The 72089-nt window shown below is 40.9% G+C and overlaps 1 protein-coding gene across 1 annotated transcript; it reads right to left on the bottom strand.

Moving 5' to 3' along the window:
• Positions 1–26309: 26309 nt before the first annotated feature.
• msantd2 (Myb/SANT DNA binding domain containing 2) lies at positions 26310–59689 on the bottom strand. The gene is made up of 4 exons (XM_043676838.2): positions 59137–59689; positions 52916–53264; positions 37551–37611; positions 26310–34460 (listed from the first exon to the last, which is right to left on the bottom strand). Exons 1-4 carry the CDS (start codon positions 59506–59508, stop codon positions 33593–33595), a joined length of 1650 nt encoding a protein of 549 aa, XP_043532773.1. The 5' UTR covers positions 59509–59689; the 3' UTR covers positions 26310–33592.
• Positions 59690–72089: the final 12400 nt, after the last annotated feature.

Consider the following 72089-nt stretch of genomic DNA (forward strand, 5'->3'; position numbering starts at 1 on the left):
CACTGGTAATATGATAGGTGGAAGGAGGTGAGGATGAGGGCGATTGGCCAGACAGGGGGTGGGGGCAGAGAGGTCGGGAAGAGGATTGCAAGTTAGGAGGGTGGTGCTGAATCCGGGGGTTGGGACTGAGATAAGGTGGGGGGAGGGGAAATGAGGAAGCTGGGGAAATCTACATTCATCCTGTGCGTTTAAAATCATTACCACAGTCTACATCACCTTAGATGGCAATTTCATAGAATCCCTACAGTGTGGAAGCAGGCCATTCAGCCCATTAAGTCCACACCAACCCTCTGAACAACATCCATCCCAGACCTATGCCCCTACCCTATCCCTGTATTTCCCATGTCTAATCCACCTAGCCTACATACAATGGCAATTTAGCATGGCCAATCCATCTAATCTGTACATTTTTGGACTGTGGGTGAAAACCCACACAGACACGGGGAGAAGTTGCAAACTCCACACAGTCGCCTAAGGGTGGAACTGAACCCAGGTCCCTGGCATTGTGAGGCAACAGTGTTAACCTCTGAGCGACCACGGCGGACCCAATTCTAATGCATTCCTGATACATTTATCAAATACTTAGTCAAAGAAAGAGTTTGAAGGAATGTCTTAATGTGGAGAAACAAAATTGATCATTGCAAGGAGGGAATTCCAGAATGTAGGGTACATTCTGACCCACATGAACTTAGGAACATCCAAAACCTGCAGCCCTGACTTGGATTGCAGCAAGTTCAGTTTGCCCATCACTTACCTCATTGGCTTGAAGTTTTGGTTTAAGAATTCTCATCCTAATTTTCCAACCCCTGTGTGGCACTACCCCACTTTATCTCTAAACTCTCATTCCAGCCTTGCGACCATCTGAGATATCTGCACTTCATCAAATGCTGTTCTCTTCCCTGATTTTGAAGGCACCCCCTAGCTGTCAGAGCCCTCAAACATGGAATGTCCTCCTGAAACTCCTCTGCTTCTCTACCTTTACTCCATATTTTAAGATGCTCATTCAAACCACCATGATCTGGGAAAGCACAGCTCTGAGGATATTTAAACCTCTTCTCTCACTTTAACCCACCAAAAGAAAGCAAGGCAGGACATAATTGTTTTTCATCCATTCGACTTTCTTGAGGGCTACATTATAGAATCCCTACAGTGTGGAAGGAGGCTATTTAACCCATCAAGTCCGCACTGACTCTCCGAAGAGCACCCAACCCGATTATCATAGCCTGACATTTACCACCTTCAACCCACTTAACCTACACATCCTTGGACACTACAAATAATTTACTGTGGCCAGTCCACCTAACCTGCACATCTTTAGACTGTGGGAGGAAACCGGAGCACCCAGAGCAAATGAATGCAGACACGGGGAGAATGTGCAAACTCCACACAGACTAGCATCAAACCCAGGTCCGTGGCACTGTGAGACAGCAGGATTGACCACTGAGCCACTGTGCCACCCCTCTGTAGATGTTAATGGAGTGCTTTCTCATTCTCACTAACTGTTCAACATTAAATGGTGCATTTATGTAGTAAGAATACTTTCTGTATTTTTGCTATTGTATAGGGCATTTAGAGTCTCTCAGAAGCATATCTAAAGAAATGTATCAGTACCCTCAATAATTATCAACTCTCTCTATTAAACTTAAAATAATGCACCAGGAAAGTATTAATTTCCTAGACACTACAATATTTAACTTGGCACAGGACAATAAGCACTGTTTAACAACTGCATTTATTTTCAAAATAATTGACACACACACTTACACAGAAAAAGCCATCACTCTAAACATCACCCATAAATATTGACAGATGAGTGAACAGCAGCTAATGTATAAACACAATGCTGGAACATTTCAATCAGGCAGTTGCTATCCTTTTTACTGTATCTCTGATCTCAATCTAAGATTTAAATTTAACAATTGTCAAGCAGGGATATCATGATAGCATCCACTATGTTTTTCCACATGAAATAATTCTTCAAATTATGCAATCATTAATTTAGTTTTTTTTTAATTCATTCTTGGGATGTGAACATTTCTGCCCAGCCCAAGTTGCTCTTGTGAACGTGGTGGTGAGCTGTCTTCTTGAACTGCTACAGTCAATCTGCTATAGGGAGAACCAAAATGCCGCTAGAGAGGAAAAGAGGGAATTCCAGGATTCTTGTCATCTCCCGTTTCCCCACCTTCTGTTGAGCCATCCCCTTGCTATTCCCTCTGCAGCTTCCCTTCCCTACCTCTTTTGTAGCCTCTTCCATTCCTACCAGTCTTGGAGATTTCTCTTCCCCCTCCCTCCCCCATATCCCTTTCAGCTTTCTCCTTTCCCCATCTTCTAGCATTCTCCTCACAGTCACCGCTCAGTTTCCTAACTGCCCACTGCTTCTCCAATCACAGAAATACTGTGGATGCTGGAAATCTGACACAAAGTGAATGCTGGAGAAACTCAGCAAGTCTAGCAGCATCTATGGAGACAAACACAGAATTAATGTTTTGAGTCTGGTATGAGTCCTCATCATAACTTCAGGCTTCTGAAGAAGGGTCACTGGACTGGAAAAGTTAGCCCTGTATCTCTGTCCGTTGATGCTGCCAAACCTATGTTCCAAGGTTAGTCCCTCTTTTTTCTAAAAGCTGTTCCTTGGCTCAAGGAGACTCTGCCCTTGATTTTTTCAGAGGGGCAATAAAGCAGGCCAGGCTCCGATCAGTCTGGTTTGGTACAGAAGTGAAAGGATTTTGAGAGGCCTTTTGTTTATATGTAAACAGATGAGATTTCAGGCCAAAGTGTTCATCCTTCAGAAGTGACCTGTATAATGAAACGGGAGTGGTCCACTCTCTAGCTACCTGAGCTGAGCAGTTTAGTTCAGTCTTAAACTGGTGAGAAGTTGAACAGGGAACTGTGTGGAAACTCTCTCTCTCTCTCTCTTTCTGCCTTTGACTTCAACCTGTAAAGATGTGTTTCATTTATACTTGTTTTAAAGGGTGTTTGCTTATTGGGACTGTTGTGTATATTGGGAACAGCATAATTAGATCTAGTTGGATAGGATGAGTTCTGCAGGGGTTCTCTATTCTGTTCTTTGTGTTTCATTGTGAAATTTTATGAATACATTTTTGTCTGTTTTAAAATCTAGTAGTCAAACTAGCAAACTTAATCTGGGTAATTTTCACTGTACACTTACTGAAACAAATTCAAAGTTATGGTCTGAGATGCCTGCTTAAGAATGTTTGAGTGGTCTGACCTAGTCCATAATAGATTGGGTGCTCTTCCAGGATTTAAACAGCAAGTGGTAGGTGCTATTGTCTTTATTTCGGGTGTTGGCTTGGTTGGGTAGACAAAGCTTGGGATAGGAATGGCTCTTTCAGTCGCCAAAATGTTTCTGAATGTGGATGCAGTGACTTTGGAAGTTTTGCAAAAAGTGAATAAGACCAAGTTGCAAGAATTAGCAAAGAAGCTGGAATTGGAACTGCCTGCTTTTGTGAGGAAAGGAGAGATAATTACAGCAGTAGCTCAGCATTTAAACTTGCTGGAGAAACCATCAGAATCTATAGAGATGGCAAGAATTCAATTGCAAATGAAGCAGATTGAGTTAGAGGGAAGAGATAAGGAAAGAGCAGAAGAAATGAACCTCTTTGAGTAATGATTAAAAGCAGAAGGGAAAAAGAGAGAGCAGAGAAATAAAAAGAGAGAGCTTTTGAAACTTCAAAAACTGACGCTTAAAAAGGAAAATCAGCTTAAAAGGTTGGAGAGAAAGGCTGAGGGTAGGCTCAGTGAGGAAGTAGTGCGAACTCATGTGAAAGAGCAAAAAGTTAAAATGGCAAAGTTAGCAGCTGAAGTGGCTGATGATTGTGAGCTGGTCCATAAAACACAGTTGACTTCCAGAATCAATTTCAGTCCATGAGGGCTAGAAACTGGGGCAAAGAGAAATCCTCACGTGGAAAGGGAAAGGTAGGTCTCAGTGAAGATCATAAGGATAACTTACGACAGGGTCAAAAAGAAACCCTTGAGGGGGACCAAGAAGTTAAAAAGCTCTGGTGTTTTTGTTGTAATGAAGTGGGCCACACAAAATCACAGTAGTGTAGGGGAAAGCCAGACGTTGGAAAACCAGACAAGCCTGGGAGTTTTATTGGACTCGTAACAAAAAGCACAAGGGAAGTTAGACAACTGCCTCAGAGTGTACAAGATGATCAGAGTTTGATTAAGGAGGAAGTGCCAGATCTGCTTAGAAAATATACATGCAAGGATAAAGTTCATTCACATCGGCCAGGAGTAGCAGGTAAAGAAATCACAATATTAAGGGACACAGGATCCTCTCAGTCTGCAATGCTGAACGATGAGGAGATATGCACTCCTGAGGGACTACTGCCAGAAAAGGTACTGGTAACAGGAACTCATGGTGAGACAAAAAGTGCTCAATCATGTAAAGTGAGGTTAGAGAGTCCAGAGAAGAGTGGGGAAATTGTGGTGGGAGTACTGGACAAACTCTCAGTTCCAGGAGTACAATTTGTCCTTGCAAATGATATAGCTGATTCACAGGTAGGCGTGCTGCCTACTCTAGTTGAAAAGCCAGTGGAAACACAGGCAACTGAGGACATGGAGAATGTTTATCCAGGAATTTTCCCTGATTGTGTGATCACAAGATCACCGAGGCACAAACTGAAGCAGGTGAAATCTAAAGACACTGATAAGGAAGCTGACATAGTGTTATCTGAAACGTACTTAATCAGATAAGTGGAACAGAGAAGGTGCAAATAGGTAAACATACCAGTATCTTTTGGTCTGCTAAACTGATTGAATTACAGCAGAAAGTTGAGGTTAAAACAGCTATATTAAAAGGCATATACTGAGAAGGAGAGTGAATGCCTTCCTGTGTGTTATTACTTTACAAATGATGTCGTAATGAGGAAATGGAGACAATTACACATTCAAGCAGATGAGAAATGGGCAGAGATTCATCAAATTGTTTTGCCAGTAGAGTATAGAAAGGAGGTGCTGCAAGTGAGCTACCACTTGAAGGTTATTTAGGGATGAGGAAAACACAGGCTAAAATACAAAGGCGTATTTACTGGCCTGGACCACACAAAGATGTAGCTGAATTTTGCCAAATGTCAGCGAATTGGAAAATCACAGATAGTAATAAAACCTGCATCTTCAATACCTATTCCAACATTTGAGGAACCTTTCACAAGAGTCTTGATTGATTGCATAGGTCCCCTACCTCAAACAAAAGTGGGGATAAGCATTTATTAGCAATAATGGATGTGCCGACTAGATTTCTGGAGGCAATCCCATTACGCAACATCACAGCTAAAAGATTGTAGAAGAACTACTTAATTCTTTTACTAGATACGGACTACCAATAGAAATCCAATCAGATCAAGGATCAAACTTCACATCCAAACTATTCAAGGAGGATATGGATATCTTGGGAATAAAGCAATTCAAATCTACTGTCTCCATCGGGAGTCATAAGGAGTGCTAGCGTGATGGCATCAAACACTGACGAGGGCCTATGGTCAGAATTATGCAGATGATTGGAATAAGGGAGTTCCGTCTGTACTTTTTGCGATCTGAGATGTACCGAATGAATCTACCAAATTCAGTGCATTTTAATTAATTTTTGGGCATAAAGTAAGAGGATTGTTAAAATTGATTAAGGACCAATTAATAAGTCAAAATACAGAGACCACCCATTTGGACTATGTGTCAAATTCTAGAGAACAATTAAATAGAGCTGGAGAGTTGGCTAGGTAGCATTTAAAAGTATCATATCATACAATGAAACAAGAGGTGGATAAGGAATCACAAATTCACAATTTTGCAATTGGTGATAAGGTATTGGTGTTACTTGCAGTAACAAATGAGCCTTTAAAAACAAGGTTTAGTGAACCGTATCAAATTGAGAAGAAATTGAGTCAGGTGAACTACTTGATAAAGACTCCAGATAGGAAGGAATCTCACAGAGTATGTCATGTGAATATGCTCAAAAGGTATTTTGATAGGGAAGGAAAGCAAGAGGAGAAGGTGTTAATGATTACAGCACAGAAGGAAGAACCAGGGTCAGAGGATTCTGAATTGAACAGAAAAGACCTGAAAGAGTTATTACTATCACATGGGGAGATATGTGGAAATAAACTGGGAAGTACTAACCGAATTGTGCATGATGTGGATATAGGAGATGCTGTTCCAATTAAGGAACATCCTCATAGGCATAACCCTTTAAAGTTGGCACAGGTTCAGAAGGAAATAGAGCACATGCTCCAAGATGGCATAATTGAAGTGAGTTACAGTGACTGGAGCTGTCCCATGAGACTGATGCATATCCAATTCCGCGGTTGGAGGACTGTGCCAAAAAAGTGGGACAAGCAACTTACATTTCCAAGTTGGACTTGCTCAGAGGCTACTGGCAAGTACCTCTGTCAGAGAAAGCAAAGGCAATTAAATAGAGCTGGAGAGTTGGCTAGGCAGCATTTAAAAGTATCACATCATACAATGAAACAAGAGGTGGATAAGGAATCACAAATTAGCAATTTTGCAATTGGGGATAAGGTATTGGTGTTACTTGCAGTAACAAATGAGCCTTTAAAAACAAGGTTTAATGGACCGTATCAAATTGAGAAGAAATTGAGTGAGGTGAACTACTTGATAAAGACTTGATAAAGCTTTCATACCGCCAAATGGCCTATATCAGTTCAAAGTCATGCCATTTGGTAAGAAAAACGCTCTAGCCACATTTCAGAGACTGACTAGTAAGGTCATTGCCGGACTACCCAACTGTGTGGCATAGATTGATGACCTGGTGATTTTTAATCACTCATGGAAGGAACATTTACAGCATTGATCGGACTTCAGAAGGGAGGCTTAGTGGTAAACCTGGCTAAAAGTGAATATGCCAAAGCCCAAGTCACCTTCTTGGGCCATGTTATTGGACATGGACAAATGGCCCCACAAGACGCAAAAATGAAAGTAAATGGGGAATTTCCCACACCATCAACAAAAAAAGCAGTACTACGATTCCTGGGGTTGAGTGGATTTTAACGAAAGTTTGTGTGCCAAATTTTAGCAGTGTGGCTACCCCACTCGTCGAATTATTTAAAAAGAGCGAGAAGTTTCAGTGGACAGCAGAATGTCAAAAGGCATTTGACAGCCTACAAACTGTGTTAACCACTGTCCCAGTATTAGCCACACAGGATTACACAAAGACTTTCAAGGTGGCTATTGATTCCAGTGATATGAGTGTTGCTGCAGTGCTACTGCAGGTGGATGACGAGGGATAGAAAGACACATCGGGTATTTTTCCAGGAAGTTGAATGTTCATCAACAGAAATATTCAACGGTGGAGAAAGAGACTTTAAGCTTGGTGTTGGCATAACAACATTTCAGTGTTTATATTACCAGCAATGCATCTGAGACAATCGTATACACTGATCACAACCCATTGACATTTGTGGAAAAATTTAAGGACAAAAATGCCAGACTGTTTAAATGGAGCTTGTTGTTGCAGCCATTCACTTTAACAATTGTGCATGTGACAGGTCACGAAAACATGATTGACGATGCGTTATCGAGACTCAAGTGAAATACAGAAGCATTTGGTGATGGGTGTACTGCGACCTAGGGTTGTGCATGTTTGCACGTTTATAGCTAGTATAGTGTAAATGTGTGTTTAGACTACTAATTGGGTTTTTGAAGGGTTAAAAATGAAGTCATCTTTTGGTATTGATGGTTCATTTTTCTTAAGAGGGGAGGTGTCACCTGTTCAGTTTCTCCAGGACTTTGTGTGTTTGCCTCCGATCACAGGCTGTTTCTCTCTATGTTTGCTCATGCAGGGCAGTGAACCAGCCTGTGATTTGTCAAGTTCCTCACTGATTCTATCACGCTTTACTCACCAGGTGAAGGGACTTTTTTCTAATTGGTTGCTCCCACAATTTAATACTTTTTGGATATTTTAGGGGCTTTAGGGTGAATTCACTCATTGTGCTTAGGTATTTTGAGCCCCGGAGAGAGCTGGTAGGGGCATGGATATTCTTGGTCCTTTCTGTAGTAGTTGTTTACAAAATGCTAAGTACATTTCAAGCTCTTTGCGAGTTCTGATGATGCTCTTTGAGAAACTTCAAGAATTAGTGAGTTTTGAGAAGATTTGTAGCTCAGGTTGAGGTTCTGCATGTAAGTTTGCTCACTGAGCTGGAAGGTTCATTTCCAGATGTTTCATCACCCGACTAGGTAACATCTTCAGTGGGCCTCCAGTCGAAGCACTGTTGATAATTCCTGCTTTCTATTTATATCTATCAACAGAAATTATCAACAGTGTTCTGCCTGGAGGCCACTGAAGATGTTACCTAGTAGGATGACGAAACATCTGGAAATGAACCTTCCAGTTCAGCAAGAAACCGACATCCAAAACTTCAAGAATGTGGAAATTTCCACATAGTGCCTAAACTGAAATATCTTCTCCAGTACCTGTCCTTGTCCTCTGTATGCTGAATACACATTTCTCTGGCAGATGGAGAGAGAGGCAGAGGGGAGGGGGCTATTGGTAGTTTGGGGGGTTAGTGGCAACAGAACTGTATGTTTTGAACTTTCTTTGTCTGAACACGTTCTTTTCATTCTCTCAAAAATAGAAATTGCTGCAGAAACTTAGCAGGCCGAGTAGTATCTGTGGAGAGAGAAACTTGGTTAATATTTTGGGTGAGGTGACCACTCTTCAGAATCGTACTGGAGTGTAGCCAGAGAGGGGGTTCAGTTGAGGTCAGACAGGCACCACCCCAGTAGAAACCCTGACTGCCACAGCAGGTACCTGTACTTATACGCCCAGCTGGCACCTCAAGCCAAGATCCATAGGACTATATGACCACTCTTCTCGGGAGATTTAAATAAACTTAAAATTGGTGTCTCCTGGAGTGTATGCAAAAGCAGGTGAAAATGAGTACTGCAGATGCTGGAGATCAGATCAAGATTAGAGTGGTGCTGGAAAAGCACAGCAGGTCGGACATCATCTGAGGAGCAGGAAAATTGACGTGTCAGGCAAAAGCCCTTCATCAAGAATGGCACTATAATCCAATAGCAGTCCATGACATGGACAAGGGAGATTCCCCACCAATAAATCAGCCAACATGTTGGTTATGAAGAAGAGTCACTGAACTCAAAATGTTAACTGATTTTCTCTCCACAAATACTGCCAAGCCTACTCAGGGAGTTCAGAAACTTGGGCTCAGCAGTGAGGAAGAGATGTTTTCAGGTCAGAATGTTGTGCTCCTTGGAGAGAAAACTATATAGTGCTTTTACAGGTATGAGTCTAAATACTATATATAATTGTGTTCCTATGCATCTGCTGTTTTTAGTTGGCAGAATTTCTACATTGGAGGGTGTAATTGAGGGATACTTTAGACAGTTGGTGTAGTGCATGTCTAGTAAGTAATTAATTGACAAAGGGGACACTCATCAAGTTGGTTGCTTTGTCCCGAATTCCATCACTCTCCTAAATCATGCTTTGTAGATAGCAGTCCTTGAAGAGTTAGAAAGTGGGTCACTTGCCACAGACTGCCCAGCCTTTGACCTGCCATGTAGTCACTGTATTTATAGATATTTCCCAGTCAACCTTCGAGATGCTGATACACAACTCTGGAGCAGTTGGGACTTGAATTCAGCTCTCCTGGCTCAGAATCGAGAGTGTTGTGCTGGAAAGGCACAGCAGATCAGTCAGCATCTGAGGAGCCGGAGAATAGACATTTCGGGCATAAGCCTCATTCCTGATGAAGGGCTTATGCCCAAAACGTCGACTCTCCTGCTCCTTCGATGCTGCCTGACCTGCTGTGCTTTACCAGCTCCACACTCTCGACTCTGATCTCCTGCATCTGCACTCCTCACTTTCTCCTCCTGGCTCAGAGGTAGGGATATTACCACTACACTACAAGAGTCCTAGTAACAGTACTTGCATGATTATTTCAGTTACATCTCTGATCATTGTTGACCACAGTATTCTAATGATGGTGACTAAGCTAGTGGTAATGCCATTAGATGCCAAGGTGACGTGTTCCAACTCATTTTTATTGGAGATAGCCATTATACAAAGCACTTGTGTATGCTGCAAACATCCCTGCCTGATTTTGCTGCTTCTTTATCTGAGGAATTGTGAATTGAACTATAATCATCTGTTTGTATTCTGCAACCAAGGCAACTTGTTGACACAAGTACTTCCATGGCTAGTCAACATAAACTCCCAATGCGATAAACACAATTTCGTTTTTAAAGAGTGTTTTTTAAGAGTGAGAATAGAAGCCCCCAGGGATAGCTTTTAGAGTCAATGTTATTCCTGTTACATCTTCTTCAAATTGTTTTGACATTAGCAGGATGTGCCTGTCACAGATCACAGTTTCCCAGATGCTTGAGGTTGCACATACACAGCAGCTGTGAAACCACGGGAAATGCAACTGCTGCTTTTGTAAAGGAACTCTGCCTTCCTCTGATTTTTGGCTTTTACACATCCCCAGTTTTAATCATTCACTATAAAAAGACATGCTTTTAAATAGCGTGACTCGAAGATCCTTAACCTCCTCCCTAAACCTCTCTACTCCAACACCTTAATGAATATCCTTAGCGTCTATCTCTGTAACCACACTGATGGTCACTTGTCTTAAGATGTCCTGATTTGCAGGGATGCCCAGTTTTGTCTGATCATCTGTCTGTGAGACATGTTGAGATGTTTTACCATGTTAGAGTTGCCACATAAATGTATATTGCTGAAAGAGCTCAAGTGATATTGAGACCCTAATGAAAGGCATTGAGCCTTTGAAGCAGTGAGCAATTTGGGACAAACAGTCCAGGATGGTTCTGGGTTCAAACCTCAGTCTGTCATCAGTCAATTCATCTTAACCAAGGTGCTGGCAGAGAGGCTGCAGTTGAATTTTGCCAGGATGGAGATTATTGGCCAGTTTTCCTGCTCCTGGGCAATTTCTAGTGACTTGCGGCTGGGACTGCATCTTTGTGGCTGCTGGGTAAGACCAGAAATAAACTAGGTGATTATGCCCTTGCAATCAAGTGGATAATTTCCATTCACCATTAACACCTTTAGGAAAGGACAGACAAAAGGAATAATCAGCAGGAGAGGACAACAGTATTTAGCCTATTACCAAAGTGATCACTAAAAACTTCAGTCAACCTGTCAAATTGTCCATTCAGTCTGAAAGAAGGAATAACATAAAAGGTCTTGCTGATTTGCCACTGATAACTATATAGCGTTAATAGTCATTTTATTAGCAGAGTCAAGATTTCAAAACCAAAAACATAGCATTTCCTGGTTTATTGAGAGCAAATAGGAGAAATATATCAGTAGTGTTTTAACTGTTGAACTGTAATCACATCCACCACTTCCTCTGCAAGTTCATTTTACACACAACCCACTCTCTGTGTAAAAATAAAATGCCACCATGTCTTTTATTAAATCTTTCTCCTCTCACCTTCAAAATATGTCACCGAGTCTTGAAATCCCCCTCTTGGGCTTTGTTATTAACTGAAATTGTCACTAAGCCACAGAAGGAGATATCAAAACAGATAACCAAATGGTTGGCCAAAACAGATGGGTTTTATAGAGTGTCTTAAAGGAAGAAAGTAAGTATGAGGAACTGATATTTTTCTTTGTTGAATTATAAACTGAAATAGATGTTGGGCATTGCTATTTAACTTGAAATAACAGGAGATGGATTAAAAAGTGGTGCACATTTTTGACTGCGCAAGACAATATTAATTTTTGAAGCAGTGATTTGGATACTTTGAGATAGAATGGCACCCGGCATCCTTGATTAAAAGAAAAGCTGCTTGGCAACAGTCCTCAGATTGGTCCATCTATAGTTTGTTACAGATCTTCATGTGTAGAGCAGCTAGAATGTCCAGAGTCAGCAAACAGAAATCAAATCTAACTCCCTTCAGTTGCTTTGAGTGAAAAGACACTCAATGAAAGAAACTTAAAAGAAACATTCTAGTAAAAATAAAGACCCAGGTCTATTGGATCCACTATTGAAGAACAATCATGGATTTACAGATAACAGCTTGTCTAAATCATAAGAAACTCTGAAAGACAATTTAATCCATCCCTGTGGCCTGTTCTTCTTACCTTCAGAATTTTGATTTCTCTGTCTATAGTTTTGCACCATAGCATTTGTATCAAACCATCTGTCTTTAGACTATTTTAATTATGGATAAATTTATATGTAGTTGCCATTTTAAAGGGGCATTTTAAAATTGCTTCATAATACAGTTATTAACACTTTTCTCTGCCATTTGATAAAGTTAAATATGCCTACAAGATCCGTTTTCTGCTAGTGATGAAACCTGGTATGAATTGCTTTTGGCCTGAATAGGTGGTCACATTCAGGCCTTATACATTTTGTAAAGCCTTGTGAAATAGTGGGGTATGATTATCAGTGCATTCTCCTCAGCTAAGCCATGACATGAGAGAGAAGCAAAAAGAGGCTTGCGGAAGAATTTCATAGATTGTGATATGGCTAACAATAATGATGCGAATGAAATGGTTTAAAGACTGGAATTGGGAGAATGTAGAGATAAGGGAGAGTTTTGGGCTCTTGTTGATGAGGGGTGAGAGGTCCCTAGGTCCCAAGGAGGGATTTGAAAATTAGGATAAGGATTTTAAAATTGAGAAATTGCTTAATGAGAACCCATTATAAATCAATGAGTAGATGACTGATGTCCAGGCTTGAGTTCAGTCACTAGCAGCAAGAGTTTTGAATGGACTTGAATCTATTGCCATTAGGAACTCGGAAACAACCTCGAACCATGGTATGGAACAGGAGTTACCTTATGAGTTGATCATTTGAGTTCAGAGATTTAAGGAGGATCTTTGTGCTCAGAGTGGGGAAGGGGTCGTTTTGTTCGTGCCTGGGGTGCAAGCTCCGATCATAGTTGGGCATTGGTGATGGTCTATGTGCTGGGTTATTCAGTAGGGTAGGACAGGGTGGGAGGAGTTTGTCGCCTGTGGAGTTGGGGAGTGGGTATAGGGCTTGGGCTGGAAGTCACACTAGATCCCATGATTCTTGTCCCTAGTCTTGTCTCAAAGGTCATGGAATAGCCAAATCTAGAGGTAATAATAGCTCAGAAGAGGTTTCAGTTGAGGAACCAGAAGAGTTAGGCAATGTCACAGAGTTGGAATTAGCCAAAGATGTAAAAGTTAACAAAATGAATTGAACAAATGGAGTACTGTTTCAGTGGATCTGGGAGGGTAGTCTCCATGTAAGCTTGCTGCCTTTCGGAAGACTTTACGGAGTAAATTGCCACGAACACTATTGCAACAAAAATGTTTCAGAGAAAAATAAACAATGCTGCGACATACTTTAGGGGCTTAAATGAAATAATAAAGCTTTCATTTTAGCCATGATCATATGCCAAAAATCACTTTCCTTAAATTTGTCTCAAGTCAGATTGAACCAGCTTAATATTCTTGCACAGCTTAGTTTAATAGCAATATCATAGAAACATAGAGATGTACAGAATGGAATGTAGCAATAGAGACAGTTCATTAATTATTGACCTGTCTTGTTTTCATACCTTTTCCTGCATTAATCTTTGGTGAGATGTCTATGTCAATAAATGGACAAGCTTTGATTTTGCCCATCCCTAGAGTGCCTTACTAATCTATTTCAGAGGCAGAGTGGAGTTAACCATGTTGCTGGAAATGTAGAGTCATTGTAGGCCAAGGCAGCAGATTCTCTTTCTTAAAGATTATGAGTGAGTGAACCAGATAGGTTGTTTTTATGACAAGTGATGATGATAGATTAATTTAGTTTATCTTTCAGTTCCAGATTACATTGAACTTAAATTCCACCAGATCTCATGATGAAATTTGAACGCTGGTCATGGAGCAATGATCTTAGTCTGTGGATTATAATCCAGTAACCCCACTGTGTCCTTATATATCAGTAACCTGCATTTGTATAGCAACCTTAACATATATGTCCCAAGATGCTTTGTGTAGAGTCATACAGCACGGAAATAGACCCTTCAGTTGAACCAGTGCATGACAACCATAATCCCAAACTAAAATAATCTCACCTGCCTGTGCTAGGCCCATCACCCTCCAAACATTTCTTAGTCATGTACTTATTTAAATGTGTTTTAACTGTTGAACTGTAATCACATCCATCACTTCCTCTGCAAGTTCATTTTACACACAACCCACTCTCTGTAAAAATAAAATGCCACCATGTCTTTTATTAAATCTTTCTCCTCTCACCTTCAAAATATGTCACCGAGTCTTGAAATCCCCCTCTTGGGCTTTGTTATTAACTGAAATTGTCACTAAGCCACAGAAGGAGATATCAAAACAGATAACCAAATGGTTGGCCAAAACAGATGGGTTCTATCAAAAGCCTTAAAATGGTCAGTATTGAAATTTACAACAGACCTAGCATCAATATTTTGGAGGTAACTCAGTTTTCTACAACTCTTCACTTTGTGAAGACATATTTCCTGAGAACCAGCTCCAAAGGAGCCTTGTTCTGGAACTCCAAATCATCTGGGGAATTAGTTCATCTTTATGAGCTCAATCAAATCAATTAAGCATCTTAAATAAATTAATTAGATTAATGTTTAATCTGGTTTGCTTTTGGGAATACTAGTCTTGTCTATGCAGCCTGACTTCATAATTAATCCTTTCAGCTCCAGTTATACCCTGGTAAGTCTGTGCTACACCCTTTCCTAAGCTAACATATCCTTCTTGAGACACACTGGCCAGAATTGAACACAGCACTCCAGATGGGATTGCACAAAGGCATTTTACAACTATGCTGTGTGAGTCCTACATATTTCTTTTTGATTTCATTCAAACAGAAGCTGCAATATACAGCAATCAATCCTTACACACTCTTCAAACAACATATAACAGAAAGATGAGGAATGTAGAGTGGGGACTCTCAAACTCCAGACGATACCTAACTAGGTTAGTGCAAGCCAAGATAATGTTGAAAGAGTGAGGTCAACAGTTTGGTTTGGCAAACTCTAGCACTGAGTGTTCTCGCCAAAGAGCACATTAAGTCATCAGAGCAGATTCCTTAAACGTGATTCTATTCCAACTTTCTCCCCTTGCCTTCAGATGGTTGCTGTGGTATGGATTCATGAGTCCCAGCAGCCTCTGGAATCTGTATTGTTGGCTAGTCCTCAAGTGTCGGCCTCCAAAATGAATGCTAGGCTATTCAACAGTGGCTGTGGTTAAGTACAATCGATCCTTGCCCAGACCCCATAATGTATAGGTTCCAAAATGTAACACTAGAATTTAATCAAGGACATAAATGAGAAATAGGCAAACCAAGCATTGAGAAGTTATGCTAAACCTGTATAGAATCTTGGTTAGATAACACTTAAAGCACTGCATTCAGTTCTGATTGTCAGATTGTAAAAGGCTGATCTTGCTAACACCCAGAAGCAAGCATAATAGCAACAAAATCTTGCAACTATATCCAAATAAAACTTATTAAACACTTAAAAGTGAAAAAACAAAATGAGATTGTATCAGTGAAGAAAAGGGGTTAGATGAAGTAGAATTGCTTTTAATTTTTAAAAATTGGCTTATATTGCACAGTTTTAAAAAGAAGACAAACAGGTGCAATTGTAACTTATTATGGGATAATTGGTGAGAGCAATTATAAATTGAATATAGAGGCACGGGGGAGGGTACAGAGAGGAATTACAAGAATTATCCACACCCAGGCATTTTTAACATAATCAGGAAAAGATGATCAGGCTGGATTGCTCTTCTCTTCAGAAAAGGTTGAGGGTTGAATAAATGGGGTCCTTTAAAATTATGAATGGTTTTGAAATTTTGGACATGGAGAGAAAGTTTCTCCTGTGGAGAAAAGTGAAATCAGAGGCCATCAATATGAGATAGTCGTCAAGAAATTCAACAGGGAGTTGAAAGGAAACTACACAAAGAGTGGCATGAAAATATAGAAATTGCTAAGGCAGGGAGAGGTTGAGGTAAGTAATGTAGATACAATTTAGAGGAAACCAGACATGGATTTCAGGAAGTAAGGATAGAGGGTTACAATAAGATATTTAGCCAAGAGAAGATGGAAGGAGATTTGAGAGCAGTAAACTTCTGGCAGGAGCTGATTGAACTGAATGACTCGTTTCAGTGCTTAAAGTTTTTGGAAGAACAAAGGGCTGAATCTCATGACTTTTAGGCTATCACTATCAACAAGTTCCATGGAGACTTTCTCTCCATGAGGCAGTTGAGATTTCTCATTGTAATTAACCAAACCTACCTCATTAACTACCCATCCCAATAGTGCGCTCTCGCCCCATTCTAACGTTCCCAAAACAACCCGGTACCCGCAGGATATCTTACAAAAGACTGGCATCCCTGACCCTCTGCAACATCTGTGAAAGGGTGAATAAGTGCTGGCCCTCACTGGTATTGTAATAGTACAACAACTGCAGAGCCCTACATTGCTCACCACACATAAACAGCATGGTTGTCACTCCCTCACACATACAATCCCCCATTCTCTCATCCTCAATACCATTTGACCACTTGACAGCATGGATTATCTATCCTTAGCTACATCCCATCTAACCACCCTCTTGAAAGTCACCAGTGCTCTTGTCTTCATGTCTGCATCTTGTCATTGAACAGTAAAGCAACACCATGTACAGGCAAATTATTGGACAAATGCAAACATGAGCTTTTATTTACAGTCAGCAAAAGTGAACACAAACAAAATGAATAGAAGCTGCATTTCACCTCACAATGCAAGCAAAATACAGGCATGAAGACCATGACTATTGTATAATCTCTGATTGTCTGCTGCATCCAGCTCCCATTGGCTGGAACCAGGTGTTGGCCAGCTCCTTTGTCATGCCCGATGCAGCCAAGCTCTGTCAAGCACATGGAGAACTTCCTCTCCCTCCTTGGAATGCCGCTCTCATTTCTCCAGTTCCTCAGTATCTATCACACCTCTGTTTTACTTGCTCCAATTGTGCACAACACATCATAGGGTGACACACTTTGTCTGGACTATACTCATGTGCTCCCCCACAGACTGGTCCAAGCTATGGATCAGCATCTTCAGCAGTCCCATTGCCTGCTCCACCATAGCCCTGGTCAATGCATGGGCAGCATTTGTACCTATGCTCCACATCAATCAGGGACTTTGCAATGGTCTCAACAGCCATGGTCATAATCAGTGGACCCTTTCCCTCTTAATCCAGCCTTGTAAGGCACTGGACCCTCAAACGTACCAAGTTGATGGAAGTGTAGAGTTTAGGAGTCGAGGCAGCTGCCAGGTTAGTGGGCGCATACCTGCAGGAAGTGTTAACCTCTTCCTGTTCATGATTCCATGGCATTCTGACAGTGCTCCCTCAATGCCAAGTGTGTTCAGCCGATGGTTCCTGCATCAGGAGAAACCCAGATATGTTCTTGAATCCTACTGCCTGGGCTACAGCACTGATTACATCATTGGAGATCAAAATGAACCAATGTGATCGTGTACAGATAGCAATAATCTCAATCCTAATACATTTGTGGATGCACGACTGAGAGATCTGACACAGGTCACCTGTTGCTCCCTGGAAGGAGCCAGTCATATTGAAGCTCATAGCGACTGTCACCTTCACAATCACTAGGAGGGGACGGTCTTCCGCTCCCGCACTCTCAGGACCCACTCTAGCAGCCAGCACAGTTCCATCACATCATTGACACACAACCTGTTTTGATATTGTGCCTCAATCATCTGCAGGAAATGGAGTCAGGGATGAAAAATTCTGCTCCTCCTGTTTTGATGCATCCCGAGGGACCAAGTAGTTGTGATGTGTGCCCTTAGGTATGTGCACTTTCAGCTTGCCATCATTTGTCCTGGTCATCCTGCAACTACATTTGCCTTCATAGAAAGGCACCACAATAACCAACTTGCCACCAATGGCTGGGCACAAGTCAGAACAGTCACTGGCTGCATGCAGAGCAGGTAAGGGCCACATATACTCCCCCACATAGTAAAACATGTAATGCTCATGTCTCCATCATTCAATCAGTTTTAGCATCAGCACATGCATCACTTGGCCAACTGAACTGAGCTTCAAAAGAATATCCCAGAACTGTCTCCCATTTGTAATCGATCTATATTTCTGACCATCTGTATCCTGACTAAATAGAAGCATCAGGAATTCTGAATTGTGCAGAAGTCTTCAGACTTCTTGACAGACAGTCTACCTCATACAATGCTAACAGATTGCACAGAAAAATTCTCTCTTCATTGAAAACATAAGGTTTTCACTGTGACATTTGTGCATGAAAACATGTTTTTCAAGTTACTGAGAGCTTTAACAGTTGAAAACCAAGTGGGATTTCTTGTTTGCTTTGTTGTAAGAAACACTGAGATAAGAAGACCAAATAGGCACTTTCCACTAACTCAGGTTAGTTAATTGTTGAATGTCTGTTCATCAGCCAGACTAGATCCAAACTCTTCATTTACCTGTATTTATATTTTGCCTGGGGGAGTTGGACATTCCGATGACAGGACCAGTGCCTTTCAGTTATTGACAACCAATTACATTGATTTTGAGTGTGGGCCAAGTTTCATTGGAGATCCATAGTACCTTCAGCTTTCTACATGCCTCCAAGTGGCTAGTAATGCATGCCAGGAGGCATGCCCTGGTATCTCACTTCAACTGATGAGTTAAACTCAATGAGGGGACCATCAACTTTTTTCTCGCATAGAGAGGAGACATTCCACCACCATCCTCCCGCCTCATGTAAGTTCATGATGTCAGGAAAGATGATGAAGCAACAGATCATAGCAAGAGGACACAGCAAATGTGTGACACAATCAGGACACTCTCCTGATCAAAAAGTTTTGTGGACCTTTACAGAGTAATATCCTATAGTGAACAATGAAACATGATGCTACTGCCTACAGTCATTGTCAGCAGCAATCACACACTAATGAGTATGATTGTATACCTACCAAATTCTGTTTCATTAGTCATGGGTCCTGTGGCCCTCGTGTGGCTGATGAACCCAAGCCTAGACCCATATCTCTGACCACACAGTTGACAGGTGTTTCTGGGAGGTGGAATTGGTCCTTAGCCTTGAGATTGCTGACAATCTTTTCTCCTGTTCCTTTTCTTTTTGCTAGCTGGTGTTCTCAAAGAATTGCATCCCTTCATATAGGGGCTTCCTCCAAATTAGTTTCTGAATGAGGGCCTTGCATGAGTTACATTTCTTGAGGGAAGCCATCAGGGGTCTTTGTAAAGCCTCTTTTGTCCTCCTTCAATTTGAGAAGAGAGCCTTCCTTGAGTTGAGTGAAAAAATTTGCGTTGACACTCAAAACTCAGGCATCCTGAGCATGTGGCTCTCGTGTGGAGATTGTTTGGATAATCGTGGCCTTGGTGCTGATGTTACTATTCACACCTTCTCAGCTAATGTGGAGAATCCATCTCAAAAAGCATTGATGGTACTTCTCAAGAGCCTTAACGTGAACTCTATAAGTAGTCCATGTGTTGGACACTTACATATGAGTTGATATCAGGGATGCCATGGTCATAGACGATACTCATCCTTACTTGAACAAAGGCAACGCTCACAGACTGAATGCAGGTGTTGGATCTCTGCATTAAAGGCAGCCTTAAATGCATGGTGGCTTGCCAGGTTGGGGAATTATTCCATATTCAGGATTTTTATGTTAATCTTAATGGAGGGATGGAACTGGGTTGATAAAGGACTTGAATCTTCTTGAGGTTAAGGTTGGGAACGATCCTTAGAGGCTACTGATGTAACATTGTATTTAACTTTTAGCTAAAAGATAATTATAAGATTTTAGATTAAATTGAAAAATTCTAATACTTGTTTCCTTCTATGATTCGAGACCATTCTGATTTTCAAATAATCTTAATGGCAAGAATTGCAATGGGTTTTCCTCCTGAAGTGGAACAAATGGTGAAGGTTCTCAGAGCAAAAGTCAAAGGGAGTACATATGGCAGTAAAGGAAGAATAGAGATTAACATAATTGTGAAGGGTTAGTGTGAAGGGTAAGTGTGAAGAGATTAACATAATTGTGAAGGGTAACTGCTGAAAAAGCCAAGAAGAAACAAATAAAACACAGCTGCTGGAGGATCATGACCAATATGGAGAATAGAGGTCACGGTCTAAAGTTATTGAATCCTAGGAGGCTACCAAATGCCTAAACTGAAAATAAGGTTTTTTTTTCATTAGCTAATGTTGGGATTTGTTAGAACATTGTAGCAGGTCCAGGATGGAAATGTCAATGTGGGACCAAGCAACTAGAAGGTTGGAGTCAGTCCTATGGACAGAGTGGAGGTGTGCTGCAAAACGGTCAGTCTTTTCTCATTATTCAATCACAGAATAAGTGTATCACTGGCATTTATTGCTCAGCTCTAATTGCCCAGAGGGCAGTTAAAGGTCAACCACATTATGGCAGTTTCATTTCCTGAAGATTATTAGTGATACAGATGGGTTTTTCCAGCAATCAGGTTTAGACTCTTAATCCCAGTCAAAGTTCAACTGTCCGCCCTGGTGGGATTAGAACCAGAGGCCGTAGAACATTACCTGGGTCTCTGGATTAACAGCCCAGTGGTGATAGCCCATGGCTGCCACCTCCCCTCTGCATTTAGTCTTCTAATGTAAAGGAGTCCTCAGTATGAGCAGCAAATACATTGACTTGTAGTTCTTTCAATCTAGTTCAAAGACTACTTCATCTGGAAGGTGTGCCTGAGGCCTTGGGTAGTGAGGTGGATGGAGGTGAAAGGGTGAGCATAACACCTCTGCATATGTTCCATGGGGGTTGGGTGGATGAGAAAGTGTTAGAACTGATGGAGGGATGGTACCACGGAGGGAATAATCCTTGGGGAATGCTTACACTGGACAGGAGGGAAGATGTACAAGACATTGTTTAGGCCACTTTTGGAATGCTGTGTTTAATTCCAGTCTCCCTGTTATAGAAAATATATTGCTTTGGGCGGCACAGTGGTTAGCACTGCTGCCTCACAGCGCCAGAGACCCGGGTTCAATTCCCGCCCCAGGCGACTGACTGTGTGGAGTTTGCACGTTCTCCCCGTGTCTGCGTGGGTTTCCTCCGGGTGCTCCGGTTTCCTCCCACAGTCCAAAGATGTGCAGGTCAGGTGAATTGGCTATGCTAAATTGCCCATAGTGTTAGGTAAGGGGTAAATGTAGGGGTATGGGTGGGTTATGCTTCGGCGGGTCGGTGTGGACTTGTTGGGCCGAAGGGCCTGTTTCCACACTGTAATGTAATCTAATCTAAACTTGAAAGGCTTCAGAAAAGATTTACAAGGATGTTGGCAGGGTTGGAGGGTTTGAGCTACGGGAGATGAACAGGATAGGGCTATTTCCCTGCAGCATTGGAGGCTGAAGGGTGTCCTTTGGGAGGTTGATAGGGTCATGGACAGATGAATAGGCAAAGTCTTCTTCCCAGAGTAGGGGGATCCAAAACTAGAGGGCATAGGTTTAAAGTGAGAAGAGAAAGATGGAAAAGGGACACATGGAGCAATATTTTCACGCAGATGGTGGTGTGTGTATGGAATGAGCTGCCAGAGGAAGTGGTGGAGGCTGGTGCAATTACAACATTTAAAAAGCATCTAATCAATGTGTAACAAGTGCAGCTGTGAGTTCTTTTGTAGAGTAGTATAGTAGATGGTTTATGGTTTATTGTTGTTTGTTATATTTTCATACTTTTGTAATATTATAGTTTTGTAAAGAAAACTTTTTTCAATAAAAATATTTTAAGAAAGGCATCAGGATGTGTACATGAATTGGAAGGGTTTAGAGGGATATGGGCCAAATGCTGGAAAATGACACTAGATCCATTTACAATATGTGGTTGGTATACTGACAAGTTGGACCGAAGGGTCTATTTTCATGCTGTACATCTCTATGACTCTGGTAGTGATAGCGTCCTGCTGGAGGTACAGTGAACCCCAAATAATTAATACTGGTAATATTTAAGATTAGATTAGATTCCCTACAGGGTGGAAACAGGCCCTTGGCCTAACCAGTCCACACCAACCCTCCGAAGAGTAATCCACCCAGACCCATTTCCCTCTGAATGATGCACCTAAAACTATGGGCAATTTAGCATGGCCAATTCACCTGACCTGCACATCTTTAGATTGTGGGAGGAAACCATAGCACCCGGAGGAAACCCAGGCAGACACGGAGAATGTGCAAACTCCACACAGACAGTTGCCTGAGGCTGGAATCAAACCTGAGACCCTGGTGCTGTGAGGAAGCAGTACTAACCACTGAGACTTTGCAAAAGGGTTTGGAGAAACACACCACTACTTGTTTTTTTTTTAAAATAGGGGAAAAAGAATGGAGAAAAATCCAGTCACAGACAGGACGGTGGCAAAAATATCTCAATTTACCAAATTTCCTATCTATCTCGGACAGAAATCTGGGATAGAAGTAGTCAAAAATCTGAGCAGAGGCCAAATGTTAAAACAAGCTTGAATTGGATACTGGAGGAAACTGACTAGAAGCAAGAATCATTTTAGTCAAATAAACATCTACAACAATTTTTCATAATCTTAACACTCAAAGAAAATAAATGGCTAACCACTGAGAACCCAGCCTCTCTGACCAGTTGGAAGTTATAACTAGGAAAGTACAGGGAGTAGTGCCGAGTGAGGCTGAAGGACCAGAGTTGTTCTAAATAATTCAATTCTGGAATGGATAAGAGAACCAAAACCTCTAATTGATTGGGGTGCTCTGCCCAGAATAATAACCCTGGCTGCGGAAGGGATTGAAGACAGTTTCAGCAAAGACTAAGGGTTTCAAGAGAAGGGAGGTTCTGGAGATGACATTAAAAACTTAAGAGGAGTTCAAAAACTAACAGAAATGACAGAGGGAATTAGCGATGTTTACTTTGATTTATTGTTGTCACGTGTACAACAATAAGTAGTGAAAAATTTGGTTTTGAGTAGTACACGCATTTCATCGCAAACAAGGACATACAGATCAGAGGGTGCTTAGAAGAGCGAGACTTACAAAAAAACTTGCTTGTTAAAGTTCCAGTCATTTTGCCCTAAAAACCCAGAGCAGTGAAGGATGACTATAAAAGTCAGGACCAAGCTAGAAATATTCCATTCAGCTACCCAAAGCAGAAGAAGTCTTGATCCTCCTAAATGAAATGCTGGTGTCAAAAAACATCAAAGAATGGACCCTTAGAGAGAGTTTAGAGAAACTGGACAAACTGAACTAATTCAGCCAAGTTCTGCAGATGTCTGGAGCAAAGCAACCCTTCAGGGCTAGGCTGGCTCAGCCAAAGTCACATGGTTTTACAAAACCTGAGTTTTGGCCAGTAAAGCGTAAAGAGGTCAGAAAAGTGAAGTGACGGATGGAGAAATCTTTACTAAATTAAACAGAAGACTGATAGTAAGGGAGCTGCCTCACACAAAATGTTACATGACAGTGGTGGCCATTATTTAGCCTATGTACACCAGGGTATCCCAGTAGAGATACGGGAGAACAGGAAACAGTGCATCCCCCAATAGCAAAATTATGGAAATCCTTACCATAGAAAAATCACCTACAGGCATTCAAAAAAAAAACAGTTCAGGTGCTACAATAAACTTTCAGGTAGCCAAAACTAGTGTGCAGTGCTTAGTTGAGGAACCAAGAAGAAAGATGGCTAGTTTTCAAGTAGACACGGTTGAATGAGATTCACCCAAAATGTAGCAAGTTGAATTCTAATCCTCAGGATTAAATAGAGACACAAAGTTCCCAGGCTTTGCCGGCAAATATGAAAAGGGAGCCTACACCTCTGTTGGACAGGTGAGAGGATTGGCTACTTTAAACCTTTTTACACTGCGTGATGTGATTTACAGGTATAATTTTTTGAAGTGTTATTTGTTGAGAGTTTGGGTTTTCTGGTTGAAGAATTAGCAAGCGATGTTTTCTATGTGTTAGAAGTTAATTATTAATTTTTATTTTTGTAGCTATGGTGACTTTTGAAAATTATATTTTGAAGCCTGGCTTTCGAGTGAGTCGGATTTATGGCATAATTATGGACTTTCAAAAAAAATTTGATTGTTCTGTAACCCAGCAAATTAAATACTGGGGACTCAAGATTTGTTAAGTGTATTCTAGAATTTCTTTCTTCAGAAAAAGAAAAAACCCATAGTTCGGCCTTTTCATTTGACTTTGAGTGGAGTCTTTGGAATAGGATGGCTTCATAAAAACAAAGCTCCTGAGAAGCAAAGGATATATGTGGAAACTCTGTTATACTGGGTGAAGGTATTATTGGTTCCAGATCAAAAGGGATGGATTTTTTTTAAACCCATTGAGGTATGTTATGAAACCCCCAGTGGAGCCTGTGGGACTTAGAACTGGGTGTCCTGGTCCAGAGGTAAGGGCAGTATTACTGTACAAGGCCCCTTTAGAATTGTTGGCATAAAACTCTGAAGAGATTACACAAAACTATATAATTAAGCATGCATGTTACTCAAGAAACTATCTGCAATTCTAGCCGAAAGGTTGAAGTCACAGTAGACTTAACACTAGTGACCATGTATCTAACACTTCAGTAGGTTTAAGTATTATCTGAGTGATATAGTATGAAATTGTTTTACTTCAATTTATAAAAAAAGTGTTTTTGGGATTAATGAAATTACAATTTTACTGTGTTCAGAAATCTTTGATCCTTTAATAAAGTAGTTTGGATTATTCTATTTCTTTTGTAATAAGCTTCTGTTTTATTGTGTGAGCAAAACCTGCAACACTGTGTGCTTTTGTTTCAGTGAGAGATCAAAACAACTTGAAAATACCAGAAACAAGCCAAGTTCATGCAATAGGATTGGACTGGTCTGGTAATAACAGCTACTTTGACCATAGCAATATTTAGTAGGTGGCCACAGAAGTTTCTAAATAGTTCTACAATTAGTGAAAAAGCCACCATAACCACATTTAAAAGCATGAACGCCTGCACCCCTACTGTATGAACAGGAGGTGTAGCTAAACAAAACATTTTAAAAAGTAGAGGAAAATCCCTGAATTGATAGAGTTGGTAAATCTGACATACCCAGATTTAAAGGAAACATTCACTCTTGGCAAACCAATCTTTCAGAATTGGGAGACAGATCTAGAAGATTCCCAAATAGACCTGACAGGTACTCAACTACCCCCAAAGCTGCTTAGAAAGGTGCCTTACCCAATTGAGAAGCCATAAAAAAAAAGCAGCAAAACTAGCCCAATATGGGTCTCCAGAGATAAAGGACTGAACAGGGTCGCACAAAGGTTCCAACTTAGGTAGAAGTCTTAATCAAAGGCTGAACTTCCGTTGGATTAACAGGGAGCCTGGCTGATCAACACACTGTCTCCAACCTAGGAAGAACAATGAAGATCCCCAAAAAATTCAGACGGTGATCGAGATGCCTCATTTAGTTGATTAGTTTGTTGCAGGAATGAGACAGCGACCTTAGAGCACTAGAGTCCAAAATGAAATCAGACATGTGTAAACCAACCCTTCAAAGTTAGTAAAAGTCAGTAATCCTCGAAGCTCCAGCACATTTGTAACCACCATAAAGGTATAGCTAAAACCAAGTTAAACTCAGAGTCCAGTAAAACAGTGGGAATCTACCAGAGGGTAGACATGTGAAGAGTAGCCAGAGAAGGGGGTGTTCAGGTGAGGTCAAACAGGCACTCTCCCCAGCAGAAACCCAAACTGCCACAGTCGGCACTTTTATTTAGATGCCTGATTAGCACCCCATCCCACGAGCCATAGGAGAAAGTGGCCACTATTTAAATTTCCTAAACAATGAACTCAAAAGAGGCATCCACGGGAGTATATGCCAATAGTAGACCTTAACATGGACAAGGGAGATGGCCCACAATTAAATCAACCAACAGGTTAGTTCTGAGGAAGAGTCACTGAACTCAAAACATTAACTGCTTCCTCTCCACAGATACTGCCAGACTAATTTAGATTTGTCCAGCAGTTTGTGTGTGGATCCTCAGCACTGAAGAACCTGATGCCATGCTCCTGTGTTCAAGATGATGTTGTAGTGTACACTGCTGAAGTTCAGAAGATAGCGAGGATTGCAGATGCTGGAGAGTCAGAGTCAATAAAATGTGGTACTCGAAAAAGTACAGCTGGTCAGGCAGCATCCAAAGAGCTGGAGAGTTGACATTTCAGGAGGACCCTTCATCAGGACTGCCAAAAATGTTGACTCTCCTGCTCCCCAGATGGTTGTGCTTTTTTCACTGTTGAAGTTTAATAAACTACTTTTAGCTTTTGAAAAGGTAAAATCTCAGACAGTTTTACTATTTCAGACATTCACACACACACAAATAAAGTCATAATGGTCTTTAATATCTAATAATTTATAGCTTAATGCTGCATCAAGAGAAGAATACAAGACATATCTCACCAAAACATCCCAAAGCCGCTGAGAGTTCCCATTGAAAATAATGGAAAATCCCTAACATTCTTATGTGGGGCAGTGAGTGAGGATTACATTCCCCCAACTTTGTGAATCAAAAGATGATCTTATGTCTTTCTCACTTTGAGCCAACATTCTAATCCATATGAGTCTCAAGCACTTGCTAGTCAGCATAGATGCTTATTCTTTTCCTTCTTAAAAGGATAAATCATTTCATAAAGTATTACAATATAATCAATAACAGCAGGGATAAATACCACATAATATTTCAGTTAAGAAAAATGGAAAAAGAACATGTTTTTCTTTGCTATTCTGTGATTTTCTTTTGTTGCTGCAAACTCGATTAGATTTTAGTTCTACCACTAAATGTGGACATTTGGACATCAGTGCAACAATCAGCCGCTTGCTGACAAAACAACTTCACACCTTGTCCTGGCTGTCATACGTCTGTATTATATATGGAGCATGTGCATCATTGGTCAGCTACACAATGAGGAATGGCTGCCCTGTTTAAAATCAAAGCTTTAGACAGCTTAATTACCAGAGGGCAAAGAAACGTCCAAAATAAAACTTTTTGGAAAAAAAATCAAAGCACAAAAATGTAAAAAATACAATTTTATTTGTTTAAAGTTACCTCTAACTATATCTTCATCTTTATATGATCAACAGTGTCTAAACTAAGAACGATACAGTTCAGCCTGCCTGGTTGGTCATCGTTCAGAACAGTGGCTTGTTCTGGGGATTTTCTCCAGTGATTTGGTTTTTGTTTCTCTGACTTTCATTTGGTCTTCATTTATAATGGGATCTCCAGTAGTCGTATATTAACTTAAGAGTACTGAAAATACCCACTTGTGAATGCTTGCACTATGTAAGAACGTAACATTGAACCTAGGCAGGTGCCGACATAGTGTGCACTCTGGCAATTTATGAAAGCGAAGGGAGCTGTAAGCCATTATTGTAGGTGCAGAGTCCTAAGCATTAGTGCCTTTATTAGCCAATATACTATGTACAGAGCAGTCCTGTGCTTTTTGTGGTGGGATTGGAATGTTTCCACACTGTTCAAATTATAGATTGGTGAAAATTTTCATCAGCAGTTTGAGAGTATGTTGTGTGCACACAATTACCGAACTGTATTTCTAAACAGAGGGATCACAGACCCGATTAATAAAGCTAATTGGATGGCTGCTGAAATCAGCAGAATTAATATTTTCCAAAGGAATGAGGGGGAGATGTCTCCGAGAGCTGTGGTAAATATTAAGTTGGAAGCTCCTCAATAATGGTCTTGTGGATAAGGGCACCATTAGGTACATAAACTATACACACAAGGTTTGAGATCTGATTCCTGAGCTGTATTTTATTAGCTAATACCCTGGGCAATAGCAGAATCTGTAATTACTTCCAGTGCGTTTACAGTTATCGGGATGAGGGGAGGAAACAAATCAGCAAAGGTGCTTGATTGTTATCCAGTGATACAAAACGTGACTACACTGATGGGAGTTCAACCTGGATTCAAATGTCATTCCCTATAGTCAGAAGACATCAATATTCACTGGTTAGGTTCATGAGTGAGATGTCAAAGGGCTACTGCCAAACAAAGTACTCCATCTACACAGCATATCTACAGTCACCAAGAGAGAGTCTTGAAAAGGGAACTGACATTATTTATAGGCTGGATGGCATCAAATCGACACACAAAACTGCTGAAAGGGATATAGAGAAACTGATTTGGATAGACATGCCCTTTCCACAGCAACATTTTGGCCACAGTTAATTTGCCAACAAACAAGCTGCCTGTTTCTCATGTAACAAATTGGTGTTCGTTTGAAACTTGGTATTGTTGCAACAGTCTTGCTGAGTGTAAGACAAAAAAAAAACTTTCATTGCATGGTTTTTTTTCCCCCACTAATAATGACTTATTTATAAATGATGCTTCTCTTGGAATCAGCTTCAAAATTCAAACTAAAAGGATATGAAAGCCCTACTTAATTTCAGCAAGGCTTTTTGCATAGCTTTCTGGAACTGGGTTCACAAATTATCCAATCTAACCCATTTCTCAGCTGGCCAACTTGTAACGATGGATGCTGACATCTTAGAGCTGCTCATGACCATTGTTCAAATCTTGCTACTTAAGGGCAACAAAGTGGCATAAATAATATCAAAGCTAGTGTCCAATGAAAGTTTAAACCAAAAGACAAGTGCTCCAGGTGACCTATGCATTTACCCAGGAATGGGCAATGAAATAAACTCCCAAAGTCCACTACTCATCACTGAAGTACAGTCACATCCAGAATGGTCTCAGTTCCAAAACGATACAGGAAGGGTTTCAAAAGCACACTCTGTATTTTCAATTTCTTGCCTTCATATTAAAATGGGCAGCAGTTTTGCTAAAGTACAACATTTAAGACAGCAATATGCAGGCTTCACCTTGAAGGTGAACAGTGTAATGATGCACACTGACCCGAAGCAGAAATGCTACCTCTCTAAACTTACTGAACTTCATTTTTAAAAACGATTTGAAAGACAATTACTTAAGTTACAGAATTTGAGGCATGTCTACAAGGTTGCAACATTAATTTGAGACTGTTCCATTAGTTTTCAGTTATTTTGAGACATAACTGAATTGAAACAGAGGACTTTAGGGTAGGTAGTGAAAGGTTGTTTCCTCTGGCTGGGGATGCAAGAATGCAGAAGAACAATCTCAGGACAATAGGCTCAAAATCTTTAGGGCTGAAATGAACATAAGTTTCTTTCCCTCCACCACCACTTCAAAAGGTGGTGAATCTTTGGAATGTTCTATCCCATAGGATTAAGGCTGAGACAGACTGATTTTTGGTTTCAGGAAATCAGAGGATATAGGGATGAGGAGAGAAATTTAAGTTGAAGCAGATGATCAGCCATGAGTATTGAGAAATGGAACTGGCTGGAACAGCCATATGGTCTACTCCTGTTTCTCAAGTTATTAGATGAGGAAACAGTTATTGTCCCTTGTTTTTGCTACCTAATGGAAGTTACTTTGTGTGGGAGACAAGGTCAATGAAGCAGTTTGGAATCCAATTAATATTGGCTATCATTAATCTTGGTAAGATAGGTATCTCAAGAAAATTGAGGATTATTACAACTTGCAATATCACTATCCTCAAGTCACTGCAGTACCAGTCACATTTCACTCAATGGGCTGATGAATCTAAATGGCACTACTGCAGCATCTTCAACAGGTTGTTTCAGGAGTTAAAAATGTTACGCACTTATCAATTACATCATTTCAGTGTAAGATAATACTGAATCGGACCTGCATCATTACATATTGTTGTTCCGAGAAATTAGGTTTCCAACTTTAAGTGCCATGTCTTTTGGTTCCAGTGTAGTGAAGTTCCACAGAATACAGCAGGTTACGGCTGTTCCATGCTTCTAGCCAACCCTGCATGGTCTTGGTCTAATTGGTTATGATCCTGGGGAAAGCTTACAGAATCAAAATCAGAAGTTGCTGGAAAGGCTCAGCAGGTCTGGCAGCATCTGTGAAGTAAAATCAAAGTTAATGTTTCGGGTCCAATAAGCCTTCCTCAGAACTGTTTTTCCTGCAACTTCTGTTTTTGTTTCTGATATACAGCATTCACAGTTCTTTTGTTTTTTTATAAAACTTCTAGGATATCTGGCTGTGTTGTTGTCACTCATATTCCGTTTCGGGGTCACATGAAGAGTTAAATATCAAAAGTGATCTTCAAAGAAACTTGGAAGTGCACTATAAGTGTACCCTATATTGCGCCTTGTTCCATTAACAGAGAATCTACACCAAAAGCTGCAAACTGACTTTACTTCAATATTTATCTCTATGGTTTCAAGACATGTTAATTAAGTGTCTTATAAATCTTAAAAAAACTGTCCTGAGCAATAAAGTTGTGATACATCAAATCTTTTTCCAAGTTTGAGGAAAAATGACAAGTGATGCAAAACACAATCCCAAACACTGATTGCATTTCCATCACATCAAAATCTCTCCCAGTCATCTTCAATGCCATTGATAACTCTACTGATACCCTGAAAACATGGATGTCGATTGAGTTTTTGATCTTTTGACTTCTTTGGGCTCAGGTGATTAAGAGTTAATTTACTCAATAACTAAATGTGCCAGAGATAGATAGTTTTGATGTTCTTGTAACTTTAATGCTCCTGCCTTCTGTAATATTCCATGATCCATCACAAAGTACACTGCAAATTAAAAGGATTAAGTTTTGACTATGTAACACTTCTCAAAGTACCAGACCAAAAGAAAGTTATAGGTCATGTAAGAGTTAAAAAGGAATGAACAAACGAATACTAAAGGGAATGAAAAATAAACTTCAGAACTTGAGAAATCTCAGCGTAGGCAAGTTATCTTGCTTAGGTCTGTGTTTTGTCCCCACTTCTTTCTCTTACGAAGGCATCAATTCGAAGTATGGCTTGTATATGTTGATAATCCTAGTTATCTTGTCCAAGACTTTGTCTCAGGCTAGACAACAAGTGACAGCAAATTATTTGAACTCATGATGGATACAAGAGCAAAGATTAAACTTGAAGCGCTACAGCCTAGCTTCATTTGATTATTACGGTATACACAATGGGATATGCCAATGAGGACAACATACTTTTCAGCAGACAAGTTTCTTTTCCCCTCTATATGATACCAACCTCCATGTACCAATAGTCTCCCTGTCGATACAGCAGCACAAGGTAGGGACCAAACCTGACTGCTCTCATTTACTTGGTCCTGTTTTAGTTTGCAGAAGACTAACCAATCGAACTGCTACTGAAGCTCATACTTTGGAGTTCACTTCAAAATGTAACATTAAAAAGGTGAAAGCTCATTATTTTTAAACCTTGGGAAATAAAGTCTCAGCTATTGCCTGTAAGGAACTGAGGGGTGAATACTGTGGAGAGGATTTCTCTTTTACTGGACCTGCTTTAAAATGTTAACATTTTACATTTGCTGTGGTCCATCAGCAAAAACCAGAAGACTCTGAATTTTTAAAGTACAGTGCTATCAATTACAAGAACCATTTGAAGTCTCCTGAGGGATTTTGCTATAAAGAGTTTAAATTTCTAATGCTAGGAACAACATGTGACAAGCTCAAGTTGCTTTGAGACACTTTTGGGGCTAGCGCTCTCTAATAAAAACTAATTGGTCTGACAGAATGTGATAGCAATTTCTTTCTTACTCAGTCCTCAATCTCAAACTTTGAAGGTGAATTACAAAAGATGTTTCTGCTAAAAAGAACAGTGATTAAAAACTGATGTGTGCATGACAAAGGACAACACGAGTGATTATAAAACAAGCATTATAATGGATTCATTAAGCCCTGGCAGTTAATTTGTATTGAAATCTGCTGATAACATTTTATCTAACTTGACACTCAATTGAGGGAGGCTTAATCCACAGTAAGGTTATGTCACCATGATCCTAAAGGACCAGTGGGCTGTTCAATCATTATACAGACACGCCTGGTGGAGTGCTTAACCCAAGGGTCACCACATCTCAGCCAAGGGACGAGTTTGACAAGATAGAACAGCTGGTGTGGGAACCGAACCCGTGCTGTTTGCGCCATGCTGCACTGCAAACCAGCCGTGCAGTCAACTGTGCTTTGTCTCTCTCTCTCTCTCTCTCTCTCTCTCTCTCTCGAATGAGACAACCTAGAGCTCTCTGGAGCAGTGATGACTTTACCTTAACCCATACTAAACAAAGCCCCAAGCCTCATTCCCAACATCTCAGTCATAGGTGCACCACACTAACGCGAATGTCCCCTAAAGGCAGCAAAAACACCAGCGGGTTACACCACCATGCAAACAAATGATTATTTGGTCTTAAAACACCACTTTACTTTAGATTGTCTCATGGTAGCTCTCATTTTGCAATGACGAAGATGATTAGAAAAGAAACTAAAAAGTAGAAGAGATCAGTTAGCTGTGAAAAGAAGAAAATTTCTTCAATACAAAACAGTCTGGGAAGCTTTGTTCAGAATCTCACTCCAGGATGCTAATACAACTGTGAAAGCATATTAGTTTCTGTCTGGGCACAAGTGCACCACTGATTTTAAAATGCCCAGGTGAAAATGGCCAATGGAGGGCATCTAGTTACTTTATTTCACCATCTGCATTATACTTGGGAATCCCAAAAGAATAATTTGCACCAGGGCTTTCCTCAACAAGCGTTCGAATGCCTTTCTGGCTCTACGCATTCATTTTCCTTACAGCCATCTATCCCAAAATCGTTCAGCTGTGCTGGAACCAACCCTGGGATATTGTCAAGGCACTGTGCACATCAGTAAGTGCCAGAATAATTGCAGCTGTGCAGAGTGGAGTTGGGTCAGGATCCAATATGAAGTGTGATTCACAGACCTGGGTTTATGGTAACAGGATAGTTATAATATTTTGCCATAGAAAAGGAGGCTTTGTTGACATTTTGGCTACCCAGGGCTACATTCCAGCAGCCATTTGAACAACACACATATCCAGATAACTTTGCCCCCCCCCCCACCCATGCCATCCTGGTTCAATGCTAACTTCAGCAGAAGAGACATGCTTTCAACAGACTGAGACCCAATCTCAATTTCTATTTTACTTCATCTTTTCTTCCCCCATCCCCAATTAAAATACACATTACCTATTAATTATTTAGTAACTTAGTTCCTAATCCAATGAAATCACCAAGAGTGGCTAGTGGATTTGAGTGCTGGAAAATGCTATGAGTAGAGAATACAAGTGAAGCATGCAGCCCAATATACTACCAGACCATTATGAATGGTCGGTGCTCTCACAACTTGTATTCATGTCCTAGGCAAACTGGTTGGACTGTACAGTATACTGTACATTAATAGGACCGTAACCAAGGCATTGGACCATTAAAGCCTTTAATTGATGCAAAGGCTCCAACATTCACGCTCTCAGGTTGGAATCTTCTTTCTGTGGAACAGAGTAACTGCAAACTCCTTTTCTCCATGATTTAAGCTCCTGCCTTGCCCTCCCAATCATTCCACCCATAGTCTTGAACATTCAATTTTGTTCTACCCAATCCCCTTCCTCAGCCACAATGGCATTGAAATCCTTAGGACAGCGAGTGTGGGAAGCTTCAAAATCAAAACCCTGACATTATTACAGCTTTAAATGCCACCAGGCAGGACTCTTCTGCACATCCAATTGAATACGTGCGTTACTGTCGGATTTACTTTGTGAATCGTAAAGAATACCCCATGGCTTTTTCCAAACACTCAATTACACAGCCAGAAGAGAGATACTCCTTTTCTACTTCTATAAATTTGATGTAAATAGATCTTGAGATGGATCCTGCCCGACAGTTTTCAGCAAGGAAGCCGTTGATGGTACAGGTCTCTAGGCCCAGCATCTTGACAGGTGGTTGAAAGTGTTGCAGTATGCAATGACGAATGGTCACCTCCTCTGCTAAGCCCAAGTAACAGTAGCGGATTTTTGACTTCACCTCACTTCCGTCGACGAGTTCGCTCTCCAAGAGAGATGGCCCAGCAGTGTTGCTGCCGGAATCCCGCCGCAAGGAAACCCTGGGCAGCACCCGTATCCCGTAATCTCGCCGCGGGGAGAAAACCTCACCCTCTACCTCCTCACAGCCAATCACGTAGAGGCCATTGGTGTCCGGGATCCCGCCCGGAAGCAAATACTGTATAGTGTTGTCACCGGCTGCTCGGGAAAGTGCGATGGGTATCCATTCGAAAGCGAAGTGCAGCTCGAGACAGCGCGCTTCACTTTTAGTGATCTCAAAAACCTTATAATAGACTTTCTTCCAGTTCATTTTTTGACGCTTGATTGCAATCACTTTGCCCTCTGGTTTATCTGGGTTTAAGTATTCCTTCAGTCTTTTTCCAACCAACACCTGGGAGCTGATTTCCGCATAATGGTACCGAATGTCCTCGACCCACCGCGTATTATACCCAATGGCAAAAATACCAAGTTTATTTGTGAATTGTGGACTGCTGAGTTCATCATAACTTTGGAACTCCTGCCATCTTGGCTGGACAGCATCTAGCAGTGCTGTGAGGGCCTGCAGAATCTCCGGCTTCCTGCAAAGAAGGAAACAACAAAGTGAGTTAAAAAACAAAAAGACAGCACCCGAGTTGTAAAACTCATGTAAAATCACATGGTGCAGCAGTATGACACTCAGTTCCTTGTGTTTGCTCTTTAAAAGAGCTTTCTAATTGGGTGCACACTACTGTTCTTTGTTTTTAAGTATCATCAATGCTACAATCTGTTTCCACCATCCTTCCAAGCAACATCAAAAAATTTTGATTGTGTTTTAAAGGATGTTCACCTCTCGCTAATTTTTTTTTTAAATCTTAAACCTGTCCCCTCTAGTTATCTACCCTAAATCTAGTCACAGCAAAGTCATCTAATCTACTCAAATTATTATATGTCATAAGACCTGGTAAGAAAGCTGGATTGCAGACTGGCAGTGTTTATTTCACAAGTCAAGTCACTCACTGGACTCTGGTGATGTGCAAATAATTATGATTTATAGCCACATATTGTTTTACCAAACTGAGGTAACATAGGTTGCTTAGCATTATTCTTAGGCTGTCTATCATTCCAACAGTTGTGACAATTCTTCCGCAACAGATGGAGCACTGTATTGGCCTAGGAGGATTCTCCGCTGGGAAGAACATTCGCATAATAAATGCAGTAAATACCAGTCAGGTAAGTCTGACTAGCGACAAGTGGCACTGTACTTCATTAGGAAAAGTGATCAACTTGTTCATTAAGACAAAACAAACAAGGACGGGTGCCAAAGATCAGAAATAAAAACAGAAATATCTAAAAATAACTCCAAGTCTAGCATTGCGGTGGGGGGGGGAGAGAGAAGAGAGAAGAAAGTACTTAATGTTTGAGTCCAGTGATTCTTCATTAAAAGAGTCTGTTCTTCTGTTCTGAACAAGAGTCAACTAGGTTCAAATCATTTGCTCTTTTTTCCTCCCCTTTGCAGATGCTGACTAACAATCCCAGTTTCTCCAGCATTCTGTTTCAGTTTTCCAGCATCAACAGTGTTTTGCCCTAATTAAAATATTATTCCCTAAAGAGTGGAGCAGGAAATTAATTCAAGTACTCCAGTTTTTATTTTGAGAGATACTTAGACCAGCAAGTTTGTTTGCGACTGGTGGCATTGGGTCCTTCAAAATCAAACATTGATCCTTTTGCCTTTGTGACCACTCAGTATGTTGTCATTATTTCACACACATCTCAAAATTGTTATGACAAACTTAGAGTTAAACATAAGGTGATTTAATCTGCCACACAGTGGCAGCAGTGCGCATTTCATCAACATGATGCACTGCAGCAATGCCCCTTTGACACCACTTTCCAATCTCATGACCACTATTACCTAGGAAGACAGGGGCACCAATATTTGCAGGCTCCCTTCCAAGCTATACACCATCTTGATTTCGAATTATATCACCATTGCTTCAGTATGGCTGAGTCAAAAACCTGGAAGTCTCTAACTGTACTGTAGGTGTATGTGCAGTTCAAGAAAGCAGCTCACCATCCCGTTCACATGCGCAATTAGGGATGGCTAATAAATGCAGGCCCAGCCAGCGATGCCCAAATTCTGTAAATTAAATTAAAATAAAGAGTGGTCTAGCCTAATCCTACAGGCCAGAATTTAAACTTGGTAGGCCAGCAAATAAGTCATCAAACACAAATCAAATTGAAGTAGCAAGGGTTTCATGGGTTTGGCTCACAGGTTCCAGTTTGGATACCCCAAATTAGCAGAATGGCAGTTTTGTAACTGATCGAAAATGTCCTTTATTTTTAAAGAGTGCAGGCGATTTATTAACATTTTTGCCATCAATTTTACACAGTAAAAATATTTCCACAGCCCCGGTTAATTTGAGGTAGCGCTCTGGTCAAATGTGTTCCTTCAAACACAAAACTGCATCAGTCCCATATATCAATGAAAGTGGATTGAGCAAAGAAAAGCAGAACATGAGAATCAATGCTAACTGCAACACAAAGCATGAGAAATTGACATTCCATTCATTCTGCTACCTTCCCAAGTATTCCTCCTTCAATCTGAACTTTATTTTCCAGAACCATAAACATGTTCATGGCAAATTCCTGTCTACTTAACAAAGCATCTTCAGGCTAACAGTTCTTACCTTAAGCAATACCATCTTAATACTGGAACCCAGTGTTGGGAAGAGGCTCTTTGCTGTTCTACAGAACCTGTCAATCCTTTGCTGGCAAAAAAGTATTACTAAACTGTGTTACTGTACAGGCATAATATGTACACCTGATTTCCTGACATACCCAACCTCTACAGCAGCAGAGTTAAAATCCTGGCTAATGTTTCTCATTCTAGATGTTCAAGATGGCAGCAGAGTAGCACAGCTAAGCCCAGGACTCATCCACTCCTTGTCTGCTTTTCTTTTTTTTTGTGTGTGTTTGCTCTTTTTATTCCCTCTGCTTTAAAGCTGGGTGGAGGCAGTGGCCTCTGGCAGCAATGACAGGATAAGCCAGACATGGCTCCATCCCAGCCTGGAGTTTCCCAGAGTGAGGAGCAGGTCCCAGGGCTATTCTCCTGGCCTGCTCTTGCAGGCTGAGCTGAGGGCCCAGGCTCACAGCTAAGTGCGGGTGCCTGAAGGAGCGGAAGTATTGGCGAAAGAGGTGGCCGAGGACTCTGATGACCAACCACAGTGTCTGGAGGAGGGTCAGATGGGGAGGAGGAGGTACGGAACCTGAACATTCCTAGGCTCAGGTCTCCAGCTTGGCTGCAGCAGAGACCCAGGAGGCCGTTTCACAGACTCCAGGCAATGACAAGCAGCTACCGGAGGAGGAACATCAAGAGTGAAAGATGAACTCTATTGCAGCAAAAATGTCAGAGTGAGGTGATATTTTGCTTATAACATGCGAAAAACCACTTTCACTACCTAATATATACATGATAATAAATCCAAATTTAATCACTGTAGATAAGGATCACATATAATAAAACCACCTCTGCAACACAGAAAAAGGATTGAAACAGGCTTTTTACAGGAAATACATTATTTGGGAGACATGAGGTTCAAATCTACATTCAAACACAAGAGCTGACTTCCAAATCCAATGCAGCATCAGTTACATCTAAGTTTTACATTCAAACTCTTAAGCAAACTTACTGCATGTTATCTGTAGAATTATGCCTTGTTGGTGACTTCTTCTTCACAAAATTCATTTCTTCTATAAAAAGGAAAGAGAGGGATGGTGATTTAAAAAGGACAAGTCAAATTCCTATTGAAAAACTAAAGTTAACTACAGTACAACGTTACACAGTAAACACGATCACTTCAACAAAAGCAAAATCAAACAATGTTAAGAAACCCAGAGAGCAGGAGATTGAAAACATGAAGTCTAAAATAACTTCTTCAGAATCCATATCAGGCATCCTTGATGCTATTTAATATAATTTGTACTATTGTTTTGAAGAAAATACTACTTTGAATTAATACTCTTCAATCTACTGCAATACTTGGGCAGGATTCTCTTCCCTCAAATTCTTTGCAATCCTAGCACAGCATTTTACAGCTCCAAATTCTCCTACTCGGCAATCAAACTTTGACATCTGTAACCATGTAACTAGATGCTTGCTTTTCATAGGTCAAGTGGACATAGTACAGAAATTTCACACACCCATCATTACAGTCTACTGCTATTGCTCAGATTTCAGCAATATCAAGCATGGGTATGTTAAGTTATAAACACAAGTTAGGCCTCAAAGAAAGATAACAAAGAATATGATTGTTGGGCGAAGCCTGGTTATGCACAAATGGCTTTCTCTGCAGAAATGTGTTTCTGGTTCAATACCTGCAGACTGGCAAAAATAATAGCTGCTATGCTCCCTTTAAATAAACAGGATGCTAAAGTTTGACATTCAAATAGTATTGCAAATCAAAAATTGTGACAAATCCGTCACAGCTCCCACTAAATTCATTCATTACGGCCCCATGCCAAACAGTGTGTCAATATTTTACCTAGTTAAGAACACTAAGAGATTTAAAAATAACTATCAAATCACAAGAAAGTACATAACCTACACAACACCACCTATGTTATATGCGGTGGTATCCCATTAGTAGTGTGCTTCACTTCACACCACCTGACAGTAATTTCAATTTCATTATGCCAGCTTAAGAATAAACTAGGTTTACATGTAATTCTGGGAGTAATACAATCACATGCTGCTAATGCAGCTAAACCTTATACTCTGGTCATGCCATGCGATGTCCAATCCTGCATGAAGTGAATGGCAAATATGCAAAATTGTGACAGCAGTTAAGTAGAAAAGAAATGCGTATTCATTTTTTACATAATCAAAAGTTATTTAGCTACAAAGTGAAAAGTGACAGTTAGGACTATTTGTTCCAGAATATGTACAAAGTAACTGAATTTCTAACACACTGACTTATTTGGTTGAACCACAAAGTCTCAGCCAGACCACTGCTTTCTTTCCTCTACTCTTTCTCGTTAAATTGAACTTTGCTTTGAGAGTCTTAAATCTGCATTTGAAGGTCTGGGAGAGTTCTACACAGCAGACCACATGAAGATAACGCACCAAATCATCTCTGGCGAATGAGTTCAGGGAGCTTTTTTGTAAGCTCCTTGAAGCTTTAGATGATAACAAGAAATCCCCCAAAATGGGCTCTGTTCTATGCACAGTAGTACTTAGTTGGAAAACTATAACTTAATTGGAAGCCAGAGTGTGTACAGTTCAGTGAGACTGTCTCGACTGGTCTGATGCCAACAAAGACGGCTCCAAGGTATAATGACCCAACCAGTCAAGCCAGCTATCTGAAAGGTGTAAACAGAGAAGAACAAAATCTTTCAATGTTAGATGATTTCAGAAGTCAGCAGAATAATGTTTTGTTCTGATGATTATTTTATTTAGGAATGGACTAATATTGTTGAGTGGATGGGAGGGGAGGGAAGTAGAGACTACTAATCTCAACCTTTCAAAGAACTTGGATGAACGTTGGAAATGTAATAGTCAAGGGTATAGAGCTGGAAAGTGTGGCTAGCGTAGGTTTAGCATAGTTTTGGCGGTACAGACAATGGGCCAAATGGCTTTTTCTGTGCTGTATGGTTCTGTGAAATGTGGACACCAGGGCATGGCCAACATTTGCTGGTCATTCCTACTGTTTAATTTGAATGGCATTTATAAGTCAGATTGTTGTGGGTCAGGATAGCATATTTCCTTTCATAAAAGACCTCGCAGACAGATTTTTAATCAGTAAGGGAATTAAGAATTTTAAAGGAAAAGATAGGAAAATGGAGTTGAGTATCAGATTAGGCATGATCTCATTGAATGGCGGAGGAGACTTGATGGGCTGAATGGCCTACTTCTATTCCGACATATAATGGTCTCATTATCTTAAAAATCCATCGAATGAATCAATGGTTATTTAACAGAACCATTCCTGACACGAGCTTTCAATTACAAATTGCAAAACTCTTAGTTGAATTTAAACTTAGAATACAGCAGCTGGTGAAACTTGTGTTTCACAAAGCATTATCCCGGACCTCTGGATTTACAGACAAACAACATTAGCAGTTTACCACCATCCTCCAGAAATGGTTATGCCCACCATCTGTGGACATTTGCCCTAAAGAGAACTGGTGTTTTTAGGCCAATATATCCTAGGTTCCCAATGCTGGACATTAATAGCAAGCAACAGTTTTTACAATAGAACACTTAAACCTCAAATGGTTTTTTGCTCAGCTCATCTGCACAAATCTTTGGTTAAGCTGTGAAACTAAGGAAGCCAGTATGTTCAAACATCGTGATGTTCACGGTAACATTTTAGAAACTGCTCTTCAGCAATCCTCTACCTATAGATTGTGGCAACCAACAGTGCTATTGGAAATTTAGAAAGTTCCTGAAAATACTGGAAATTTGCAGCAAAAACAAAAATACTAGAAGTGCACACATTTTTCACAAGCTATGAAGAGAAAACAGAATTTAATAGTTGAGCTGAGAATTCCTTCAGACTTTGGAATAATAACAAGAATGCTAAAAAGAAAGCACCTGAAAATGAAAACTTCAGTTCCTTAGCATTGACATTTTTGCTTTAAAGTGATGACTGGCTGAGCATTTTTCTTCAAGACTACTTGAATTCTCAGTCTTTCCAAGTCATGAAAAACAGAGTTCTACTTAACAGCACCTTTTACAAACAGAAGATGGCTCAAAGTGCTGATCAGAGGATACAAACACGGCATGATTTTTTATATTCCCAGCGGTAATTGACTGAACTAGTTTACATTCGATAACTTTGAACAGAAAACTGAAGCAGGGAAATGTCATTTTTTTAAAAAAGTACTGGATAATTGATCAATTAATGTAGGAACTCTCTTTTTCATTCATAGAACGTGAGCATAGCAAGGTCAGTATTTGATTCTGATCCCTAATTGCCTTCCAGATGACCGTAACAAAATGCATGTAGCTTTGAAGGGAACATGGAGGGGCCAGTCTAAGTCAATGGCGCCCTTGGTTTCGTAAGTGATACAGTTGGCAGGAACCCCCTGCAATCCTCAATACAGCAATTAACTCATTTAATACTTCAAGTCAGGACTTATTCACTTCATGGTAAAGTCCTGGGGAGTGTTGCTGAACAAAGAGACCTTAGAATGCAGTTTCATAGTTCCTTGAAAGTAGAGCCATAGATAGACAGGATAGTGAAGGCATATAACATGGCTGCCTTTATTGGTCAATGCATTGAGTGTAGAGGTTTGGGAGGTCATGTGAGGCTGTGCAGGACATTGATTAGGCCACTTTTGGAATAATGCATGCAGTTCTGGTCTCCCTGCTATAGGAAGGATATTGTGAAACTTGAAAGGGTTCAGAAAAGATTTACAAGGATGTTGCCAGGGTTGGAGGGTTTAAGCTATATGGGAGCAATATGAGACTGAATAGGCTGGGGCTATTTTCCCCGGAACGGAGGTTGAGGGGTGACCTCAGAGAGCTTAATTATGAGGGACATGGATAGGGTAAATAGACAAGGTCTTTTCCCCCAGGATTGGGGAATCCAAATATAGGGGGCACAGGTTTAAATGTAGACGTAAAAGTTTAAAGCGGGCAACTTTTCCACGCAGAGGGTGGTACGTATATGGAATCAGCTGCCAGAAGTGGTGGAAACTAGTACAATTACAACATTTAAGAGGCATCTGGATCGGTATATGAACACGAAGGGTTGAGGGGGATATGGACGAAATGCTGGCAAGTAGGACTAAAATTATTTAGAATATCTGGTCGGCATAGACAAATTGAGTCTGAGTGTCTTGATATGTTAAATAAAAAAATTATATCAAAGAAGTTGAGTTTTTCCAGGTGGGTTAAGGTAGATGGAAGGGAGATTTGATACAAGTGCATAGGATAGTGACAGTTTCAGATAATGTAAATAAGGCTTTTCCATTAGCCGACAAGTCCACACATTTAAAAAGTATCAGTTAGGGGTTGAAAGGGGAATGTAAAACGATACGCTCTCATCCAGACTGGGAATGATCTGGAACTCTCTACCTGTGAGGATTGTAGAAGTGGATAGTATCAAAAGAAAATGGGCTGGGAAGAAAGAGAAAAAGTAACTTGTAAGACTTTGAAGATTAATGGACAATGGGACTGACTGGATCGCTCTGTAGAGAAGTGGCATGTACTCGAGTGGTGTTGCCTGCTTTAGTAATTTAGTGATTCTCCATCCTTGCTTTGGTTTATATGGCTACTTGCATTTTCCAAATAATCAGTTTCAGGATCAGACAGACACCCAGGAGCCTCCATTCCACTCTTACCAGAGGAAATGCTTGCAACAAAATAAATTAGTTTTCCTGAATCTAATAAATTGGATTATCTTTTCTTAAAAAAGGACTTGCACTGATATAACAATTTTCATAAAGTTGGAATACCTGCCACTTCCTTAAGTGATTTACAACAAATGAGATGAACTGCAGTTAGCCCTTCAACACGTTTCCCAGCAGTTAATTTGCACAAAGTGCCACAAACATTAATGTGATAACATTCAATTAAATTGTTGATTAGTAATGTTGAGAGATACACATTGCCAGGCCACTGGACAGAACATGCCTGCATTTCTCTAAAATAGTTCTATCGATTTTTAGCATCCATCTGATCGGTCAAGTTTGGCCTCAAATTTAAAATACCACTAAAGCATTCATTCCATCATTAGAATTAGAATACATTTGCCCTAACTGTTTTTAGACCTTTACTAAAGTCAGAATGTCTCTTTAAGATCCATTTAAATGGTGCATGCATGTGTGCATAAGCGCAAAAGACTGATAAACCAGATGTATGTGTGGTTCAACATACTGCAGAAAAGAGGAAGCATATTCACTTCAATGGTCACGTAATTCATGGTATAAAAGGTTTTACTAGTCACTCCCCGGTTTTACCCTTAGCAGACTGCAGAGATCATGTTGATTTCCTCCTTTAGGCCACCACTAATGGGAAACATAAAGCAGTCCTCAAAAGATAGCTTAACACAAAATGGCTGCTCGCAGTCAAATAACAAACAGAAGTTCAAATAAGACTGATAATGCAAGCTATGTTGTCCGAGTTGAGCCAAAATGGCAAAGGTCCAAAAAAAAGTACAATCGCTTTGCTTCACACCTGCAATCCAGAACAAAACTGAATAAGTTTAGACCCTGCTTCATAAGGATCTGCTCACAACCACAAACAAGGACGGAGGCTGTAAATTTCAAACTGTATACATTCCTTCCAAATGCTGCACTCTCCCTGTGGAAATCACATTCCTGCAGGAAAGGAAAGCCGCCTGTGCTTAATCGCACCCTCTTGTCTGTCAAAACTTTTTGTTTGTTTAAAAAAAAAGATCGCAACCCATACTTCCTGTTTAATGTTAAATCAATTCCAGCAGTTTATACTCTTGCAATCTATTTGTTTAAAATTTAATCAGATTAACCATAATATCTAGGAATCAGGATGTTCAAAAAATTGACAAGCATGCCGTGCACCTATATTAAAGCAAGTCTGTGCTGATTGCTCAGGTCCTTGAATTAGTAAATTTAATAATTCCAGCCTCAGATTATTTTACCAGGACAATCGTCACAGTTTTCTACCACACCACGAAGCAGGAAAATAGTAATATTCTTCAGCTACATTTAGTCTGAGGAAAAATGGCAAATTACAAATCTAATCCACAGACACCAAATCTGGTAAATTTTATTAACAACTCATGAATTGGATAACACAACCAAAGATTTTTATCTGAATGTGACATCACGATGCAACAAAATAAAGTGGGGGTTGCAAGAACACAGTGACCTTGGATGTACAAATTAAGGTGGCAAGACAAGTTCAGAAGCCATTTTAACCCTACTCTTATTAATACGGTACAGTGTAAAAGCAGAGAAGTTGTGCTAAACCTTTACAAATCACAGATTAGGCCTTGGCTGGGGTACTATGTACAATCTTGGGTGCCACATTTAAGCGGGCCTTAAAATGGACGCAAAGGAGATTTACCAACGTTTGTGAGAAGATTTGTAGCTCGGGTGCTCGTTGCTGTGGTTCTGTTCGCCGAGCTGGAAGTTTTTGTTGCAAACGTTTCGTCCCCTGTCTAGGTGACATCCTCAGTGCTTGGGAGCCTCCTGTGAAGCGCTTCTGTGGTGTTTTACCAACATATTTCTAGTAATGTGGAACTTCAGTTGTATTATTCTTCTCCTTCTCAAATCTCTTAAATGCCTTGCCCCCACCGCCGGAGCTTTCAGAGATTTCTGCACACCTCAAATTCAGGCCTCTTTGTGATTCTCGGATTTTAACTCTCCACAACACACAGCTTTGGCTTCAGCTGCTTTGGTCCTATTGCCTGGACTTCTCTTCCTCAATGTTTTTACATTGTTTTAACCTTCTAATTTGCTCCTTAATCCCAAACTTTGTCGAAGGCTTTGGTCACCTGTAGTAATATGTCCATGTATCAAACTTTGTAAATACAATATGCATATAAAAAAGGTGTTGCTAAAGGAAGACTAGAAATGAATCATAAAATCTCTACAGTGTGGAAACAGGCCATTTGGCCCAAGTCCACACCAATCCTCCAAAGAGTATCCCATGCAGACCCATTCCTCTACCTTATTACTCTACATTTCCCTTAACACACCTAAACCTGAACACTATGGACAATTTAGCATGGCCAATTCACCTAACCTGCACATCTTTGGACTGTGGGAGGAAACCGGAGCACCCAGAGGAAACCCACACACACACACACACAGGGAGAATGTGGAAACTCCACGCAGACAGTCGTCCAAAGGTGGAATCGAACCCAGGCCCCTAGTGCTGAAAGGCAACAGTGCCAACCACTTAGCCACCATGCCACCCTTAGATCAGAAGTTATGGGGCAATTTAAAAGGGGCACCCACAATCATATTTTTCAAAGGATAAATAAAGAGAAACTGCTTCCAGTGACAGAAGACAGGAACCCAATGGGCACACTGAAATTAACTGGCAAAAGGTTAGGAGGGGAGAGGAGAAAAAAAAAAAAGAGAAATGTGTTTTCACAGCAAATCACTACATTTACCATCCTTCTGGGCAAAGCAGTTTCAATAGGAACATTCAAAAGGAATTTGAATAGCATCAAAGGGGAAACAATTTGCAGGGCTATGGGGAAAGGACAGGGGATTGGAATTAATTTCAAAGAGTTGGCACAGCCACGAGTGGGTGAATAGCCACATTCCTTGCTGTGTTATTTCACAACTGAATATAGGAAATTAAGGCTTACTTTCATGTGGCTTGGGAAAGAGGAAAAAAACAACAGACCTGCGAGTAACAACCAGATTGCCTGGTACAGAACACAGATACATTGCTTGCCTTAGTGGGAATTGGCACCACAGAATGGCATATAATATACAAGAATACTTAATGCCGATCTACCCATTTAAATGTTTTTGTACCTTGGTTCATCTTTTTAGGATTGCTATACATCACACCTTGGAATCTAATGAATCGAAAGCTAATAGCAAAGGTAAAATCATGTAGGCTACTCTCTCAATAGAGACAACTGGTGGCGGTATAACACCTGTCAGCCCTTTCCCAGGGTCTGACCAAAGGAACATTCCAGTCTATTCCCTGGATTTGAGCATCACATTCAGTGGTTTGCCCACCTGCTGGAAATACTCAACATTTCCTCACATCCTAAGAATTCTAAAGAAACCACGCAATTCTAGGTAGGCATACACCAGCTTTGCCTTATCCTTAACAAAAAGATATGAACCAGCAGCACTGGATTTATTATTCAGCAAATTACTAACTAACTTGCTCACACTGCCTGAACGGAAAGATATACACATATTTAAGTACATTCAGCTGATTACAAGGATTTAATTCGCAAAAACTCATACCATTATGCGATGGTCTAACTACAATTCAAAGTTGCTATATTTCAGTCAACTGTGAAGTCAAAAGTTTATCAAGCATAAACTACTTGCTGTCCTAATTCAATTTCTGAATTTGAGCAACATGATCATTTCAAGCAAAAATTATTTTGACTGAATAGAATGATCAAAACTGCACATAAGCCCTTATATGTATTGCTTCTGGGATATTTATAATTAACCCCTCTGCCCTCTTCTTAGGAGGTCAAAATGATCTCTACAGAGGCAGAGGCAATCAAGTCACATAATGCTAGTTTTTTTGGCTTTAAAACATTCCATAACCATTACTCTACTTAAAAGAGGCAACAATGCAGATATAGCATCCAATTTAAAAATGTGCCTATTCAATTAAATGTAAGTTTTACTTTTTGGCACAACCTAAACTGAACCAAACCACTGAGTCAGTAAAACCAGGGTCTAGGGAAGATTAGGCACATAATTACTCCGAAGGCCTCCATTTTAAGATGAATTACTTAAAAGGCTGTTGCTCTTCTTCACTTCGGTTATTGCAGACAAACTTCCATTTATAATGCACGATTCATAGCACATAAAACAAGGATGCAGATGAATGTTGGCGAGTACTTTTTAATTTGTTATACAGTCATGTCAAGCAGCTCAAATTTATCAACTTTAATACAATAATAATTTTTATATTAAAAGCACTACAGACAAAATCAATAACAGGTGAAAGATGGAGATATTAGATTAGATTACCTACACAGTGTAGAAACAGGCCATTCGGCCCAACAAGTCCACACCTACCTTCCAAAGAGTATCCCACGCAGACCCATTCCCCTACCATATATTTACCCCTGACTAGCGCACCTAACACTATGGGCAATTTAACACGGCCAATTCACCTGATCTACCCATCTTTAGACTGTGAAAGGAAACCTACACAGACACAAGGAGAATGTGCAAACTCCACAGAAAGTGGCCAGAGGTGGGAATCGAACCTGGGTCCCTGGCACTGTGACGCAGCAGTGCTAACCACTGAGCCACCAGGCTGCCCCAAATGCAAAGTGGCCCCAGTGAGATATTAAAGTGGGTGATTAAAAGTTTGATCAAAAGGATGAGGTACTCCAAAGTTATATTCCTATTAACATTTTAAACTAAAATTAGACTAATACTAATACCAGGAATACCAGGGATTTTGCCAATACTGAATGACAAGTGCAATTTCTATTGTACAGCAGGGACATACAGAAGAAAAATCCCAACTTCAACCTAAACACAATGTTCAATTAATTTTTGTTGGGTTGGTAGTAAGGGTTCGAAAGGGCACTGATTGGCTTGAACGTTCCTGATAAAGTGTATAGCCAGGCATCTGGCTTTCTTTCCTCTGGAAAATTGTGTCTAAATGAAATATATTTCAGTTGTGATCACTCTCCGTTGTATAGCTGACTGACACTCATTAAATTCATTTGACCGTAGTAACAGAACCACAGCCTTTCTAACCCTATTTTGTGGCAATGTGAAAGCACTGAAGAGTCGAAAGAAAATAAGAATACACTTAACACTTGTGTAAAGGAGAATAATGTACAAACATAAAAGGGTGAAAACTAAAGACCAGATGTCTTATTAACATTACAGTATAAACTCTGATTTCAGCTCCTCTTTGTTCGTTTACCACATAAGTCAAGGATTCTGTACGTACAATTGACAACTACAGATTATTAACCGTCAGCACAAACCTGCTAGTAATAACCAACAATGAAACAAGTCTGTGCAGTTCCACTAGAAGAATGTTTTCTTCCAAATCTTGGGAGGTACAGTTCCACAATCACAGACCCCTTTTGCAAGAGTTGTAAGCTGCTGCAGTAAGACTCAAAACATTCTTTCCCCTTCGTGAAAAGACTGCATAGCTTCGCTGGTCAATGCAATCTCAGATTTTAATGGGACACGCAACATAAAATTCATCAATGCTTGTTGGGTTTGAAAGGAGTTTCACTTGTGGAGGAGGATAATCATTAACTAGATTGCAAAGTAATTGTTGAATTAGTCAAGATACAAATCTGGAGTACACAAACAGCACCCAACGTTCCTAAGGAGACTATCGATCAGCTATTACAGCTCACCACATAAAGCTTTTTCATAGAATCTACTGTTTCTGAAGGGGGAAAGAATTCAGGTATCTAGAGAAGAGCAAAGACTGTAACATGCAATTCTACTACAGTTAACTGGCTCTTCAGAATATTATTTGAGGGAAAAACAAACTTGACTTTGGTTCCCTTTTTCAAGTTAAGTGACATGTTTCATGATATCAAGTGATATGTGAACTGTTCAAGCAGGATGTGACTGTACAAAATGTGTTTGACTAGTACAGCAGATTGACAGTACGCTGTATCTAAGATCAGAACAAAGAACAGTACAGCCAAGTCCCCCCGTTCGGGCCTACTGGCGATGTAATCATTTTTGCCAGTTTACACTCAGCTTCTTCCATGGATCTATATTTAACGTGAATTTCAGCAATTAATCAGCACCTGCATTTCTACAATTAATCCCTTTCTTCCATGCCAGATTCAACCTGTGCTCAAGGACAGCTCATCATTCTTGATATAGATTTTGAAGTCAGAAGAGAATCTCCTGCAGACTAGCAAGTTAGAGCTGGTACTCCTGACACATATAGGCAAACCAACTGAATTGTTGCATCCCAGTAACTATATTTAAGTTACTTCAAAACTTCCACAAAGGAAACAACATGAATATCTCGTCTCCCAGTCAGAGACTAAGGAGCAAACAATTTCATGTCTCTTATGCTTTCCAAATGCTTTGTAGAAAGCTGACCCATTTGTGGTAGTTAGTATGGAATTAAATAAGAACAAAAGCACAGGGAGTGAAGTAATAGCAGGAGATAATCAAAGCAGGCATGATAGAGCAGCTAGATATCACATCTGGATCATTACTTCAATATCTTCCTCGTGCATCAACCATACAGTACACATCTATACGATTGTGTAACTATGTTAGTTTAGACATAATCTGAGCAAACTAATATGGAGAAGGAAGTCTGGTTTACTGAACACAATCATATTATCGAGACCACTACTAGAGTCCGTCAGCCTCCAAATAATCTAGAGTTTCACACTTTCCAACTGATCCAGGACACAAACATTGCTCAAGTATCTGCTGCTATATGTAAACTCAACTAATCACGGTCAAAAGGAAGCCCTATCTAGTCATCAAAATTGATGCCCTTTCTTTGGAGCAATTAGAATGAGGGACAGTACTAATTGCTCCAACAGATAATATCTGAACTACTCCAATTTGGAGATTACTTCAATGGGCTGTCTTTCGCCTTTAATTATAACCATCTGCCATTTCCAGCTTTAGAAATGATCAACTAAAATGCACTGATTACTACAAGATGACAACATCTTTATCGAGATTGCCTGAAATACTTGATGAACCATTCAGACACCGATTCTTTTTGCTCATCTTGCACAGAAAGGGTGTTGTTGGATAGAACTCTATAATAGGAAGGACTAAGGAACATAAGCTTCAACCTGAAGAAAGAAACAAAGCCTCTCTCAAATGAGATGGATCTGCATTAGTGTAAAATGTGAAAAGAGCAAGAGGGAGGCTAGGGAAGGTGGGATGATGCAGGTGGAATAGATCGGGGAAGGCAGAGAGAGTAGGGTGGGAGGCAGGCGGAGTGAAGTCGGGTAAGTGCAGAGATGAGAGGGAGAGATCAGGGCAGGGCACGAGCAGGGAGATTGAACAAGTGGGGGAGAAATAAAATTTGGGTGGGTGCGTGGAAGCAGGGACAGAATGCAAGGTTGGCGCTGGGGGGGTTGGGGACAAATATGCAAATGTAGAGCAGGTGAGAGAGAACTGAGTGGGGGAGCCACAATAAAGCAGGTAATGTCCAGGACAGGGAAAGCAGCAGGTTAGGGAGGAAAAGAGAAGGAAAGGAAGTAAAGAAAAAGGGAGTAGATCTCGGCAAACACTGATTCAATGTCACAAAATATATGAGCCACTGGACCCTCACCTATGTCATGGAGACTACATTGGACGTGTAGCTTCCCAGCATTACCATAAACAGTATATGGACATTAAGCTGGCATGCCTCTCCTGCTTTTAAAAGAGATTGCCCAATAATTATTTAACTCAGCCAGTGAAAGAGATTGATTGAGGTGTGGTTAAGTATCAATATGAACTCAAGAGTTTATGATTTACACCTTATAATCAAATAAATCCTTGGACCACTGACTGCATTAACTAATCCAAAAGCTTGACATTCATTAGTTGGAGAAGTGAATTTCTATGCATTAAGTCAAAAAGTGATCTGTAATAACAAGATACAAAGTCACAGAGAATATTTAACACTGGCATACTAATGCCCTCTAAAGGACAAAGATAAAATCAAGGCTCCTTAATATTGTGTTGTAAAGTTTAAACTTGGTGTCCTCTGAATCTGCTGTGACCTCACCAGTGACAGATGTCAACATCACCATCTCAACAAATCAAAATGCTGTCTCCAGACATTACCCAAATGCAGTAATGCAAATTCTAGGACAGAACATTTCAACTTATGCATTATGGAAATTTGTAAATCCCATTATATTACTAAAATCCAACGGATAGCATTGGAGGAGCTAAATGTCACTGATCTCCTCCTGGCTGACTTATTTATTACAGCCATCAAGAGATGCAATTGAAAAAAAACACTTGGTTGTTCTGTATCTTCTGATCAGATTTTAACACCGACAGAAATCAGTTTGAAATAAATGTGGCACAGCCTTTTGGAAAGTGCATATAGTAAGAAAGAGAAGATTGAAAAAAAACTGAAGACAACACAGACTGACCATTTTCAGCTTCAAGTGTGAAGATTTTCACATTCACCTTGCTGGCCATAACATTTTGGTACATTATAGAACAAACATTTAAGACATTTATTTTCACTGACAGAGTTAAAGGAAAAGCCTTAAATGCTAGTTTATCTCTATTAATAAGAAAATTTGCAAACAATTAGAATGATTAGTCAATACACCTAATTAGAATGATTAGTCAATACACCTGAAAGAGGATGACATTTTGGCAAGCTTCGAGAGAGATGTAAATCCACATTTTTTAAAAAGTTTCAACATTGTGTCCCAATGGCACTCCAATACAAAATTAAGAGGTCATAAAATGTCATAAGATTCATTGTTTTACTTCAGATTTCTACTATACAATTTTTGTATTCAGCATTGTGGTGGAAAACACACGCATTTTAATTGAGGATGAAAACTGAAGATCAACACATTTGTTAGGCAAATAAAAAGCTAGTTATATGATAGCACAAGTCACATAGCATTACAACTTGGATTTTAAGTCAAAGGCACAGCCAGTGGATTGACAAACTGTGGCAGTGACGTGACCTGGTTGATATCAAGCAAACAAACTAGCCAGCATCACTAGGTACAATGTTGAACATTTTATATAAGTAAGGTGCCACTGCATTTCTAAGTTTGCTTGAATCAATGTTTTAAAAAGAAAACCAAGGTTCTGTCAAAAAGGCTTGGTTTGGAAACTCACCTCACTGGAGGTTACGCAAACTAACATTTTGCTGTTGATTTTGGCATGTTCTGAATAGCTCTGACAGACAAAAAGTGTCAATTTCTGCAACCGCATCCTGCAGCAGCGATGGGAGCAGCAGCTGATGTAATAGCAAAACACTGGCACCAACATGTTTATACTGGTGACTTGCCACAGTGGCTTCAACAGTCCTAGCAACAACTAGCCCGACAGAGATCACTGGGATTGAGAGTTTGATTTAAGCAGGGCTGAAATCTCATTAAGAAAGCTTTCTGTTATTGTATTTGCACTCATTCTTACCCACACTCCTTAATGGAAGTGAAATCATAAGTCAGTTAAATGTTTTCAGCTAAGAACTAGGATGAACATTGCTGCCAACTTCACTAATGCATCATATGCTCCCCATAGTAAATGCAAGTTTATGCAGAGAAAATGGGGGAGGGGCTGTCAAGAAAATTGTTAGGTACATGATCCTTTTTAAACTTTCTCACTTCAAATTAAGTCAGATTAGTGTCCATTTTCATTACATCCATTAACACCAATGGCACTCCAGTCCCCTCTCTGGTTAAGAAGTTCACAGGCCGAATGCATGACGAGTTGAAAGACCTAGAGAAGTACTTCAACTGCTCTTAATGATCTAGCATTATTAACTGGTGAGATGGGGAGAGAGAGAAATCACACAGAATTTCTTGCTATTGATTACTTTGGAGTGTATAGGTGTGGGTATCAGGTAAAGACAGGATTAGATTTCGTACTGGCCCCACGCACCTCTCCTCACTAATAGTTATTTATGATGCAGCATCACCGCCGAGGGTTGAACATGAAAAAAAATGGTCCTCTTGGAAGAACCAGCACTTCCAGGATCAGGCAGACTACAAGAGAAGAGAACATGTGCCACAAGGAAGTGAATACCTTACTGAAATTGGACACATCAATACCTTCAGTACCTAGTATTCAACTTACAACTATATATTTGGCAGCAAGGCTATTGAATTAAGCACTTTTAATTAAAAATACTTTCTTTTATGAAAGACCAAAATGTTTGAGGCTATTGTTGCTCCCCCAAACAAAGCCACAATTTGTTAAACATCTGTATTTTTAAACAAGGTAAGGGAAGGCTCCAGTTTGGCTACAGAAGTCTAGATACCGTTCTACAACTCAAGAAGTTTAAAGTGAGTAACTGAACAAGGAGGCATCTCAGGTTGAGTCACTAATGTGCTCAGATATTTGAGTTCAGTCAACAGCCTTTGATTAAGGAGGGTGATGCTGTCAGACTTGCTCAGCATTACAAGTGACAAGAGACCTTTACTGACTATCTTATTCATGACATGGGTAACTACTTTTGACAGTTTACTACAAGTGTCCATGTACTAAAGGTGGAGATGCATGATTGTATATTGTTGCCACTTTGTGATGAACCTGTCATCTTCCAGGTTTGGAGCCATTTAAAAAGTTAACAGATCAATAATGAAGCTTGATCATATCTGAAACAAAAACAGACAAATCCTTTCAATTGCCAATGTTCCAGTGGACAATATAAATGGCCTGGTTTATAAAAAGCAAACCAGTTGCTCACCTACGTCCTCATCTGCATCCTGGTAGACGGAGAGATCCTGTTTCTGGTAAGCCTGCAACTCTTGCTTCTGATTCATAAGCAGCTCTTGTTTAATTAGCAAATCTGGCTTCTGGTTTCCCCAGTCTTCCAACTGAGTTGGCTGCACCTCCCGGCTGTCATCCAGGTTAATAGTGTCTGATTTTGCGTCCTGGTACAGTCCGCTGCTGTCGATAAGGACTGGCTGATAGGCGTGTGGTTCCCACACAACAGGCACCCGCCCGAAGACCTGCTCCAGCTGCTGAAACGTGTAGTTACAGGTTCTCTTACCCCGACCACGTTCCTTTACTCGACTATAGCACCTCTTTAGAGTCTGTGAGAGAAAGAAAACACATTAGACTCTAAAATCAGTGCATCACTTCCAAGTCGAAATCATAACTCATCACAACAATTCATTCTCTCTTGAAACCACAGAATTGCAGAACATCTCAACTCAGTCTTCCCATTCATCCACCAGGCAGATTCAGAAATCCACCCTTTTGCATTTTTGAATCAGTAATTCTTGTTCAACCTGCCTCCCTCCAGTTCTTGATTAGTATGTTGAAAGCCCAAATTTTCCTAATTTATTTTGAGAAAAAGGATGAACTTATTCAATTATTCTTGGTTATCCTCCAAATGACCAGGAAAAGCTGATATGCTCTCCTGCAATATAAAAACTAGCACACCGTGTTACACCTTGGTGACAAAGACACCTCCCATAACAAAGTTAAAAATCACATAACACGAGGTTATAGTCCAACATGTTTAATTGGAAGCACTAGCTTTTGGAGCGCTGCTCCTTCATCAGATGAAGGAGCAGTGCTCCGTAAGCTAGTGCTTCCAACTAAACCTGTTGGACTATAACCTCGTGTTATGTGATTTTTAACTTTGTACACCCCAGTCCAACACCGGCATCTCCAAATCATGCCTCCCATAACAGAGTGCCAAGCAACTAGTTTTGCTATCACTGCTTTACTACATTATGCATGAAACACAGCTGTGTTTCCTACCACGAGGGTTACTATAAGCAAATTACAATAAACAGCAATTCCTCATTTCCCCTTGGATACAGTCCAGAACTAAAAATCCACACCAGGATTATTGCACTTGCAAAGGAATAGGTACCCCTAAATATGTACTCCTACAGTTTTAGAGCATACATCCATTCTGAGACTGCACACACCTAGGTTGAGAAGCAAGTTTGCATACAAGGTAATGGGAATCATTAAAAAGGTCTTCAATGTTGAGAGTTATTTGCCACTTAACGATATTCATCCAATCTAAGCAACACAAACAATCAGATCAGAGGGTTTTCTGTGACTGATTCCCAAACAGACTGAGCTTACCTGTGGCCCTACCATGCATAGTAGTGAACTCAAGGGTCCTCTCCCAGTAAGAAACAAGGAACAGTGCCTTGTGTCAGAGTCAGGTTCGTGTACTCATTAAATGGAACAGGATAGTGTTGAGCTACTCAATAAGACCATTCCCCAAGTAAAATATAAACAGGAAATGTTGGAGATACTACTCGATCAACCAGCATCTCTGAAGAGAAAAGGCCACACAAGCTGAAACATTTCCCTCAAAGGATGCACACACAACCTGACTTATTTCCTTACAAAATGCTGAGTAATCTGTGGTGCCTATAGTATATTCTGTTATTTGACAAGAAACAGAAAACAATACAACTAGTGATTTATACTAACCTCCATCATAAGTGGAACAACTGGCAATCAGCGTCATCCACAGCATTTTATTTACACAACAGAAGCATGCTGCTTTGATTTAAAAATAAATTTACCTTGCAGCCACAGAGTGCTGGTCTAAAATAGCACTGGAGATGAGAAATTGTCAGAGGATCATTAGTCTACAGAATCCTCTTTTCAGAAGGCAAGGTCATTGAATTGACTCAAGGCTAAGTTCCATAGATTTGATAGACAAGAGAGTCAAGGGTTATTGAGGCAGCCAGGAAAATTGAGTTGAGAATGGAATCAGATCAGCCATGATCTTATTAAATACAACAGGCTCAAAAGTTTGATGGGACTCGTGCTCCTACGTTCCACTTTGAGCGATAGTCAGTCGTCTTCACTTTGTAAGCAAATGGTTTGTACATTGGTTATGTTGTTATTATTAGGGAAGGAAATTAAAATCAAGAGGTATCCCAATATTTACATGTTTTTAGTTATGGTAGGAGTGAAAGCATAATGAGATTGTGTTCTTTAAATCTCAGTTGCTTCATTGCATTTTGAAAGATGCAACACGTTAAATTTAAAACTGTAGGAGGTGAAACAAATACTGATGATCCTGCCAAAGTCTGTTATGTATTTTTTTTTAACATGATTATTTCACACACATTCCACCTCTGTTCCATTTCAGAGTTGTCAGTTTTGCATAGAACACACTGTTCTTGTCCACCAAAAAAAAACCTGACAACTTTCTAAGCAATACAGAATACGGATGAGAAGTAAGATGTTCTACAGATCGTATATCCCAACAACTTAGTGAAACTGGCTAGGGGATTGATGCCTTCCTCAACATAAAGGTTAAGAGTTTGAATTAAAAGCACAAATGAATTGAGAGAGTAAAAGGTGAATTTAATACTAATTCTCTGGTTTTGGTACCAGAGTCTCCCCCTTTGAAGTCCCACTTTTTTTGATCACCAAGCAACAGTTCAAAGATAACTGTAATGCACGATCATTACTTTCAGCTTGCAGAGTACACAAATTACCCAAATGGAGCAACCTCACCATTTCTTAATTTTACTGTCCCAACTTTATACTGGTTAGGGGTGATATGACAGTCTTTTATATGCGTTACCTTGCTTGCTTTTTTTTAAAAAAGTAATCCAGTAGCATGAAATGTAACAATTCAAATAGAAGATTTTGACCCCAGAGACAATGAGCTAAATGATGGCTGCAGCTTCCTTTGAAGTTCCCAATACCACTATTGCAAGAATGGACAAGAGGGAGTAAACAAAAGAAATGGATCCAAGTGTGTACATATGGTGATTGTATAAGAAGCATTACTACTGCTCACAAAAAAGGTATTTGACCTGAAACATAATTCTGCTTCTCATCATAGATGTTGCATGGCCTGAGTATTTACAGTACTTTCGCTGTTTTAAACGCAGGGTATTATTTAATGGTTTGCCAGCAGAATACTAGTCACAGTATGGCATCTTTATTACTTTAGGTGGTTATTGAGGACAAAGGTACAAATTACTGGTTTAACTCCTGGTTCAGCTGATAGCACTGAGTCAGGGAGAACTGCATTGTTGGAGAAACCATAATTCAGTTGGGGCATTGACGAAGGCCTTATTCAGATGACTGTAGAAGCACTGTCAGGATAGCAGTGAGTATCGAGGTGAACACGAGCAAATGGATTACTTTCATTCATTCATGTGGTTATTGTATTTGCATTTGGAGGCTACTGCACTTTAACAAAGTAGGCAATTGTGTACAAACTGCTTTCAGCCATGACGTGCGTAATATAAGTTTATGTTTTCAACAGATGACTTAAATGCTATTTCTAATTAGTAGATTGCATGTTATTTGCAGGCCATAATTTACTACTGTTCATGCATTTTAGGCTAAGAATTGGGGATAGACAAGCTATTTATGTAGAGAGCAAATGGCGTACAGGGCATTAAGTTTAGACCAGTGAGGGGCAAGAAACATGCTTACCTTGCAGGGCGTGAGTTACTAACTGTATAATATATTAATTGAAGCCAAAATTCATAATTATGAATTTATTTGCAAACTATATGTTTGTTACCTAGTTTAGTTTCTTGTTTGTATTAATGGGCTGATTCAGGTTTAGAATGTCAATTCTACTTGTGAATATAATACTGTTAAGTTTGTTACAAAAATCTAACTTTAGACACATTTAAGGAGTTGAAAACAGAATCTCCATGCTGCCTCAGCTGCTGTGGAGTTTCATGGAGTCACAGAGATGGAACCAGCCCATGCCAACCATAACCCTGAACTAAACTAGTCACATCTGACTGCAACTGGCCCATACTCCTCCAAACATTTCTTATTCACGTACTTATCTAAATGTCTTTTAAACATAACTGTACCCACATCCACCACTTCCTCTGGAAGTCCATTCCATAAACAAACTGTTTAAAAAAAACTGCCGCTCATGATTTTAAAAAAGAATTCCCCCCCCCCCCACCTCATCTTAAAAAAAGCCCCCAGTCTTGAAATCCCCCACCTTAAGGAAAAGACACTGCCATTCACCTTATCTATACCCCTCGTGATTGTATAAACTTCTGTAAGGTCACTGCTCAACCTCCGATGCTCCAGTGAAAATGTCCCGGACAATCCAACCTCTCCTTATAACTTAAACACTCCATTCCTAGCTACATCCTGGCAAACCTTCTCTGAACCATCGTCAGCTTAATAATATTCTTTGTATATTAAAAAAAGAGACCAGAACCACACAGTTCTCAAGAAGAGGCCTATTTTCCTTCCTATTTTCATTTCCTCTGAAGAGTACTCAACTTCTTACCTTTGTTTACAAGATAAAAGACTACCTTTGAATGTGCTCCAAGTTGTTTTAAATGTCATCATGATACTAGAATATAAAACAAAAAATATTTCACTGTAGCAGGGTTTTTAACTCTGCCTTTCATCCCAAACTAAAGAATTTGTTACACTTCTTCAGAATTTCTTATATTGACTAATTGGGCATTATACTACTATTTATAATTTTTTAAACCGATAATTCCCAAATATTTTTGTGCCTCAGTTTTATTTAAATAATATATTTACCTATTATTAAAAAACCTGATCAGGGATATCAGCTAATTAACTACACACTGTACACAGTAAGATCCTACAAACAGTTGATAAGTCGATAATCTGTTTTTATTACATTGACTAAGGAATAAATTCAGAGTGCTTCTGTGAGATATTGTAAAGCAAAGGGACTTTTAGCTCAGCATCTCATTCAAATGATGGCACTTTGATTGGTGTAGCACTCCCTTTAGTCCTGCACTGATACTAGACTATTCTAGAATAGATGTTTAATTAAGCAGTTGATGAAGTAATCACATATGAAAAATAGCACAAGTTGGAAAAAGTCACTCATCCATATAATACTCTAGTCAGACCACACCTTCAAGACTGCAGTCAATTTGAAATACTGAGGCACAATAATTCAAGCCCTGGATATAATCCAAAAAGGAAGCATAAGGCCAATTTTGTTCAAGAGAACCAAAATAAGTGAGAAACTGGAGAAATACAGCCTTATGAACATCAGAAAGAGGTGGCACTGGCAGAGCCTTGTGGAAGTATACAAGAACCTAAAAGTAGATCTAAATAATTAATCAAAAATGAAATATGGGAATCAGAGAAAAGGTCAAACATTGAAAGTTCAGTAAAATTTCAGATGTTACATGCAAGAAGAAACAATCAGTGCATGGTTTGAATATAGAACAATAAAATACCGGCCATCTAAGGTGCAACTGGATAGCAAAGAAGATACAGGGTTTTTTGGGATGGATAACCAAGAGGTTATAAATATAGAAATCCTGTTAAGTGTGGCAACATGCAGACTCCATTTAGCCAAGAAGCAAATTACTGCAAGGACAGTAGTCATTAATCATATACTATAGCAACTCTGCTAGTTATCATTGCCAGGCAAAAAGAAGCATGAATCTATCGCTGGGACTGTTGAATGCCCCACCCCCACAAAACTCCTAGAGAAAAAAATGCCCTGAACAAAAAAATACTTAAACTGAATCAATTTACAAAAAAGGTTCCCGTTACAAAGTGATATATAGTAAGTCACACAAAGCTACTAGCGGCAGAACCACAACAATTAGCGAGTCGCAGCAGGCCTACTAATGGCTAGAGAACATTAAGCCAGTTGTTGTAACCTAGTTAGCGATAAATTGGGGAGGGGGGCAGAAAGACAATTACTGGTGGCAGTACATTGAATTAGAAGCAGAAAGCTAATTTACTTGCTTCAGAATGTAAGATAGCTGTAGCAAATTATTTTAGCAAGCGCGACGTTTAGTTACAGAAACTTATTGACGCAAAGGTGAGCTAGGATACTAATTACAAAATATTAGCTAGCACCATGTAACTAACAAATGTAACAAAGTTGCAGCATGGGGCACTAGTTAGTACGCCCCGAGTGCGAGTTATAAAGTACCGAATAAGCTGATTACTAGTTAGTTCACTAGTTAGGGTGTCGGGTACCTTGATTCTCTCCTTGCATTGGTTAGCGCTTCTCTCATAGCCCATTTCCCGCAGGGCCTGAGAGATGCGGTCGAATATGTGCGAGTTGCGCAGGTTGCCCTCCAGCACGTCCTGCAGCCTCTCGTCCCCCCACACGGCGATCAGCGCGTTTGTCTCGGCCGGGGTCCAGGAGATCCCGCGGCAGGCGGCAGGCCGGCTCGGGCTGGGCGCCGGGTTGTCGGCTGCGCCGCCCGTCCAGCTGGGGGTAGGCGGCTCGGCGGAAGGGTCTCCCACCACCTCGGCCCAGGCGGGAGCCGCGATGTCTAGCGGGGCCTCGGCCGCCGCGCTCGTCCAGCTCCGGCTCGGGGAGTCCGCTGCGCTGGGCGCCGCCATCGTCCACCGTCCACATCCGGGCACCGGCCCGGGGGGATGTGGGATACAGCGGGGCGTGCCCTTCACCTCCACAAGCACAAGGCACAGGGAGGAAGAAAGAACTTCAAAGCTCCACCGCCTTCAAGGGTATCACTTCAATAATAACGGATAGTATGAGGATGAATGTTTGAGGGGTGGGGTTTGGCGGGTGGAGGAATACAGGCCTAGAGGGGGCAGGGGGGGTGGGGGTGAAATGCTGCTGCCCCGCACTAAAATGGCGGCCGGCCTATACCCCCGGGGGATTGTGGGGCCTCCTCCCTCCCTCGCGCCCGCGGCCCCCCGTCTCCAAAATGGCGCCGTCACATGGAGCGAGGGGTCACTTCTCATTCCTGGCGTGGAGCCGCTTAACTGGCAGCGGCCGCCCAATAGGCCACCACACCCCCTCTCCACCTCCACCTCCCCCTCCCCCCACCTTCAAAAAGAAACACACAGAGACACAGGCAAACGAAGGAATTCGATAATCGGCATTTCCCGTGACGCAAACGCAATCGGCTCGAACGAAGACAAACCGCCCCCTTTTTTCCTCTCTTCCCCGAGCACATGGGCCCGCGAGGACTCACCCCTCACCCCACCACCCACCGAAAACACGCTCTCGCCTAAAACAACAACATAAAATGGACGGCCCGCGGATTAGACTTTTTTTTTTATTCAGCTTCCGTTAGCGCCCCACGCGACGCTGAGGGCCGAGGCGCCAAGATCAGCGAAGGGGAAGCTTCTTGAGCGTGTTAATCGGGGCAGCTTTCTCTGCTGAAGAGGAGCCGGTGCCCCCCACAAAGATGGATCCTGCGGCCAAGGTGATCACACACGTTCGTGAGTTTCGGGGAACTCTCGGACTAGCCCTCAAAAATTGACCACCCAGCGACATTGTAACATTTTAACACAACGTATTTAACGCCCGTTATCTCCCTCCCGAGCACATTCACAGCTGTACGCAATGTTGAAAACACGAAGGAACGTACGTACTTTAGATTAAATGATAGCAGGTCATAGGGGAAGCGAGGCTGATGCCCCCTTCAAAGATGGCGGCGGGTGATGGCCGCGCGCTGGATTGTGGGATGGATATGGCGTAAGATGGTGGCCAGCAGGACAGCGTTCACTTGTTTTTGTCTGCACCTCATCATCTAAACATTAAAAGAATAACGGGTGGATACAAAATATGCACTTTATGAACAGAATCATGTCGATATTTCGTTGGAAGATAGAACCATGCCCCGCACAAAAATGGCGCTATACTTGGTGACTCATGGGACAAAGGGATTTTTAAAAACTACATATTTCTGTCGGTAAAGCATCACTCAATCTGTCCTGGCCTTTGGTCTTTTTCTATTAAAGTTAAAATGTGACCTTCAAATTCAGTTCAAATATCCCTAGCATCACTTTGATATTAGCTGCCATTAATACTTGTATTAGAATCCTGTATCTATGAATGTAATTCCATGTTAGTACATTGTTTCATTAGTACATTATTTTTAAAAGTTAAGAGAATGCAATAATGTTATTGTCAACGAAAGAGAGTTTTGCGTTCCTGAGTCTGTCCAAAGTGCTCACTTCACTGTAAGAGTAATAGCTTAATTAAGAAATGAAGCCAACATCGAACTAGCACATCCCACAAATAGCCAATCACTTACGCTACAGCAGGTTAGTTAAATATAAAGCCTATACTATATTTCACGAACTTGTTCAAATTTTCTGATGACATAACAATATTAGTGATACTTTTCATTCACAGGGTGAGAGCATCACTGGCTTGGCTAGTATGTGTCACCCACACTGTTGTAGGTCTGGAGTCACATGTAGGCCATACCAAGTAAGGATTGCAGTTTCCCTCACTAAAAGACTTTTTTAAGACACTGAATTCATGGTCATTATTAGATTCTTAATTGATTTTTATTGAATTCAAATCTTATTATTTGCTGTGGTGGGATTTGAACCTGGGTCACCAGAACATTACCTGAGTCTCTGGATTAACAGTGCAGTAATAATCCCACAAGGCTATCACCTCCCCTTAAAACTGTAAGATGTAAGAACAGGAGTATGCAGTTTGGCCTCTCAAGCCTGTACTGCTATCCAATAGAATCATGGCAGATGCAACATCCATTGCATCCACTTCCCCGCGCTTTCTCCGTAATCCTTTATTCCCCTACTGATCGTGAATCTATCAATCTCAATCTTAAATGTACACAAGGACTCTACCTCCACAGCTGTCTGTGGCAAGGAGTTCCAAAAACACTGAATCTTCTGAGAGAAGAAATTCTTCCTCTTCTCAATTTTAAATTGGCTACCCTTTATTCTGAGATTATGCCCTCTGATCCTATTCTCTCACATGAGGGGAAATGCCCTCTTAACATTTACCTCGTCAAGTCCTTTCAAACTCCTGTAAGTTCAAAGAGATCACCTCTAATTCTTCTAAAATTGAGTAAGTCCCAACCTGTTTAACCCTTGCTTATAAGACAGTCACTCCATATCAGGGATCAACCTGTTGTGGTCATAGAGTCACAGAGTCATACAGCATGGAGACAGGCCCTTTGGTCCAGACTGGTCCATGTCGACCAAAATGTCCTTCAACGCTAACTCCATTTCCTTGCACTTGGCCCATATCTTTCTAAATCTTTCCTATCCATGTATTTTTCCAAATGGCGTTTATATGTTATTAATGTACCCGCCTCAACCACTTCCACTGGCAGCTCATTCCATATGCGTACCACCATCTGGGTAAAAATGTTGCCCCTCAGGCCCTCTTTTATTCTTTCCCCTCTAACCTTAAACTGATGCCCTCTAGTCCTTGATTCCTCAACCCTGGGAAAAAGAATGAGTGCATTCATTCTATTCATGTCTCTCATGATCTTTTACACTTCTATAAGACCTCCCTTAGTCTCCTATGATTTCTAAAAAAAAGTCCTAGCTTGCCTAACCTCAAGCTTGCCTGTAATGCAGACCGTTGAGTCCAGGCAACATACTTGTAAATTTCTCTGCACTTTTTCCAGTTTAATAACATCCTTCCTATAGCAAGGAAACCAAAACTAAACATAATACTCTAAGTGCAGCCTCACCAATGTCCTGTACAACCACAATATGACTTGCCAACTTCTATACTCCATGCCCTGACTGACGAAAGCCTATGTGCCAACAGCCTTCATCACTGCCCTGTCTACCTGGTATGTACAGAAATTTTAAAAGATGTTTGATTGTAGTGTTACGTAATAGATTTGTCAGTAAAGTTGAAGTTCATGGAGTATATTGGAAAAAGGTCAGGAAATAGAGTAGTGGTTAACTTTTTTTTCTGCACTGAAGGAAGGTTAATAGAAGAATACCCAAGGTTTGGAGTCTTCTTTACATATATATTTGTCAGCTTTAAAGAACCTCCACAGCCTGGTGAAATGTGTGAATGAGTACATGAAATATAATGCAGAGAATGTGAAATGGTTCATTTTGTTAAGAAGCAGCAGCAAGCAAATATAAAATAAAGAGTATAATTCCAAAGAGGTTACAGGAATACAGATATAGGTGAAGAGAGTGGTTAAAACATTTTGCAATATTTTGGGCTTTTTCAATATGAGCATGAAATTTCCACTTGTGGGAAAAATCTTGAACTCTGGAGCAAGGTCTAAGGAGTCACTGGTTTAAAGCAGAGATAAGAGGGAATGTTTCTCACAGGATTGTCAGCTTTGGAGTTCCCTCAAAGAGTGGTGAAAGCAGAGATCTGAAATATTTTTAAGACAGAAGTAAATAGATCTTTGATAAGCAAGGAGCTGAAACATTATCATGAGGAGTTAGGAATGTGGAATAATCAGATCAACGGTGATCTTGCTGAATGGCCTACTCATGTCTCTAATTTATATGTTAGGAAAAGCAATTTAAGTTACTTATAAGTATAAGTTACTGGTTTGACCTCAGCTGGAGTATTGCATCTAGTTTCTGAGAACCAGGTTAACAGGAAGAGTGGTGCAGGTATTAGAGAGAATGCAGAAAAGGGATCACAAGACTGGATCTAATGATGATGTGTTTTAGTAAAATAGAAAAATTGGAGAAGTTAGAGAAGAAAAAGTTAAGAGAAGATTTAATACAAGTGTTCAAAATGTCGAGAGAGTAAATAGGTAGAATTGGTCTCATTGAAGAAAGGATCAAGGACAAGAGGATGATTTAAGGTAATTGGCAAAAGGAATAATGGTGGCATTAGCAAAAACTTGAATGCAACAACTGTTATATTCTGGTATGTAGGACCTGAATGTGGTGGAGGCAGGACCAACCTTTGGTAAGCTTTGCAAAGGGATCAGATCATTGTCTGAAAAAGACACTAGGAGGGCTACAGAGAAAGGTCAGGGGAGTGGCATTTGATCCTTAAGCAAGCCACTGCTGAATGATATCCATATCATAACCATGCTATATAAAATGAGTAGACCATCAGATCTAGCCATTATTGGGTGTTAATATTGACTAAGATACACAATATCCCTTGCATAGAGTCACAGAGATGTACAGCACGGAAACAGACCCTTTGGTCCAACTCACCCATGCTAACCAGATATCCTGGATAAATCTCATTCCATTTGCAAGCATTTGGCCCATATCTCTTTAAACCCTTCATATTCAAATACCCATCCAGGTGCCTTTTAAATATTGCAACTGTACCAGCCTCCACCACTTCCTTTGGTAGTTCATTCCATACATGCACCACCCCTTGCGTGAAAAGGTTGCCCCTTAGGTCCCCTTTAAATCTTTCCCCTCTCACCTTAAACCTATGCCTTCTAATTTTGGACTTCCCCAACCCAAGGTAAAGACCTTGTTTATTTCCCCTATCCATGCCCCTCATAATTCTATCAAGCTCTATAAGGCCACCCCTCAGCCTGTGACGCTTCAGAAAAAATAGCCCACCTATTCAGCCTCTCCCTATAGCACAAGCCTTCCAATCCTGGCAACATTCTTGTCAATCATTTCTGAACCTTTTCAAGTTTCACAATATCCTTCCGACAGGAGGGAGACCAGAATTGCATGCAGTATTCCAAAAGTGGCCTAACCTTGTCCTGTACAGCTGCAACATGACCTCCAAATCTTGTACTCAATACACTGACCAATAAAGCAAGCATACCAAATGTCTTCTTCACTATTGTATCTACCTGTGACAGCACTTTCAATGAACTACAAACTACAAACCTGTATTCCAAGATCTCTTTGTTCAGCAACACTCACCAGGACCTTACCATTAAGTGTATAAGTCCTGCAAATCAGCCTTTCTAAAATGTTGCACCTCATCTTTATCTAAATTAAACTCCATTTGCCACTCCTCAGCCTATTGGCCCATCTGATCGAGATATTGTTGTACTCTTGAGTTAACTTTCTTCACTGACCACCATACTTCCAATTTTGGTGTAATCTGCAAACTTTCTAACTGTACCTCCTGTGTTCATATCTAAATCATTTATGCCAATGATGAAAAGCACCAATCTTTTTGGCACACCACTGGTCACCAGCCTCCAGTTTGAAAAGCAACCCTCCTGTACTACTCTATGTCTTCTACCTTTGAGCCAGTTCTGTATTGAAATGGCTAGTTCTCCATGTATTCCATGTGATCTCAACTTGCTGACCAGTCTACTATAAGGAACCTTGTCAAACATTTACTGAAGTCCATATCGATGCATTTCTTCAAAATTGCTGTGGGTTGTTGGCATCCAATTTAGACAGTAACTAGATCTGGTATAACAATTCATTGAAAAGACTCCAGTAGCACAACGCGTCCCTCCAACTATACTAAATTTCAGCCTAAATTGTGTACCCATAACCTGTTGACTAGGATATCAACATGTACTGAGCTTCGCTTGAATCAATAGAATTGACACTCAACTTGTTTTGTTATTTTTATGTGTAACAAAAAAAATTGGTCACGTTTAGATAAATATCTGTATTCTGGAAATCTGAAATAAAATCAGAAAGCCAAGGGAATACATAGCTAGGTCACCATATCTGAAATTGAAATTGAAACATCATTTTGAATAGGAGTTTTGTTAGAATTCAAATGTGCAAATGTTCACATCCACAGATCCTGTTCCTCAAAAGCATGCTGGGTTAATATTCCCTGCTTTTAACAGCTACACCTATGCCGTATAGTGGAAATATTACGAGTGTACAGTGACCACGCATATACTATTTTTCATTGACAGTGCTACCATCAGTCCACAATGACATTCTACCTAGCACACAATAGGCCAACATCATGTATGAATTTCAGTGCCATTATGATGCCTGGTATATAAGCTGTAGGGAGAAAGTGCAGATGCTGGAGATCAGATGTCAAAAAGTGTGGTGCTGGAAAAGCACAGCCGGTCAGGCAGCATCTCAGGAGCAGGAGAGTCGACATTCCGAGCATAAGATCTTCATCAGGAATGTTGGGCGCCCAAGGGGTTTGAGAGATAAATGGGGGTGGAGGGGGTTGGGACTTGGGGGAAGGTAGCTGGGAATGCAATAGGTAGATGAAGCTGGGGGGTGATGGTGATAGGTCAGAGTGGACGGTGGAGCAGATAGGTGGGAAGGAAGATGGACAGGTAGGACAGTTCAAGTAGGCGGTGCCAAGTTGGAGGTTTAGATCTGGGAGAAGGTGGGGGGAGGGGTGATGAGGAAACTGGTAAAATTGGCATTGATCCAGTGTGGTTGGAGAGTCCCCAGGCAGAAGATGAGGCTTTTTTCCTCCAGGTGTCAGGTAGCTAGAATTTGGCGGTGGAGGAGGCTCAGGAATTACATGTCCTTAGTGGAGTGGGAGGAGGAGTTGAAGCGTTCAGCCATGGGGTGGTGGGGGTTTTAGTGCATGGGTTGCAGAGATGTTCTCTGAAACGTTCCGCAAGTTGCGTCCTATCTCCCCAATGTAGAGGAGATCACATCGAGAGCAATCAACACGGTGGATGACGTCTATGGAGGTGCAGGAAAATCTCTATTGGGCGTGCAAGGGTCCTTTGGGGCCTTGGATGGTGGTGAGAGGGGAGGTGTGGGTGCAAGTTTTACACCTCTTGTGGTGGCAAGGGAAGATGCTGGGAGTGGAAGGTGGCTTGATGGGGGATGTTGACCTAATAAGGGAGTCGTGGAGGGAATGGTCTCTGTGGAATGCAAATAAGGGTGGGGAGGGAAATATATCTCTGGTGGTGGGGCCTGTTTGTAGGTGATGGAAGTGCGGAGGATGAGGCGTATCCAGAGGTTGGTGGGGTGGAAGGTGAGGACCAAGGGGTTCTGTCCCTGTTGCGATTGGAGGGATAGGGTTCAAGGGCAGAGAAGTGCAGGAAGTGGAGGAGATACGCTGGAGAGCATTATTGATCATGTCGGAGGGGAACTTGTAGTTATTGGAAGAAGTAGGCCATCTGGGATGTTCTGGGAGTGGAATTGGTCCTCCTGGGAGCAGATGTGGAAGATTTGGGAGTGGGGGATAGCATTTTTCAGGAGAGGGTAGTGGGAAAAGGTGTAGTCCAGGTAGCTGTGGGAGTTGGTGGGTTTGAAGTAAATATCCAGTTTGACTTGGTTGCCAGAAATGGAGTTGGAGAGGTCTAGGTGAGGGAGGTGTTCAAGATGGTCCAAGTGAACTTGGGGGTCAGGATGGATGGTGTTCGTGAAATTGATGAACTGTTCAACCTCCACGTGGGAGCATGGAGGCATATCTGAGGACAGTGTGGGTGCCCATGGTTACCCCCGTGGCCTGAAGGAATTGGGAGGATTTAAAGGAGAAGTTGTTGATGGTGACCAGTTCAGCCAATCAGATCAACGTATCAGTGGAAGGGTACTGGTGGGGTTGGTGGGAGAGGAAGAAACGGAGGGCTTGGAAGTCTTTGTCATGGTGGATGGATGTGCACAGGGACTGGATGTCCATGGAGAAGGTAAGGCATTGGGGGCCAGGGAACTGAAAGCTATGGCAGAGGTGGAGAGCATGGGCGGTGTCCTGAATGTATGTGGGGAGATCCTGGATTGAGGGGGACAGGATGGTGTCAAGGTATGTGGAGATAAGTTCAATGGGGCAGGATCAGACTGAGACGATGGGTCGACTGGGTCAGTCAGGTTTATGAATTTTTGGTAGCAGGTAGAACCAGATGGTGTGGGGTTTCCGGACAATGAGGTTGGAGGTTGTGGGTGGGAGATGCCCTGAGGTGATGAGGTTGTGGATAGTCTGGGAGAGGATGGTTTGGTGATGGGAGGTGACGTCGTGGTCAAGGGGTCAGTAGGAGGAGGTGTCCATGAGTTGGCATCTGGCTTCAGCAGTGTACAGGTCGGTACGCCAAACTACCATTGCGTTCCCCCCACCCTTATCCACTGGTTTGATGGTGAGGTTGGGGTTGGAGCGGTGGGAGGGGAGGGCTGCACGTTGCGAGAGTGAGAGCTTGGAGTGGGTGAGGGGGATGGACAGGTTGAGGTGCCTCATCTTCGGCTTTAGGACCCTCCAACCACACAGGCTCGATGTCACTTTCACCAGTTTTCTCATCTCCCCTTCCCCCACCTTATCACAGCTCTAACCCTCCAACTTGGCACCGCCTGCTTGAACTGTCCTACCTGTCCCTCTTCCTTCCCGCCTATCTGCTTCACCTTCCACTCTGACCTATCACTATCACCCCCCAACTTCATCGACCTATTGCATTCCCAGATACCTTCCCCTAGCCCCACCCCTCCCATTTAGCTCTCAGCCCCTTGCCCCCCCCCGACATTCCTGATGAAGACCTTATGCTTGAAACATCAACTTTCCTGCTCCTTGAAACGTGCCTGACCAGCTGTGCTTTTCCAGCACCACACGTTTTGTCTCATATGAGCTGTTGATCCCAGTGAGTGGTAATTGAAGCAAACAGCACATTTCTTCGGTTGTTCATAGTAGGCAGGGTATATATAGGCTGTACTTAACTAGCCTGCACTTGCAAAGTCCAAGACAAAACCCTTGCTGATGGATATAATTTTGTACTTGTGTAGCACTTGCTGAACATTCGTAAATGCTACCAGCTCCAACAAGTAATTTAAGGCAATCAGACAAGTTCATAATTTGGCTTTTTTGCTTGTTAAAAGAGACATCGGTTTTTCTGTTCTTTTGTCAATGATCCTGAAGGGATGAATATCCTGGAAAGCAAGCCCCATTATTCCATGATGTAATCAGAAGTGTGAAATATGACCAATTTAATCAACTGGGTGGTTAATGCCTGACTGTAACCTCTATCTAAAATAAGATTAATTCTCAACTCCATGTTTCATCAATGAATGCGAAAACAAAAACTTACTTATTGTAACCAATATTTGGCAGGAGAAAGTGAGGACTGCAGATGCTGGAGATCATGATGAAAGGCTTTTGCCCGAAATGTCGTTTTCCTGCTCCTCGGATGCTGCCTGATCAACTGCATGGTGTTGACCTGGCAATCGAAACCCAAGTGCAAGGGTGGGTTCACTTTGCTCAACTAGTGAACTACTTAGCTCGATTGCCAGATTGTCAATCATCAAGGTACGCTCGCCCACAACTTCTGGGATTAATTAAATTGGCTTCCATAAATTGCCATCACGGAATTTGATCTCCAGCACTGGATTCCTGGCAATTCTTTCGGTAGCTCCTGACAGAGCAGTGTTTGTGGGGCAGAAAGTGAGCATCAAGTCAGAATAAGGTAGGTGTGTAGGATGTTCCAGTTAAAATATAGATTTTAATACATGTGAAGAAGCAGGACTGGAATTTATAAATAATGTATGTAACTGTTGGGATAAAATGGATGGATTTAGAGATGTTTTGGGGGTTGAAATTATGTTATTTAATTCCTGTGCCTAGACACTTACTGGCCTCATAGTGTCCATAATGTGCTCCAATCTCTGAGGGGAAGTGAATCAGTAAAACGGGCATTATGAGGGAACAGCCTTGCCCCCACCTTGGGTAAGAATTAAACAGCAGGAGCGCAAAGAGGAGGAAGTGTCAGAGAAGATTCAAAAAAACAATAATCCTTTCTGCCCAGATTGCTGCTGTGTGGTTTCCAGTAAGCTGGATTTCACATAAAAGCAATTTACTGTGGATGCGGAAAATCTGAAACAAATGGATAAGGCTTGCAGGGTTCTGGTTTGTAATCAGTAATTTGTTGACATTTAGTTGGGAGAAGGTGAAGACTGTAAATACTGGAGAGTCAGAGTGGAAAAGTATGGTACTGGAAAAGAACAGCAGGTCAGGCAGTATCCGAGGAGCAAGAGGGTTGACAGTTTGGATGTTCCTCCTGGCAGGGCTTATGCCCAAAACGTTGACACTCTTGCTGTTTGGATGCTGCCTGACCTGCTGTGCTTTTCCAGCGCCACACTTTTCAACTCTGACATTTAGGTGGTGCGAATCATCCCCAGATCCCTGGTTCTAAACACTGGACTTATGTAGAGAATGTGAAAGGAAGAAGACAGTAGACGTATTTCAGTATTGCAAAATAATCTATTTATTTCAATATAAAAGGTTAAGTATAATGCGAGAAATAAAAGTGAATGCAATAAACAGTGAAATTAACGCAATCAATTATACAGAGAACAGTAGTACTATTAAATACACTATTAGCTAGATTAAACGCTTTTAGAATTTAACACATGAGTTTTAATCACAGAAAATTTAATCAGGCTTCCTACCCTCTGGGTCCTATGCACTGCCACCTTCCCTTCCCTGCTAGCTAGGTCGGAAACTTTGAGATCTGGGGAGTTTAAGCTCACTACTGGTGAAAATGCAAATGACAGCTGGCTGTTGAGGTTTTTGCCATTGGTTCTCTTGGTTCGGAACAGTCCTGTGTCTGGAAGCTCTTGTTTGGATAGTGCTTGGTTGGCTTTCCCCCCTCTCGGATGTCTTTGTTGCAATGATGCCCTTGGGTTGGCTTCGTGATTCAGCTTCTCAGTTTGGTGTCTGTGGTTCTTGGTTCTGAAGCTGCTTGATAAGGCTGGAAACCTGCGGGGATGCTGTTTCTACAGAAGCTGGGGTTAAAAAGTCTCTCCCCCAGGTAAGATCAGGACTAGCGGTTATACAGACTGAGTACCCTGATATCTCCTCTCAAATCTGTGTTGCACTTGAGTTTCTGGTGTTCCCTTTGAGGTCAGTTGGCTTCCTGAAAGTTAAGAGTATGTGTGAATATGTTGTGATAAAAGTTGAATGTCCAGTATCTGTATGGCTCCATACTGTCTATATCGTGTAGCCCAAGGTGTAAAAGTTAGTTCTAGTCCAGAATATTAAGTTTAGTTGATTTTTCTCTTAGAGTGAAGGTGTAATTTGGAATTCTAGGTTGAACAGTAGTCCCAGACGGAAATCATTCTGGCTCTGTGTGCATTTTTTTGCAGCCTGAGTTCAGGATTTTGTCCAAATTTTAAATGTCCAGTATTTTAGATGATGGGGATTTTTGCACAATCCTACAGCTGGACAAGTTCAGCAGGTCTGGCAGCACCTGTGGAGGGAGAAACAGAGTTAATGTTTTGAGTTTGATGTGACTTCTTCAGAACTGAAAGCTGCATTACAAAGGTCCGAATCTTCTGATTGAAAGATATACATTTTAGAAGCAGAGATAAGTGCTGCTGGTCAGAGTCATGCAGATGTGCTAATGCAGCACACTCAATCAAATTGGCCTGGATGTTTATAAACATCTGATAGGAAATTATCTAAGATATGGAACCATCCAAAAATCCCCAACTCTAAGTTAGATTTAAGTCAGAGACCTCTGAGTGAACTGACTGACTTAGCTTAATAGTTATTCAGGAACAATAAGGGAATTAAAAGCTGCTTTTTCTTTCTGGGTAACTACTAAATTGACCCTCCCCTAACTGCTACAGACTTCTGCAAAGCATGTGCAACAACCCCCATTTCCCTGGACCCAACCTCATCCCTGACTCCTACAGATTTCCATAAACCCCCACCCGCCAACACCGTTCCTCCACCCCTACCCAAAAAAGTAAGAAGATGTTGCCCAGACTATGGTTTTAAGAATAAGTAAGAAATCCTGTCATTAGACTGTTTAAAAGTTGTAAAGAGTGGGTACTGGGTAGCATCATTACTTCTGGGCAAGATTTCCTGACTTATTGCAGTTCTGGATGGGATACCCCAATTTTTTGTGCTTCTGGGTGAGGAATGATAATCTAGTTTGCCACCTTTAGACATTATTTTCCCAGACCTTTTCTTTCAATTTTAAAAGCCAATTTAACCAGGCTTTCTTGAGTTAAGTAGTTTATTCGATACTGAACACATAAATCAATACACATACAGACAGATCAGACATGAGAAGTGGGTCAAAAAATGATTAAAGTTATAAAATACATGGATCAGTCTCTGGATTGTTCATGAAGAGTAGATAATGGAATTTTGCAATCGTTAATTTATGTGATGTTGTGGTAATGATGTTCATAGTTGAACAGTCAAATTTGGGATTCTTGACTTTGCATTGTTAGTTGAAGTTCATTTGTCCTGTTTCCTTGCTGATTGTCTTTTAGCACTCAATAATGTCTTTTCTTTTTATATACAGTGCGGGGGATGTTTTTCAATGGCTATCCTCAGGCCATGACCTTCACAACATACTAGTTCACAACCAACTATCTAACACACAGAAACCAGC

Source organism: Chiloscyllium plagiosum, unplaced genomic scaffold, assembly GCF_037043375.1.
Source record: "Chiloscyllium plagiosum isolate Xiang-an unplaced genomic scaffold, Cpla_swu_hap1 HiC_scaffold_29, whole genome shotgun sequence".
In the NCBI taxonomy this organism is placed as follows: domain Eukaryota; kingdom Metazoa; phylum Chordata; class Chondrichthyes; order Orectolobiformes; family Hemiscylliidae; genus Chiloscyllium; species Chiloscyllium plagiosum.

Excerpts from the sequence above, each read along its gene's own strand:
- msantd2 (XM_043676838.2), bottom strand. The coding sequence starts at position 59,508 with ATGGCGGCGCCCAGCGCAGCGGACTCCCCGAGCCGGAGCTGGACGAGC. Across the intron at positions 37,612-52,915 it reads GGATGCAGATGAGGACGTAG|AAGAAATGAATTTTGTGAAG; the intron begins GTGAGCAACTGG and ends TCCTTTTTATAG. Across the intron at positions 34,461-37,550 it reads AATTCTACAGATAACATGCA|GAAGCCGGAGATTCTGCAGG; the intron begins GTAAGTTTGCTT and ends CCTTCTTTGCAG.